This window comes from Theropithecus gelada, chromosome 11 (genome assembly GCF_003255815.1).
Source record: "Theropithecus gelada isolate Dixy chromosome 11, Tgel_1.0, whole genome shotgun sequence".
Classification (NCBI taxonomy): domain Eukaryota; kingdom Metazoa; phylum Chordata; class Mammalia; order Primates; family Cercopithecidae; genus Theropithecus; species Theropithecus gelada.
Genome location: NC_037679.1, coordinates 110,875,848 through 110,947,936, shown reverse-complemented (window position 1 = coordinate 110,947,936; position 72,089 = coordinate 110,875,848).

Sequence of the window (72,089 nt, the reverse complement as noted above, 5' to 3'; positions counted from 1 at the left end):
TGTGGTGATATACAGGACTGGCATTTATAAGAGGGATTTATAGTGACAGATTATGGGCAACAGCACATCACACAGTGAAGAAAAAAATAGTCACAGGCAAAATTAAGATTATTACAATAATTTATTCAAAGAAGTTACTTGACTAAATGAAGTCATTGTCCACGGGAGCAGGTAGAAGGATCCAGGTTCAAGATACAATTCTGCAATGAATCTACAAGATTTAGTTCAAAGTGGGTGACAGCTGCAGAAGAGGAAGGTAAGTAAGGGACACAGCTGGCAAAAGCAAGCAATAATGCTGTTAATTAAGAAATTAACCTTCCACCAAAGGAAGAAAAGATTTTGGGAGCAGAAGAATGAGTTTATTTGGGGATATGTTAAACTTGAAATGACAGCACAATGGAGATAGCGCATGAAAATGTCCAGGAGACAGTTGGAAATACTAGAGTGGATCTCATAGTAGAAATAAGAATATTGAAGAATATTAAGGAATCAGTTTGGGGACAAACTTATTCAACCACCAGTTTGTCCCTGTTCCTGAAACACTAGCATTAAGTATCTATTTTTTTTTTTGAGAGAAACCACACATATTCTTAATAAATTCACTGTTAAAATGCTAAGCTGTTGTAAGAGTAATATATTAATTAATTCACACTCATAAATTATCTTGGATTTTTTTACTGGCAGAGTTTAGATATTTAATGAAGGCTTTAAAAACATAGAATCTAGGACAGAGAGTATGGTACATAAAGAAAAAAATAAGTCAGAAATACGAGGTACCACCAGGCAAGATGAACATGACAGCATACCAAAACAGAAAGGCTGAGCATGGTAGGGGGTGAGGGGCAGGGCGCAGACAAACTGGGAAGAAGGTCAGAAAAAAGTGAAGAAGGAAAGTAAAGCAAGGCCAAGTCTAGTCATTTCCCAGTTTGGACCAGTTATCTGAATGTATCAAGTGTTCTTTTTGTTTTTATCATAGCTGCTTTAAAAAAAAAAAAATGCCTTAGAAAGACAGCCTGTGATAGACTTGTGCTTCTAAACATTCAAAAATGAAAAGACAACCAGTCCAGTCCTCTTAATTATTCTTTCAGCTTTATTAGTAATATATTGAATAATGGATTTTTAGGGAGAAAATGTTTTACGGTAGTTTTAAATAATGCAGAAGGCTCTCCAAACATTGTTTTAATACACAATTCATTGCATTTTAGTTCCTAACAAATACTGTAAAATCCCATCTATCCTGGCTATTTTTTCTTAATAACTTTTTCTATATATGCATTTTCTTCAGCCCTTAAGAGATTAGGGAAAGGGTTAGATAATAAGCATTTGATTGCACCAGTCTGATGTTTCCTGAATCAACAACTGATACTTGAATGCTCAAACTATAAGGAAACACTTTATGTGATTATATTCATTTACAAATTGTGCATTATTGCCCTCCATGCTTTAAAATGTTTCCTTCATTGGCATATTTAGAAATATAATATTGATAGAAATAAGCATGAATTTGGCCCCTTTTTGAGATCACTATATGGAGAGGAGATGGGAATGGAGGGAGCAAATACCAAAAAAAAAAAAAAAAAAAAAAGAAGAAGAAAGAGGTCTTCTGGAGGAGAGAAGCAGACAAATAGTATTTAGATTAGTTATTCAAATTTTTCAATTTTATCTCCTAATTGGTAAGGTATTATGTGCCAATCATTTTATATTTTTATTTATTCAATTTATCAGTAAGGATGTATTAAGCTAAGTACTAACTCTTGGTTTATTGCATTAAAGTTTACCTTCAAAAATCTGTGACAAGGTATATATATTTGCATATATACATATGTATTTGTATTGTATACACATGCATATATAAGTGTATATGCATACATTTGTGTGTGTTCATAATGTTAAGTCATCTGATGGCATAAGGAAAAATATAATTTATAATTTGAGATCAGAAGCATAATTTAGATAATACTTAATTGTATTTTTCTTGTAAAGTATTACTTATTATGTGTGTATGTATGTATATACATATACATTTATACACACACATATATATAAAAGGCCACAGAGTATTATATATATAAAGCTTTACAATTTATTTTCTGGTGATAATGTTGACTTCAATGCATTCCTGAAAACTACGATGCTTTTTATGTCATTAAGTTTATATGGTATTTTTATGCTGCCTTCTTTCAGGGAAGCTAAGGATTATATTTTTTCAGATTCTATTATCTTTTATTTGGAATGTGAGTTATAGTTGATGGGAGCATTTTTTTTCTTCTTAGTGATACATAAGTGTGTCTAAAAGTTTTAGAGTCAATAAAATCCTATATTAATTTATTTCATTTCTTCGAAAGTAGAGAAAATAATGTGGAATCCTAACAGTTAAAAGAATATCCCTCTTTTATTATGGGTAAACAGGAATGTATTTTAGGCATTATGTTTTTCATCGAAGTTTGTGTAAACCTTGCAAGAACTATGCAAGGAAACAAGGAACCCATTTCAAAAAAATTTTCTGAGGCAGTAGTCATTTTACGTAGCATAAGATGAAAATGTAGAGACAGGTCAGGTGAGTAACATGTCATCTAAGGTCATCACCCCAGTCACCAGCAAAGCCATTCAGCCAGTTCTGAGTCAATTCAAACTATCACACACCCACACATTGTGATTTTTGTCTTTTCTTCTTCCTTCAGCTCTCTCATGACACCACACAGGCTTTATCAAGATTTTTCTTTGCTCCTTTGAGTTTTCTCTGCTTACACTGCCAGCAGTAACCATGATGAAAGAATTGTATGACGACAGCTACTTTTCTAGTCTGGATGGAAATAAGAATGTCGTCTAATCCTATGCATAAGTATTATAGGCAAATTTTATAGGTTTTTAAGTAATTTTTCTTTCTCTGTTCTTAGTGTTTTCTTAATCTATTACAATTTACTTTTTGGTAGATCCTTTGATCTCCTTTAGAGATTTGGGAATATACACACCATAAAAGAACTGCTGAGGAAGGCAACTCAAGAGAACATTTTAGGAACCAAGAAATTTGTCCACTGAAAAATGTACAATGGGAAAACGACAAATGAGGCATTATCCTGTGTCTTCCATATATATGAAGGGAGGGACAGCAAAATTATGATTGCTCAGATGGTTCTAAGGGAAAATTAGTGAGTGGATTCCATTCAAAAGAGCTTGACCTAAGTAATTCCACACTGATAAAATACCACATCATGATTTTAATTCTCATGTTACAAAGTTTTATTTCACAAAGAAATTTATAAATGGTATCTTTATCCGGAAACAAACATTGACATTTTTGCTTGTAACTCACATTATTGGAAGACCGTGGAAAAATAAATGCACAGCTAACATACTGAAGAGTGCTATTAAGTGGAAAGCAATAAATATAAAAAGATGGCATACCAAAAATTATGTATTAAATAAAGAAAATTTGATTTTCAAAGTTAGAATGTATTTTTAAGGATATATATGCCATGTTATATAAATATTTATTTTATAATACAATCACACACTCAACCTTAGAAACTTTGATTCTGTTATCAGTGCAGCTTCTCTTTAAGTGAAAATTTATTTCTGGTTTCACTTTTACCAGCTGAAAATATAATATTAGTATATCCAGACATGCGTCCACACTTATTCCATGCCAGAAGCAAAGTATGAGAAATTAAAAACAGCAGGGCAGCATTCTGTTATGTGACATAAAGAATGACATCTCTTCTGGGTGTGTTTTTAAAATAAAATTTGATGGATGCTAAAGAAATATTTAGAAGATTCCACTCGAGTATAATTAGAAAGGACTTAGGTGGTGAGTGAACCGGAGCCAGTGAATGGAAGGGCAGAATCCTGGTAAACATTGGTTCAGTCCCATAGTTTCTAACACAGGGCTCATGGATCAACTTATGTGGAAATGTTTCACATATGGCAGACACATACACGTCTGTAATGTTTGTCTTTACAGGATAACTTTGATTTTGTAATACAGTTTATACATAGCCAGGCTCTTGAGAACACTCAAAATCTGTGCTAATCAAAACTTAGGTGGTTGCTTGAGCTGGAGCTAAGCATAATCCTCAAAAAGGGGCTCCCCACACTGTGCTCCACTTTTCCTCTTAGCCTCTTCCCCTCAACGAAATGGTAAGAGTTCAGCTGACAACAGGGTAAACAGATTATTGTGTTATTGCTGGCTGATTGCCGGAGTTATTTTGGAGCTTCATAATTCATTTAAAGAGATTTTTGACATTTATGAAATGACTTCTATAATCAACTGACAGTGCAATATCCTATAATTGTTCAATTAAAAATGACTACTAGTGCAGTCATTTATTAGTAGAATCAGATAATTGTCTTGCCACTAAAGAGTACTTCTCACTTTGCACATCAAATGAAAATGTTTGAGTATAAATCTGTGACACAGCAGCCAAAGTCCTGGGGATTTTCAAGTGCATATGTAATTATTACAGACCTCTGAAGTAAATATGGTTTAATGTGATAATCTTAAATGGATTGTGTGTGAGCCTTACAAAATACTTTTCTGTATAAACCCGAGCATCTGTCAGAATGGATAGGAGTTCATTTCTAACCAATATGAAGTTCATGATATTCTTTCCAACATGTAGTTTAACATGTGTAGTTAGAACACAGGACAGCATGCCTTTCCCTTGATTCTCATTTATCTTTTTTTCCCCTTTGCAGATGAAACTGATTACCAAGGTAAGGCGCCAGGAATGATTGCATTGATAAATCAGTTTCATATGGAATACTACCCTACTGGGGTCAGCACTCAGAAGCTCTTTCAGATACGTACACAGATAGAATGCAGATCCACAAAAACAGAAATGCTTTCACACACATGTGTGTGCATGCACACAGACACACGCATAAAACACAAATTTCAAATGCTGAATTTCTCTAAAATAAAACACTTTGACTCACATTATCACAAACCATCTGTTAAGCTAAATCATAAATCAGTCTTTGATTAAATAATTTTAAAAAGCAACCCTTACCACACTGAACACAAGGATGGCACAGATTATTTAAATACGATATAAAGAAATAACTAAATGGAGGAAACAGCAGCAATTCTCTTACAGATAATGGTTTCTTTATTTTTATTTTAAATTAGCATTGCGCTTCTTTGGACAAACTGGCTAAAACTCAACATTTACATTCAAATAATGATAATTAAGGAAATTCAGAGCAGGCTCAACAGATGGAACACGTTACTTAATTTGAGGTTGCTACAAAATAGAATTTAGTGGTGTCATTTCCAAGTTGCAGCTTAATTTTAATTTTTAAATAAATAATCTGATTTAGTTGTTTTTTCTTTTTCCATTTTGTTTGCAGGAAAATGTTGAAAAATTGCTGTCAGATTCAATCGCTATCTCCCGCTTTCTTTCTAACCCATCAGCAAGAATAGGGCATTTGAATCACAGCTGCTTGCGGCTTTTTTTGTTTTTGTTTCTCTTCAAAAAATTTTTTTCAAGCCCGTTTTTCTTCTTCTTGTATGGATTTTAGAAAGAGTTTTGATAAAGACAGTCCTGGCAGCTGGATGATAAATATTATTTTCTTAACCTGCCTAGCTTTGTCAGCCACCTGCGACTGCAGCCTGCCACACGTTGGAAGCAGCTCATTAACTTTCCCACAGCTTCCCAGGAGTTTTCCTTGTTTTCTTTCACCTTGGGTGTGTGCTGCCTTCTCACTGAACGGTTAACTATCCGAGTAGGCCGAGTGGGCTTTGGCACCGCGAGCAGAGCACGCTTCAGGCAGCCTCCCTGCTAAGGCTCAAAATCTCTCTTAAACACATTAAGCAGCCCATTTTGGATTGATAGTGCAGTAATTATTCTGCTTCACCCTAAAAACCATCCTGGGGTAATTGGCGCAGAGGAAAATTACCCAGAGTCCTCCACCACCTGGTAGTTAAGGAACGAATCCAGGGAAAGATAAGTGAAGCAGGAAAAAAAAATCGGCACTTATTTGATTTTAATCTCACCACTTTGCAAGCATTTAAATTGCCTTAATCAGGTGGTTGGCTTCCAGCCTAGCTGGTAATCTGTTATCAAATTTGAAACTAGATTTTTTAAAATGTCAGTGTAGGCTGAGAATTGAAGTCTATTAACAGTTATGAGCCTCCCTCCTAAACTTCCATAATCTATATATTAATAATCCTTTTTACAAAGCTGTCAAATATTACTTTATTACAACTCCACATTAATAATATAGATGTAAAGGCACGATTTAATTATTTATTTTTTATTTTTATTTTAAAATTGAGGGAACACACAATGCTAACATTCCTAACACTAAAATCCATTTTTTAAAGCAATAGCTTGAATCTATGGAATAACCTTGATAAATGTAATTGAATTTTCCTATGATAAGATTAACTAGTTGTAATTGTGAATGGGGAGGTCTGACCCACTCCAAATGAGATGTATGACAAGCTGAAAATAATCAATTTTTTTCTTTATTGAGCCCAGATTTTTAAAAATGGAAAGAGCAAATCGGGGCCTTGCAGGATGAAATATTTGTGTCTGAAATGTTTTTATATACAGCACTTATCTCCCATCTCCTCAGTGTGTCTAATTGTGCTGAGCTTGGTTTAAAATGAGATCAACACATTGAAACCCCAGAAGGCTTAATTAAGGGAGGGACTTAATACGTACCAAAAAGGGTTTTTTTTTTTTTTTTTTTTTGACAAATGTGGCATAAATTTTACCTGCAACATCCTTAACTAAAAGCATCCCAAAATTGTTAAGCTCATTAAATTGCCTTTAAAAAAAAAAAAAAAAACAGAGAGAGAGAGAGAGAAGAGAAAAAGGAAGAAAATAATTTTACTTTGAAAATCTTAATTACTGTGATAGCAGGGTTGGGTTGAGCCTTTTTACGATTCCTGTATGATTTGCATTTTGAGTTGAAGTTTTGTTCTTCACAGCACACAAGCCAGCAATCAGGAGCATATAGAAATGGCTTGATAGATTCCCCTTTTAAACATGCTTATAAAACATTTTGCCTATGTAGCTTTTTGTATTACACATTCTATGGAGTTTCTCACATATCAGTCAAGAAAGCATATCCCTTTTAATTCATTTTCTCAAAAGTTTAAGAGCTTAGAAATATATATTAATGCAGAACAACTAAAATATTTCAAAAAACTGCAGCACTATTGTAAGGAGTTTCATTTGAAAAGCAAAAAAAATGCTGTCATTATTTTTATTCTTCTTTCATGGTCTTTATCTGACCATAGAATTTGAGTGAGTAGATCAGACTACAATACAGACTGCTCCAACAACTTGGATTCCTAATTCCCTTCCTGGTTCCTGGCTAGGTTCAGAAAAAGACTCTTTCAGAAACATCAAATCTAGTGACAATGAAATTAATCACAATGTACAAAAGAAAAGCAGCTGGCAACCAAACACTGAATAAAGCCAAGCGTGAATTTAACTAGCTATCAACCTCAATGTATATAATATGTACACATTATGTACTTCTATATATTCTTCAGCTAGGCACAATCAGTACTGATGTATTTTTATTTTATATACACACACACACACACACACACATATATATGGATTTCCTATATTACCTCTGAAGGTTTTAAAATTACTATTAGTTATTACTGTTTTAGGGCTTATTAACTGCTACTAAACACAAGTAGAATATCTTGCCTCTTGTTGAAGATGAGTCTCTTTAAAACTGGTCATCACAGATATGCAGATAAATTCTATATCTGCTGGTTGGAACATTTCACTTTTGAAGTAAGATAAGTTTTAACATATGCCTTTGCCAAAAACTAACTCCAAGAAATAATTTAGGGAGAGCTATAACGGATGTTTTCTTCCTTCCACACAGGAGCATGCTCGGCACCAAAAATAGAAAGAGAATATTTGAGCTTTAAGCTAATGTCATAGGAACTAATGCACATTGTACACAAGTAATAATTTCTTAAGGTCAACATCAGTCAATTCTTGTGTGAACTTATGTTCAAATTCACAGTTCTTTTGGTTCATCGTGGCATAGGGTGGTCTCTGGCTGAAACTGTTTATTAGTATCTGTGGTAGTGAAATCACTTGCTTGATCTGGTTCTCTCACTTACCAACTTTGATGCCTTGGGAATGACTTGCACTCCAAGCTGATTTCTCACTGACCACTATCCAAGTCAGCATGTATCATATGATATTTAAATTAGTAGAATATCTAGGAGCAAAAGTATTTCTTGGCATACAGGTTTAGAGAAGTAAAAGCCACAGTCAATTATTTGTTCTTTTTTTAAAACCTGTATTTCAGAACTATTTTGAAGGGCATAAAAATAGATTCTCTGTGAAATTAGAATACAAAATGTTTGTTAAAAGTTTACACAGTCCAGGCCAGGATTGGAATAGCAATCAGTGTGTACTTTAAAGGAATTACAGAACACACCTACGCAAACCATTTTTTAATTTCCAACTTTGTTGTCCTATTAAACCAAAATTTTAAAAACTTGACTTCTGTGTGCATAGAGAACTTGAAAAATGATACTTCATTACACGTACAGAGGTCAGGAAAAATGTAAGTCCAATTAGGCAAAATACTAGATTCCATTTCATTTCAAGCACTCTTTGCTAAGCCCTCTCCTCAGTCCTGGAGGTGAAAATAAGAATAAAATATTGCCCTTGCATTTAAAAGATCAACATTCTACTTGGAGGAATAGATATGAGGACAGACAAGTTGGGATATAATGCAGTAAGTGCCATGAAATAGTATGAGCTCAGTCCTTTGAGAGAACAAATGAGGGAACTCTACTTTGCCTGGAAAAATTGACGAAATAGATAAGTCATTTCTTGAATCAGAGAAAGTAGACAATTAATGATATTCTATGAGTTAAATGTGTTGCTTGTTTCAAAATAAAAATACAGAAATAAGGCTAAATGTATATGCCTCTACTTTCAGAATTGTGTATAGGCAATTCCTTTGTAACTAATTATAATAGCAGAAACAATAGCTAGCATTTATTACACACTTATTATGCACGGGACAATGTTCTAAAGGCTTGCATGCATTATCTCTATTGCTTCCCGTAACAATCATAGATGCATTATTATTATTTGCATTTTATATCTGAGGAACTCAAGGCACTGGCAGGGTAAATGACTTGTTCAAGGTCAGGCCACAGAACTAGGAAGGAGAAGAGAGAGGATATGAACTGAAACAGTCCATCTCTAGAGTCTGATATCATAAGGATTTTATTTTCAATAAAGCACTTCATGATGGACAAATCTAAAACATTCTATTTTGAATACTATTTTTTGTAAAATTTTTCTTCAATATTTCAAATGTTTACAAGAGTGGCCTTCTGCCCAGAACCACTGCACTCTGTGCATTATCAAGTTAGCTGGTTCTAAGCTTCCTAGCAATATATTCTTGACAGCAAACAAGAACCCGGATTACTTTATTCCTCAGCTTTTGACAACCTTTATTATTTCATTTATCTGCTATTCATAGCGAGATGTAAACATCTTACTTCCCAGTGTGATCCTCATATCAACAGTGGGTCAGTTTAAAATATTGGGAATCAATATGTTATAAAACATCAGCCAGTACTAAAAAGGCAGACCCAGAGAAAATTCATTGAATGTCAAATAAAAAATAAACATCAACAGTTAAAAATGTAATAAGATAATAAATAAAAGCAGGGAATTAAAAAAATTTCTTAACCCCAAAAGCGATTTGACAAGTAAGATATACCTGTATTAAACACAAAGCCACTTACAGTACAGGGAGCAATGAATTTTTCATGCAGGTAAACAGAACAACTCTTTTCTAAATTTAATAGACAGAATACATGACATTAGTGCCATTGATAGTAGGGTTGGGGACTCAGAAAGAGAGAGAACACTAGAGGCTCTGTGAAAACATTAGTTAGCACAGGCTAAACATATTTTATTGATTTGTGTAGACACTTAAGACTAAACGTTTTTAGACTGAGGATCTCTTTTTCATCCCAGATACATATGCATATATTTCTTATGTGCAGGTACTCAGCTCTGCTATACGCTTCTTACTCTCAGGCCCACTTATCCCTCTCCTGCAAACTTGCACAATCTGATCCTATGGTCAGTCAGTCAGTCTCCACTTGTCTGTGAGACATCTTTTTATTGACCTGTCATTGAATCCACACCTCTATGGAAAACCCTAGAAGCAGTGAGAGAGAAGCAGGGCATTGCATTTCTTTTGGGATGTTTAAAATTTAATGTGCAACAGCTAACAATCAAAAAGAAACAAATAATAGTCTTGAAACTTGCTGCCTAGATAAAATAGATAGGAAGACAATCGTCTAGGAGGAGGTATGATTGGGGTCTTGAAGTCCTTTCAATTCACCCAGTGAAAACATGCATTACCTATCATACTTTCACAAACACTGGGATTTAACAAATATTTTCTTCCTCCAGTGCCATTGCTTTTAGGACTGGCCCACATCTCCAAAGAGCCACAGCCTTTCAGGTGGGCACCTCCTTTCCCCAGCTTTTCTTCCTTCTGACCTTAAGTACCTATGGCACCCATGAGGCTCTTAGCATGAAATAAGAGTATAAGCTAAAAAGAAAAGCCTCTAATTGTGAAAGGACAAAGATCAGTTAGTATGTAGAAAATATTTTTGTTTTTGTTGGTATTGTTGACATTATTTTCCCAGAGCCCTAGCAACCATAAATATACATTCATTTATTGGTGTGTCTATTGAATTAACATGTTTGAGTCTCTTGCATGTCCTAGGCATTACGCAAATTTCTAGGGAAAATGTGCAACTCTGACTCTCAAGGTCCTTCCACTCTAATGGGGGAAATATGTATGTGCAAGTGTGTGTGTAATGTGTGTATTACATATTTATCATATGGTGAATAATGAAATACGATTCTTCAGAGGGTAGAATTTTTTTTGTGGTAAATACAGAGAAGAGGCACCAACAAATCTGGAATATTATAGGAAAGTATGAAAAATTGCCTTGGAGGCCGGGCGCGGTGGCTCAAGCCTGTAATCCCAGCACTTTGGGAGGCCGAGACGGGTGGATCACGAGGTCAGGAGATCGAGACCATCCTGGTGAACACGGTGAAACCACGTCTCTACTAAAAAATACAAAAAACTAGCCGGGCGAGATGGCGGGCGCCTGTGGTCCCAGCTACTCGGGAGGCTGAGGCAGGAGAATGGCGTAAGCCCGGGAGGCGGAGCTTGCAGTGAGCCGAGATAGCGCCACTGCACTCCAGCCTGGGCGACAGAGGGAGACTCCGTCTCAAAAAAAAAAAAAAAAAAAAAAAGAAAAATTGCCTTGGAGATGATATTAGAACTCTGACCTATACAAAGAGTAGGAAGTAGTTTCTTAAACAGTGGAAAAACCATAATCAACAATAGTAGAGTACCCTCTGTGAGGAACACAGGCAGCTGAGATTATGGCAGCATAGAGAGTAAGGGAGAGAGTTGCAAAATACGAAGGTACAATCAGAGGCCTGGGTTGAACCACAGGGAGCCTTAAAAGCTCTGATGTGTTAAACAGAACCAATGAGAAAAACTATATGATTATCTCAATAGATGCAGAAAAGACCTTCGACAAAATTCAACAGCCCTTCATGCTAAAAACTCTCAATAAACTAGGTATTGATGGAACATATCTGAAAATAATGAGAGCTATTTATGACAAACACACAGCCAATGTAATACTGAATGGGCAAAAACTGGAAGCATTCCCTTTGAAAACCAGCACAAGACAAGGATGCCCTCTCTCACCACTCCTATTCAACATACTGTTAGAAGTTCGGGCCAGGACAATCAGGCAAGAGAAAGAAATAAAGGTATTCAATTGGGAAAAGAGGAAGTCAAATTGCCCCTGTTTGCAGATGACATGATTGTATATTTAGAAAACTCCATCATCTCAGTCCAAAACCTCCTTAAGCTGATAAGCAACTTCAGCAAAGTCTCAGGATACAAAATCAATGTACAAAAATCACAAGTGTTCCTATACACCAATAACAGACAAACGGAGAGCCAAATCATGAGTGAACTCCCATTCACAACTGCTTCAAAGAGAATAAAATACCTTGGAATCCAACTTACAAGGGGTGTGAAGAACCTCTTCAAGGAGAACTACAAACCACTGCTTAACGAAATAAAAGAGGACGAAAACAAATGGGAGAACATTCCATGCTCATGGATAGGAAGAATCAATATCGTGAAAATGACCATACTACCCAAAGTAATTTATAGATTCAATGCCATCCCCATCAAGTTACCAGTGACTTTCTTCACAGAATTAGAAAAAACCACTTTAAAGCTCATATGGAACCAAAAAAGAGCCCGCATTGCCAAGACAATTCTAAGCAAAAAGAAAAAACTGGAGGCACCACGCTATCTGCCTTCAAACTACACTACAAGGCTGCTGTAACCAAAACAGCATGGTACTGGTACCAAAACAGAGATATAGACCAATGAAACAGAACAGAGCCCTCAGAAATAACACCACACAACTACAATCATCTGATCTTTGACAAACCTGACAAAAACAAGAGATGGGGAAAGGATTCCCTATTTAATAAATGGTACTGAGAAACTGGCTAGCCATATGTAGAAAGCCGAAAATGGATCCCTTCCTTACACCTTATACAAAAATTAATTCAAGATGGATTAACGACTTAAATGTTAGACCTAAAACCATAAAATCCCTAGAAGAAAACCTAGGCAATACCATTCAGAACATAGGCATGGGCAAGGACTTCATGTCTAAAACACCAAAAGCAATGGCAACAAAAGCTAAAATAGACAAATGGGAACTAATTAAACTAAAGAACTTCTAAACAGCAAAAGAAACTACCATCAGAGTGATCAGGCAACCTAGAGAATGGGAGAAAATTTTTGCAATCTACCCATCTGGCAAAGGGCTAATATCCAGAATCTGCAAAGAACTCAAACAAATTTACAAGAAATAAGCAAACAAACCCATCAAAAAGTGGGCAAAGCATATGAACAGACACTTCTCAAAAGAAGACATCTATGCAGCCAACAGACACACTGGTCATCAGAGAAATGCAAATCAAAACCACAATGAGACACCATCTCACACCAGTTAGAAAGGCAATCATTAAAAAGTCACGAAACAACAGATGCTAGGGAGGATGTGGAGAAATAGGAATGCTTTTACACTGTTGGTGGGAGTGTAAATTAGTTCAAGCATTGTGGAAGACAGTGTGGCAATTCCTCAAGGATCTAGAACTAGAAATACCATTTGACCCAGCAATCCCATTACTGGGTATATACCCAAAGGATTATAAATCATGCTACTAAAAAGGCACATGCACACTTATGTTTACTGTGGCACTATTCACAATAGCAAAGAATTGGAATCAACCTGAATGTCCACCAATGATAGACTGGATTAAGGAAATGTGGCACATATACACCATGGAATATTCTGCAGCCATAAAAAGGATGAGTTCATGTCCTTTGAAGGGACATGGATGAAGCTGGAAACCATCATTCTCAGCAAACCATTACAAGGACAGGAAACCAAACACCGCATGTTCTCACTCAGGTGGGAATTGAACAATGAGATCACTTGGACACAGGGTGGGGAACATCACACACCGGGGCCTGTCATGAGGTGGGGGGCTGGGGGAGGAACAGCATTAGGAGAAATATCTAATGTAAATGATGAGTTGATGGGTGCAGCAAACCAACATGGCACATGTATACCTATGTATCAAACCTGCATGTTGTGCACATATACCCTAGAACTTAAAGTATAATTTAAAAAAAAAAAAAAGATCATCCTTCAGCATCAAAAGTAAAGCCATTGTTTAGGCCCTAACTAATTCTACCACCCCCTCCCCTTTTCTGATGTAATTCTGTGATATCACTTACCACTAGCTATTTTTTTCATTTGTTCCTGTGTTTATTTCTTCATTTATTATCTTGCTTCCCCATTAAAATGTAAGCCTGGGGGAAAAAAAGAAAAAGCTCTGACGTATAAGTCACAGATTAGGTATGCTCTGGGTGTTGGGGAAGGCTGGGGATGAAATAGACCATCCAGGCAAAGGAAGAAAGTGAGAAAGACTAGACATAAGAATCATAGGATGCTCTTCCTCTAGCTGGAGATAGTAAAGGCCTGACCTAGACTTGTGGTCATGGGGATGGGAAGAAGGCGACAATGCCAAGACATAGATAGCAGAAATTCCTGCATGCGGTGAGTGAAAAGGGAAGAAATCAAGAGTCGCTCTCTAACATCACTGGAAAGACCATCAGTTGAGATAGTATCCATATATAGGAGAAAGCTGGTTTATTATACAAGATGTTATGTTCAGATACAATGAATATGAAATTAATGTATACTAAGACAGTAAGACCCATTGAAATTGTAAACATTAAGGGAATAGATTATATATGATTTGGAAGTTAATTAGGGTATCTCTGAGATTACACAAAGTAACCCAAAGATAATATGTAAAATTAAAAAAGAAACATGATTTAAGGTTGGGAGCATCAACATTTGATGGACATACTAAAAGTGAGGTGCCTAAAGAGAACCTGAAAAATTTGATAACGTGGCATAGAATACAAAGACTGCAATAGTTTCAAATTGCAGGGAGATGGTCTGTGGAGTCAAGCATTTGCAACACATAAAGAGAAAATATAGAATAAGGGCTACAAACTACTATATTACATTTGACAGTTGGGAAGCTCTGTTGATTGTATGAAGACTAGCTGTGGTTATGAGCAGGAAAAAAAGTGCAGCAGGCTGTGGATGAAGTGAGTACAGATGTCTCTCAAACTTTGTAGGTGAGTATTGAGACAATTAATTGATTTAAGGGAAGAGGTTGTTACCGTTGATGAGAAAGGCTTCTCATGATTATTGTTTGAAGAATAGGGGCAGGCAGAGACTGGCCTTTAAAGATAGAAGGGAGAGGAGATGACAGTTGGAAAATATCTGAAAGAGAACAGGAGGCGGAAGAGTTAAGGACAAAATCAAGATGCTACTTTGAACAAGAGAAAGAACATATTAGCCTCTGAGACTACAGGGAAGGATGAGATAATGTGTCTGCTACAGATAATTTTATAATTAGTGAGGTGAGAAATTTACCAGCATTAGACCTGAAGGCCTTAGGTGTGGATCTTCAACAGCAAGAGGAAAGAAAGTTGAGTAAGGAGATTAAGAAAATAGGAGAGTTTCTGGAATAGTCTGAAGAAAATGAGAGAGGGAGCTGATCAAAACACTCTTGAGCAGAGATGGGGTCAAATAGATGTCTTAAACCATAGATTTGTATAATAGTACTAAGTGGCAACACAGTGTTTTCCAGCGTCCCTCAAATATTCATGTGTGAGGTTGAAGAAAGACCATTAGAGTATTTATTTTATGCTGGAATTGGCTGGGTAGATGCGCAGGGAGGTATTTATCCATTCAACCATTCATGATGATGACCCTCCACCACCACGTGCAGTTGGTTAGCTTGTTTCTTAGAAGCAGCAGTTTCACCTCTTCTTCAGCCATCTCCATGGCCTCCGTTGTGTTTCCTTGGTTTCTATTTTGAAACTCTTGCCCAGGCCAGGCATGCACTCTGCCTCCTGGTTATTTTTTAATGCTTTATAAATTGAGCAGTTGAAAATGTGCTTTCAAAAATCTGGCAAATTGAACTCAATCCTGCCCTCAGTCTCCATTTATTCATCTTGTGAACTCTATTACAAAATAGAGCTCAAATCTATTCATTGCTGTCCTTCCCCATGAAGACCTTGGTCCAATCTACTACCATCTCACCTAGACAACAGCACCATTTTCTAACCAGACTCCTCAGTTCCAAACTTGCACCCTCTATAAGCTTTTTTTCAGGATAGTCTGAGATCATGTTTAAAATGTTATAAAAACTGAACTTTACTCCCAGGTCCTCTTGCACTTGGAATAAAACTCACATTTCTTAACCTGACATATGAATCTCTACGTGGTGGAGTCCCAACCTACTCTTGACCTCCTCTCCCATCACCTGCTCCCTAGTCTACAGTGCTCCTACCCAACTCACCGAGCACATTCCTAGGGCCTTTGCATTAATTTTTCCCTCATCTCAGAATGCCCTATCACCTGATCTTCACATGGCTGGCTCTTTCCATGCTTCAACACCCAGCTTAAAAGTCACCTCCCAAAAGAAAATATCATTTATCTTCCTATCTGTTGTACCTGACCTCTCTATCCCTTCAGAACTCTATTGTTTCATACTTTTTCTTACTACATGTATTCTTTCATAAGTTTTAGAAATAAAACAAATATTGTCATTAATGCGTTTCACTACTCATTTTTTGTTTATATTTCTTCACTACTCATTATTTTATCCTGTTTTTACTAGACTGAAAAATCTTTGAGTGCATTAGCACATCTGTCTTGTATAATAATATTGTCACCCCAATCCTTCCCTAGCAAAATGCTGAACTAAATGCCTGCCTGGTACGTAGTAAAAAATGCCGGCTCATTAAATGAATCAAGATGAAAGAGTAGATGAATGAACCTCATAATTGCCATATATATAGCAAATTTTGCTGTTTCTATCTTGGGCATTGAACACTATTGTTCAGCTTTGCCTTTTTGAAACCCTTTTACCTTGAATCTCTACAACATCATGTACCCCAGTGTTCTTACTTTCTTGGGACACTTGCTCTCATTAGTAACTTCCTTTTCCCCTAAACACTCCATAAATATTAGCATTCCTTAAAGACTTACCCTTGGCTCTTGGCTCTTCCTAGTCACTGTATTTTTCCAAGATAATCTGAATCATGGTCACCACTTTAACCCAGTCCTATATGCTAATAAACCCCCAATTTTTCAGCTCAAACTTTTATTTGTCATGTGGTTTAAAGCTGTTTATCCAAAAGCCCAGAAAGAATTTCTAAATTAATATTTCCAAGTTGCCAAAATCTTAAGATTTCTAAAATTACACATTCCATTTTTCTCACATCCTCACCCTGTTTCTGCTTTTATACCTCTCCATTTATAGCACCACCATCCAGCTAGTTTTACCTAGGTCACCTATTCAGTTATTTATTCTTTCAGTAAATATTTATTGAGTGTTTTCTACAGGCCAGACACCATTCTGAGCACTTAGAATAGGTATATCAATGTACAAAACAGCTAAAAATGAGCAAACAAAATGCCTATTTATATTTGTCATAGAATCCTTAGTCACTTTAGAATCTTCTTTTTCACTTCCTATTTCTATTTGGTAACCCAGTTTTGTAAATACTTTAACTTACAATCTCTTCATCTCGTTTTTTCCATTCCTTCTCTACCACTATAGCCCAAGTCCCTATGACCTCTAACATTACAGTAACTTTTAACTGACTTCAGTCTACCCCTAGTATACACTTCCTAATTGCAACAAGACAAATCTTTCTAAAATGCTAATCTTGTCCTGATCTTTCCCTAGATTAAAATCTTTTAGAGAATGTCTGTCCCTGCAAAATGAGTGTCTTATTCATATGTCTACCAAAATCAAGTCCAGAGGACTAAAAGCAGACTAAGACAAAATCAGAATTAGGTAAAGGATGGAGAGAAGAGAGCCCTAGGTGAATGTCCCAAATATTCTAAAGTTTTCATTACAGCACATCATCATAATATGAAATGTGCTGGCACCAGCTGGAAGAGACCAAGCAAATCTAATCAATTTATGCATGTATTTTTTCATCATAGAAAAGACAGCTTTCATTTTCTATCATTCCTTTTGCTTGTTATACATTCTTATTTTATACAATTTGTTAATTTATAGTTTAATTTTAAATTCCAATTCTGGATAATTTATTGAATATTCTGAGCAAAACAGTCTCCTAATGTAGATTTCTATGAGCCATACTAGCTATTTGTACTAAATATATAAGTGCTATAATAAAGCAAGATTCATTTTTGTATATAATTCTCATTTCAACCTCAATTTTCTTTTAAAAAACCTTTTTAGCAAATAACAATTTATCTATTGAGCCAATGTAGAAATTCATCTTGATGGCTACTTAATGAATAGGGCAAACCAAATCACTCTGCTTTTCTTTATTTTTGGAATGAGGTGTTATTTATAAAATCATAACTTCCTTTGAACCAGAAATAATCTTACCCTTCAGTAAGCTTGATATTTTTTAATTGGAGCTAAAAACTGATATTAAAGACATGGATTGTCTTATTTGAGGGACTTTTCAAGTGAAGCCATGTTAGCCATTGTTTTTCTTGGTTGCCTGAATCAATCAATCCACCTATCAATCAAATATTTATTAGGTGCCAACCTTGGACCTGGCATTGATCCAGTACTGGTCATTGATGAAACAATAAGTCCAAAAAGGGGAAAATAAGATGATAAATTCTGAACTAGAAAATATGTTTATTAAGATATTTTTATTTCCAACAATATGAACTCTCTGTGTGTATACACATATATATATATGTAAAAGATCTTTGTAAAAAGCATTATTTTTAGTTTGAGGGATGAAAGGTATTATTTAAACTCTGATATTATATAAACATACATGGTATTCAGATCTCTTCTTCAGCGAAATGTTATTTCCTAAAGATTTTGTGATATTGGGTAGTTTTTTATAATTACTGTCTTTTAAAGCGAAGAGCCAGTGTCTCTGTTCTACAGAGCACTGCACTGGGTCACTGTGCCATCTTAGGTGGTCTCTCAAGGGGCTTGTTGGGAATAGAATAATTCTGAGCTCAGGGCTCTTCCTGGTGGACTCAAAGACCCCATTGTTCCATGTCATTCTGTATTTACAGGCAATATCCACTTGATCTCTGAACCTGAGAGTTCAAGTAATCCCTGTAGAGCTTAGTCCCAAGAGACCAAACAGAAAGTCAAAGGAGCTATGCTTCTCTGAGTCAACAAAGAACAATTATTGAAGGCTAGGCAAGATCTTTATACATAAAATAACCTCTTCATCTAGATTCTCAGGTTGTACTTATTATGGACTCAAAACTTGAATTAGATGAGGAAATATAAAGTAAAGTAAGCCACTTTAATTTTTTTTTGGGGGGGGCTCTTTGTCACTATATGAGTTAGTTAATAGATACAAGTCACTATATACCAAAAGATTTGCAATAGGGAAAATCCCCCCTACATCTAATTATTTCAACAGTAAACAGCCTTTAAACATGGCAATACAGGGCAATTGAATAAGCACAAAATACATTTAGCTAATCATGTGTTAATTTAGGGGATAATTTGAAACAGCAGCTATCACTTGTTTTTGTCACCTCAGAAAATTATTTGAGCACTTTATAGGGAGATCCGATGTTCTGATGAATTTTTCTCAGGTCATGGTGGCCATGAGTTTTTTTTAACACATGCAAAACCAGCCTCATCAAAAAATACTTCCAGAGAAAACAGCACCTGGATGGTATCTGCTCCTCAGAGTTCTGGGTACCAGGCCAACAAAACTCATTCTTCATGATAAAAACCATTGAAACCAGCTGAGCAGTGCCTTCTGCTCAGAGGTCTGGGTTTCCGAGCCACAGAGCCCTTTCCATAAGTTTTTAGGTTGTAATGATTCCAACATCTTTCCTTTGCTTCCTCAGTGCTAGGCGTAGTGCTTGTTTCCTCCATGGGTTATTTCCCTGATACCTTAGAACACTCTTTTTACCCTGTTAGTTACTTAGGAAACACCTTATCCAGATAACAGCTCTTTATGTTAACTTCTCTAAGTTCAAATAACTAGTTTATGGTTTTGCCTCCTGATCGTACCCTGACATAAAAAAATAAATCATATATTTCCACTTACTGACTAGCCAAAATTCTTAAACTTCCTAAGCCTCAGTTTCCTAACCTGCAAAACAGGGCTAATATTAGTACCTACCTCATACAGCTATTATGAAGATTACATTAAATGATACATGTAACTGTAAATAAGATACCTGCCAAAACTTAAATATCCAATATTATACAGCTTCAAGGGGATTATAATCTGGCCAATAAAGTAAAACAAATACGTTCTAATTCATAAGCTATAAGAGCTATAGAGTGGGTCCATGAATGCTTATTTTATGGCTTTAAATTGTATGTATCCATTCTTTTGTATTAGTATTTATTTTACAATATAAAAAGGATATTAAACAAAGTGAACCTGAGAAAATTATATGAAAAATTGTATATCATGCAAACACAGCAACTAGAAACCCTTAGAACAAAGAGTGCAAGAATCTATATCTGGTTGTATTTTTCTCTGTCAAGTTTCTTAAAGTGAGCATGTATAATTTTTATAACAAAAAAAATTAAACTTGAAAATTTAAAGACATGAGAAGATTTTGTTTTTCAGTTAAATGGAGAAAGTTTTTAATTGCAGGGAATTTCAAGAGGTTTGGAAAGAACTTCCCTGTTGGGTGCAGAAAGGAATATGTGTACCTGGTATTTGAACCATGTTTCCCACAGCATCCCCTACCCTCTCATTCCCAAATGCTGGCCATGCCCTCCAAAAGCTGAGTTCTGTCTCCCAGCATCTGATATCAGAAAGCTCTTTGGTAAAATGTTTTAGATTTAATGAGGTCTTTATCTTTTCTTTCATCATAACCTATAAATTGACAGTAATAGAATAAAAAATATAGAGAGAGAGACAAACAAGTTCTGAGAAAGAGGAAGGAAATTTCAGCAGAAGGATTATGTCCACAAAATTTTGAAGATATTGACAGAATGTGAGAACCATGACTGAGCTAAAACAAAGGATGCTGAGACCTGAATGCCTACAAGAAGGAACGCCAGTGAGAACCAAGGCAATTGACATCACAGAACTCAGAACTTACTGTTGACGATGGAGCTGAAACCTGTTAGATTATTGGGAATGTGTATAAATAGACTTCAGATCTACTCTTTCTCAAAATGCACAGCCTGACAGAAGTCAAACTTTTCTGGAGATCTAGAATGAGAGAGTGTCTTGGTTCTAGGGACATGGGGCAAAAAATGTACCAACACTTTTCATACCTGCATCTTTCAGAAGGCTGACTGACATTTCACCTCTCTGTTTCTCTACTCCTACAAGCTAAGAATTAAGATTTTGTTTTGGGGAAATTGATCAAATGAGGAGAAATGGCCACAGAGATGACAGTTTGAAGTTGCAAATAAAACAGCTAGGTTCTTATTCAATTATCTTTCTGTCAGACCCCCCAAGAAATAAGTTTCCTTCATTTATGCAGACCTTAAAATTAGCTTTTTAGCGCCCCAATCTTAAACATGAATGAAAAACCAAAAATCACTGCATAATTTAAGAAACATAAAACAGGAACAAGAGAAACAAGATCATACAAACTGAAAGGATTACTAATGAAACAGATACAATACAGGGAATAGAAGAAAACTTAAAAGAAAAATAAACTGTAATTATTATCCCTAGAGTAGCATGTATACATATATGTATATATAATATTTTATGGACTATATATATGCATATATATATATATATCATATATATCTTGACAGTAATAGAATAAAAAAATATAGACAAACAAGTTCAGAGAAAGGGGAAGGAAGTTTCAGCAGAAGAATGATGTCAACAACATTTTGAACATGTTGAAAGAATGGCAGAGCCATGTTTGAATTGCAACCAAGATACCCACACACACACACACACACACACACACATACGTGCACTATCCCTAGAGCAGTATACATATATTATGTTTTATGGAAGATATGTATTTGTTATTTTTATATATTTATGTATAATATATGTATACTACTCTAGGGATAGTGCATGTATATTTATTATATTTTGTGGAAAACATATATAGAGATAGCTATCTTCCATAAAACAAGAACAAAATGCTGTACTCCAGTGGTCACATAGAATGATAGAATTGAGGTAATTAAAATTAAATTTCTTCATTTTTATAATCTCTATGCTATCATTATTTATTTCAAATCTTATATGTAAATCCAGGAAAATGTAGTACAATAGGGACTGAAAACAGAAACTACACCGAAAGAAAGCTCAAATGATTCTGAAGTATTATGAACTTATCTCAAATGAGTGTACTGTGTCAGGAGGAAGGGAGTTAACTGTATAACTGAGAGTTCTCCACATTAATTTTTATGCATAATACAATATTTAATATGGGATCAGTAATACAGCATGTGCTAATTTGAAGTTTACATATATATTATTAAAACTCAGTAATTGTAGCGGTTGTTGAGAACTTTAAATAATAAGAGATTTGGGTGGAGAATTGCTGGCACTCTGTAGTCAAAATAAGAGTATCTTTTAGTAAGTTTTAATATGATTTAAAAATTCTCTTCAGACCATTCCTTATTGCCCGCACTGAGGAAGACAGCCCCATTGACCCACTCTTGGTACTCCAGCTCCTAGAACTAAAACATATGAGTTTCCAGATTGAAATGATTTACCAAATGCTCTGCAAAAATGAATGAAAAAAAATCCACTCTAAGACATCTCATTTTGAAATTACAGAATGCTTATGATAAAAAAAACCTTAACATTTAAGAGAGAAAATGCAGCCCATATACTAACAGATTGCTCAATAGCAACAATGAAAACTAGCAAATAATAGAAAAAATCCTTTAAAATTTTAAGAGAAGTGTATTTTCAATCAGAATTCATAATCAGGCTGAAATATCGAAAGTATGAAGGAAGAATAATGACATTTTAATATAGCCATGTCAAAAAACATATTTTCAACACACTTTTCTATTAGAGCTTCTATAAGATGCTATTAGAGGATGTGCTATGTAAAAAATGAGGAAAGTAACAAAAACCAAAAAAGAGGAAATGAGACGCAATGCATAAAAGAAGGAAAAGGAATTCCCTGGTTGGTGAAGGATGAGATCATATCTGAATGCCACTGGTTTAGAACAACAAATTGAGAAAAGTAGACGAGGGTGTTATGGAAGGAATTACCTAACAAATACTTGGAGTGAGTGATTATCAGGTATACTTGACAGTATTTGCCTCAGCTCTCCTATCAGAGCATAGGCTACATGAAGTCACGAAACTGGTCTGTCTTATTAAACTATTGAGTCTCTAGAACATAGGCAGGCACTTCCTAATTATTTGCTGAAATTTAAAGGAATGCTGACTTTTAAAAAATCTTTATTATCTTTCTTTTAGAAATATCTCCTTGAAAGGAGGATGGAAAAGGACATGCCTAACAGTGCATTCTCGAATCTGATTAAGCCTGCCATAAACCAAGAAAAGAATATTGCAATTGTAAACGATACTGCAAATGATGCCAAATTGTGCCTTTAAAATGAGTGCAAATTAAGAATATTTATCCAAATTTAAAATGCACCGACAGTTTGACTCATCTATTTTCCTCTATCTGTATATAAAAGTGGCTTATACAAAGGTGCAAGTGTAAAAAAATGGTCAATGCAGCATTCTTTATTATAGCTAAAAACTGGAAACTTTTTTCATCTAGAGGGATCTGGGTAAATAAACTTTGGTACAATGGGTTGTAATGTAGCTGTTAACACAAAATGAAGTAGATTTGTATGTGTTAACTCGGGAAGATCTCCCAGGATATATTAGTAAGTCAGGAAAGTAAGATGCCAAAAAATAGAAATGGACTGATTCAATTTGTGCAAAGGAAAATATACACAACCAAAACTGGACAATATATGGGTGTCTTCTCCCACTATTAAATACAAAGTATCAGTCACACATACCACATGATGAATTAAAATAATTAGTACATTTAGATTATTCAGAGAGGTGACTACTGTTGTGCTGGCAAATGGTTAACTGACTCCTCAAGAAAACATGTTGGAAAAAGATGTTCACTATGTGCTCTCCCAAGTCAGGCTGAGCCAGCACCAGCAAATCACTGGAGGTAACCCCAAGATAAGGGGCTTGAATTGCCAGAGCATGTATGATCTCCACTCTCAGCCCTCGTAGCTCATTTTTATCTCTCCTGTTATCCAATAGTAAGGCCAGAAAGACCATTCAGCAGGGCAAAGTTTTCTGTGATGTTTAATTTCCCTACGAAGTTGGGTGAGCAGAGCTGCTAAACTCAGCTTTTGTACTGAACAAAGATCAGGCAATTTACATGATTTTCCTTTGCCCCTTTTGGGCTGTTGGATGTGTTTGCATGTAGAGTAAAGAAAATATTAGGTATAACAAGAATGAGCTATCAAATTGATATTCCCTGACCTTTTGAAATGGAAAACACACCTTAAATTAACAACATGTATGGAATAAATGCAATGAGTTATGCCCTTTGACTTCAAACTATTTGCTTTCCAGATATGTGTGTATGACCATCAACTTTCTGACAGAAACCCTAATACTAGGTCTTTGAAAATCCCCACAGTAAATGCTTGGCTAAATAGCAAGAAAGGAGAAATGATCTTTCCTCTTAAGTGAGTGCTGATCCAGGCTGCAGTTTCTTCATTTGCTCAATGCAATGTCATCTACCTACCATCACATCTGGGCAAAGGTCATGCATCAACAATGTTTATCTATGTCTATGTTTATTCACAGCTGGAAGTAGACAGGAAGGGTAGTTATGAAGAAGAAACTTGAGAAAAATTGCAAAAGGAGAAAGAAGGAGGATTTCTGTCATAAATATATAAATCTTACCCCCTTTGATGAGTTCCTAACAGGCCCCACATAGGTGATCCTGTCATTGAAACTAGGACATTTTTATAGGGGAGTAGGTAAATAATTGATAATTAAGGCTGAACAAAAAATGTAAACCGAAGCTGTCCCGGACTAGATAGGATATATGGTCACGTATCAATAAATGATATTACAATTAAGTACATAAAGTACATAAGAGTTGTAATTTGGTTCTTTCACTTAACAATACAAAATCAGTGTCCCAAAGAAAATGATAATATAATTCGGAAAGATGATTTGGAAAGAAAAAAAATCTAATTACATGTGTAGTTAATACAAAGAAAATAAAATTCATAGCATATGAAGTTAAAATATTTTTACCAAGTTGCAGAGCTACTCTAGGATGTTTTTAGAGAAAGATAAGTAAATAGATAGATAGATAGATAGATAGATAGATAGATAGATAGATAGAGGAATCTTATTTTGCAGAAATAAATGCATTTCTAAAAAGATATTAACACAATGTTTATTGAATTTAATTATCCCTTGATTTTAATCACGAAACTAGATATGTGAGCCTTGAAAACATCTAGCCCCACACATGTAATCAAATTACTTCTATAAAAGCCACATTGTTAAAAATAATATACTGAAAAGGAAACCGAATTAATATTAAAAGTCAATATTGTGCAAAGTTTTCTAAGTTTTTTTTCTAATATTTTAAACATTATTTTAAAGGCATAAATGAAATGAAAGACATTTTAATCAAGCAAACCACACTGTTTCAAATTGTAAGTTCTACATTCTTTCTGTCCTAACATCCTAAAACAGAATAACCTTTCTTCTTTTTGGTTTATGAGACTGTATTTCATTATAATTTGTGGAAAGCTGTGACACAAAGAAATAAAAGAGTTTGATGTAGAATACTCATTGGGAAAGATTCAAAAATAAGAGACAGCCTCTCAAAATACAGCAATAAATTTATTTTACTCCATCCCCATTTGTTGGAACTTATACAGCTGTAAATAAAGTAATAGACAATTATGTTTGCCCTACATGCTGATTTAAGCAGAAGATTTTTAGGTCCCTCTCTTCAATGAGGAAAACAGAAATTCTCTGATGTGATAATTCAGTTAATTCATGTCAGAACAATGCCCAGAATTATCAATTTTGTAATGGCATATTTCTGTACATAGAGTTTCTGCATTACAACATGTACCTGTAAAACTTTAAAGGACTGTCAGTTTTCTCGTTAGACAAAACTCTGTTCAGATCCTAGCCTGAGTAAAATGTCAGGTTCTGATCTCTAAAACCAAAGAGGAATGTGTAGCGCATAATCAAACTAAGTTTTACTTTGCTAAAGCCAGTAATAATTCGTCTCAAGTGACTTCTGACTTTGTCCAGGTCATGCAATCCCAACCAACCATGGCCAATTCTAGGGCTTTGGTGCAAACTGTGTTAGAAACATTATAGGATGACTTAAAAATATACTTGACTATTCAACATTCTTTCATTTCAAATGAAATTTTAATGTGAATAAATTAAGGACTAGAGTTTATAAATGCCTCAATGCTATTAACTGTAATATTTGTGAAAGATTATTCTATAATTATGTTTAAATTGATGGAACAAGTATATCTATAGACTCAAACCAGAATGGGGAAAAAAATCATGACTTGAATGTAAATCTTAATTGACTCTATTAAAATAGTATCTGAAGAATTGAACAGACAGATGAAACAGAAACTTTGTTTAATAAATAAATGCAGTGCTGCACTTAATAAAAAATGATTGTAAAGAAAATTTTTAGCCATCGTATTACTCACCTATTCATTCCAAAGTGTAATTGTCAGCTTTATTTTCCTATGCCAGAGTTAGTGGCTGCGTCTTTGGGATATTTACAATTTGTGCAATTTATTGAGACAGATCCAATTCCTTTTTTATTTGTTTTCCCAAAGCACCTATTTTTTTACCTTTGCTGACCAGTGCAAAATCATCCCCACTAATGTTTATAAAATACCACATTATTGTTAGATATCGAATCCAAATGCAAGCACTGCAGGTTCTAACAGATAGGAGCTTGATGGAATCTGTCTTTAGATTGTGGCTGTCCAGACTGCCTAAGCATAGATTCTGTAAAATCAGTGACATGAAAGAATGGAATAAAAGAAAGACAAGTGTGTGTGTGTGTGTGTGTGTGCGCGCGCGCGCGTGCGTGCGCTCAGGGACAGGTATGTGTTTGGGGGAAAGAGGCAGATGGATAAAAAATAACAGAGTGGTAAATAAAGGGAAATTCTAGTAAAGAAAACATTCTAAAACTAGAATGCAAAAATATTGCAGCATCTCATTTTCCCAATGGTTATTAACTCATGTTAAGCCAGACATAAGAATAATTAAAATTTACATTAATAGGTTAAATTCATAATTTGAATATTTAAAGATATTTATAGTTTTTGTAGTCCAAATTTGTAGTTCAAATTCTTAGTGTTTATAAAGAATACTACATATAATAGAAAATATCAACTACAAAAAAATGAATTTAATTTTGTGACTCCTAACTAAAATATGTAGAGGCGCCATTTCCCAGTAGTTAAGGAGCAATGGAATATTTTATTGGTATCCCATCATTCACTACTGAATTTCTACCTTCCTCTCCCACACTGAAAATAAGCTTAAGGACAGTGGATGTTTGCTGGGCAGGGACAGGGATTCCCTCTATTCACAGCCCAGCAATATAGAAAAATGAGAACCAGATCTGCTCATTCTTGACACATGACCCATCTCCTATTTTAAAGAAGGAAATATACCAAAGAAAGAAAGGAACCAACACTGATTATATTTGTACCATATGCTAGGGATTATTCTAGGATCTTTACCTACATGAGCTCCTTTAATCCTCTCAATACCTTTCTGATGTAGTAATTACTCCCATTTCACTAATGAGAAAATTGAAGCTCTGAGAAGGTAAGCAAATTATCCAAGGTTATAGAGGAAATAACTGTAGACTAGAGAACACCCCATTAAGGATACCTTGGCAAGTATCTAGATCCTTTCATATGTAAAGCTTAGAAGTAGATTATAATAAACACCTTATAATAGGACTTATGAGGAAATTCAGAATATTTGAACATTATTAATTAATGCATTGCTGCTTCATGTGAGCTTTATTTGTGTTACTATGAAATCAATATATAAAAGTATTATTGGGGAAAAACTTGGGTTTATGAGCATTTTATTTGCAAAATCAGCTAAATGAATTATCTATGTAAAGGAGCAATTGAAATCCAGTTTGGGTTAAACAGTGATGGCCTAAAAGACCACCAGATGTACCTGTTGATAAAGCATAGCTAAATTTTCTAGACCTACTGCAGAAAGGACTAACTTTATGAAATTTCAGTTGCATCTTCATTTGGGGAATTAAGGGAGAGGGATGGTTACAGGTTTTTTAAGATCTACATTGGATAGTTTTAAGGCAAGTATGGATAGGTGGAGAACTGGTTGGGAATGGGTGGAACCTATGACATGATAGATTTGGATTTGTGGGCACAGCAAAGAGAGGTTCTCACCTAAATTGAGCCTTGATGAGCAAATTATTATACTATTTTCATTGGGTCACAGACTTATCTTCCAGTAGCAAGTATTTTCTAGAACACATAACTGAGTTAAATTTTCTTTTTTGCAGGGTTGTTTACCATTGGGGCAGGAAATTATGTTGGTTCCAGTTTTCACTTGTGTCATGCAAAATATAAAATGTTACAGTTTGACACCAAAGCGCATGCTCCTCTTGCTCTCTCATGCTTCTTCTGAAGAAGAGAGTAAAGCTCTCCAAGGGATGAGCCCTCAACACTCTGGCTTTACCTCAGTCTTGATAGCCAGTTTCTCTGAGCTTTCATTCTTCCACTCATAGAAGAGACAAAAACATCCTTTCTTTTAAAAACAAGCTTAATTCTCTGAGGACTAGAATGTGTGTCTTCATAATTTTTTCAGGACTAGGCCTATTCCCAGTGACTTTTCTTTCTCCTTTTGCCTTACCCTCAGAATTTTAACATAAATAAACCTGTGGTCTGTTTTGTTTTGTTTTTTTCTTTTTAAGAAGATCTAACAAACAAATCTTTTATAAACCAAAGACATCAAAACATATGAGTTTGAATGCACTAGTTCTCTAGCAGAGAAAAATGTAGGCAGTTCATGTCAATATTCCATATATTTTCCCAAAAGCCTGAAACAGTAAGGAAAGTGAGTTCTCAAAGTCTTTATAGAGCAGTATCCCTACTATTTATGGAAAAACACCAACAAAAACAACTATCCATTTGGATGGTGGAGGCAGGTGCCTTTTGCACGAAAAGAGACTTCTAAGAAATAAGGGATCATAAATTTGGTTTATGTTGCTTAGTATGAACCCTGGATGAATTACAGAGTTATAGGCAAATATAAATACTACTGAGTTAGGCCCAGAGTCAGCCCTGAAAGAGACAGAAAGTCCTGCAGAGCAAACTGTTTAGATAACTAGAATTAAGGCCAAATTTAAGGGCAAATTGCTCCCAGGGCTATAGCACCAAGAGGGGTGATGACTCTATATTGCTTAAACACATGGGAAGGAGTGTGTCTGTGTGTGTGAGTGTGTGTGTGTGTGTGTGAATGTGTGTGTTAGAGAGAGAGAAAGAATGCCAGGATGAGGAGAAGTTTCCACAGATCAAAAACACTTGTCCGTTTCCACCATCACAGTTTCTGGGAGTTGCCCAGAAGCTTCAAAATAATAACCAGTTTCGGTGCCCCTTTCTGAGGGAAGCTGCTCCAGGCAGTTTCCTCAGCTCTTCTGGTGTCAGATGACTATACCAGGAAACTATGACTGAAGTGAAAGCAGTCCAATAGGGATATTCTATTTTGAATGATTATTAATCAACCTAGTTAGCAATCTGTGCTTGAAAAGTTGACAGAAGAACCAAATTATAGTAGCATGACAGAACCAGGAGGGCAGAATGGTTCAGGCTGCTGCAGTATCCCTAAACTTCCCTGTAATTAGCTTTCAAACCTCCAAGATCCAAGTTAATTCATTTCCTTCGTGAGCCACGCCTGTGTAAGTAGCTTAATGTAAAAACAAACGAAACAAAAGGAAAACACAATACTCAGGGAAGACTACAGAGCCATCAATTGGCATAAAACTGGGCCCCTGCCTCTCCTGAACGGCTTGACAGGCCCTCGTTCAACCAACTTGTCCAGCACGATCAAAGGCCAGGTCACAAGTAGATTGCTAAGGCGGCAAAACATCCAAAGACCTTTTCCCTACTATAGATCCAGGCTGAAGCAGAAAAGTTTTGTAAATATGCATGACTAGGAGCAACCAGCGTGTTTTCCCACACCAGAAAAACACAGAAGAGCCTGAAGGAAAGGGGTGCATTCAGGGCAAGGTGAGGAGAAGCAAGAGCAATAGATTCTGAGCATCGGTGTAAGTCTGAAAAAACCCCCAATTCTCTGTAAGCTGTTCTCTTTTTCCTGTGGTTTCCCAGAGGGAAAAAGCAGATAAATCTCAGCTAGATTTGTAAATTCAAGAGCACAGTTTTAAATTCCCAAAATGGAGTCTGGAAGGACAGTATGTTTGGGCAAAAAGTATCTAATAGGGTACCTGAGAGGTAGATCAGCAGTGAGTCTACATGAAGTCCAAAGGAGCTCAGGGTAGTCTCCCAAACAGATGCAGATCTTAGCCTGATGCCAAGAGACAGCCACATTTTCACACGTCCGTGAGAAGGCAAATAGATTTGAGTTGGTAGAAAGATTTTGTGAAGAGATAGGAGAGGCTTGGTCAGGGTAAGAAGATGCCACCCTATGGAAGATTCAGCCTGAATTACCCCACAGGACATGTTTACACATCAGCCGGTGCATGCGTGGAGGACGGCAAGCACTCTGGTGACAGATAAGAGGACAAATCCCAATGGATGCCAATGACAAACAAACTGACCACGGACTGAATGCCTGACCCAGAAGCCAAGCGGTATCTATGAGATCTTTGAAGTTACAATGAGGAAAATGTGTGAAGATGTAAATCATGAGTTTACCTGGGTTTAATCCTAAAATGTCTAAGAAAACTAAACTGTTGGGTTCATCTGGGAATGAGTAAATTTTCTGCCACCAGTAGAGATGGGAGCTCAAGATAAAACTTAATTGTAGAACATCCAATTTCATCTTCTGTATGGCTGAGTGTTTGGTTTGTAAAGACCACGCTCACTGAAAGGGAAATTTGAGACAAAAGAAACCAGTACCCTTGTCTACTCCTGGTGAATCCTAACAATCACACTATGCAGCAAATGCCACTTGGTACATTTCAGACAGGAGAAAACTGAGGTTAAGAGAGGTTAAGTAACTCACATGCATAGCTAGTCAACAGAACCAAAGTTAAAAATGAGAGATCTATGAATCCACAGCCTATTTTCTCAAATATATTGGGAATTATTAATATCCTGTTTTTAAAATTTCCCCATAATCCTTGGTAGCACTAATCTAGTATTATTTTCTTATTGATTTCCAAAATTCTAGAGCAGATTATTAAGTGTTTGTTTTATTTTAGCAAAAAGCACTTCTTTAGATAAGATATATGAAATTCCTAAATCTATATATGTGTGAACACACACATACACCCAGGCACATGTGCTCACACACATACACATAATATAAAATGGAGCTACTCTGGATGACTGACGCGTCTGGGGACATCGGGGTCTACTGCAACACTCCATCAATTTCAGCGGTGATCACTAAAGTACTTTCTCAGGACTATCTTAGAAATTCTAATATGCTGTCCTTCAGAGAGAGTTGGGCATATTTATACACCAACCGTCTCTCTACCTGGTGCCTTCATTCTCATCTACTCCTATCACTTCACTGAAATTGATCTCTGAAAGGTTTAAAATCATCTCCTTTTGGTCATATTCAATGGATTTTTATATATTTTATTTATTCAAAACTTTTACTGCAATTAATTCTTATGTTCCTTGAAGTTTTCTTCTCTTTTTTGGTTTCAGGACATGTCAATTCATTAGTCCGTCATAGGCTCTGGCCAGTTATTCTACCTTTTTGTCAGGCTCCATGTGTACTCTTGATTTCTAACTGGAAATGCCCCTTGAGACTCAAACCCTCGCTCTGATCCTCTGTCCTTCACACATTTTCTCAAAGAGCTTCTTTTTTCCCAGAGCTTCATTTATGACCTTTTGGTGTTAATCCAAATTATAAACCGCTATCCTTTCCCTCTATAGACTTGAAATGCCAAAAACCTACCGATAATATTCACTACTCTCCCACCAAACTTCAAAAAGCCCCAATCTGCCTTGCTTTCACAGATGTTCTATTTCAACATCAGCAACATTTTTCTGTCTCCCAGAAGTAAAAACCTAAATGCACATGTTACTCTTCTCTTTCCTCCCAATCAATATCCAATCTGTCACATTATTTTAGCAAATCTTCCTTCAGAATATTTCTCAGATTCACCCCTTTCTCTTCACTCTGGCACTGGCATTACTCTTGCATAGCCTCACATCTGGTTTGCTGCAACCGTTTCCTGCCTTATTATTTTTCTGCTTCTATTATCTTCACACTCTCCTCCATCTTGCATGTAAATACCTAATTAATCTTCATGCACCTCCATCCTTTCTACCAGTGCTCTATACTCTGGTCCTTTCCTATTTATTCAGTCATGTTGCCTTCCTCTTCCCATCACTCACTTCCTCTGCTATCTCATGATCTCCCAACTAGCTGGTGTGCATGCCATCCTCTTGCTGGGTTCTGTTGCTTCCTACAATCTGTTCCTCTGTTTATTTAAATAATGCATAAAGCTTTTCTCAATGTCTTTACTGCCCCCTCTCCAATTCTTCCATAGGACTTTTATTATGCTTTTCAGCAAATCATAGTTCAACTCAAAAAGATTCCCTTACCCTTATAGGTTTGTATATGTGTGTGTGTGTGTGTGTGTGTGAGAGAGAGAGAGAGAGAGAGAGAGAGAGAATGTGTGTGTGTGTGTGTGTGTGTGTGTGTGTTTCCCTTTGAGGGCAGGAATCACATCATACATATTTTATATCCCCTACAGCACCTAGCACAGTGTTGAGCACATGATTGATAGAGTCATCTGACCGCGCTCTCACTCCACCTTGTCATCTGTCCTTTTCCCCAGTAGGAATTGCTGAATGATTACCATCCTTCTCACATCATATTTTACAGAGAAAACAAAAGCTATTGAGGGAGAATACTCTCTAGGGTCTTCAGCACCCTTCAAAATCTCCCTCTACCTTTTATCAATGTTCCTCCTTTCTGTCTATTCTAAGAAAAGTGTATTCTTAACCAAGTTTAATCTGTCTACATACATTTGATCCTGTTCTTTCCTGGTTGCCTGAATTTTGCTTTGCCAATTATTCCATTTTGTCTTTTACGTTTTCAGTTCCATTCTCTTCTCTTATATCTTCCCCTCAATCTGCACCTAGCACACACTCAGGCAGGTCTTCAAATCCCCAAAGTGTCCTTCCACCCATTCCAGCCCATTGCTTTTCTACCTTCCCCCACAAGCTTTGTCTAAGTGCAGCAAACCACACATACCACTTTCATACCTCCCTGTCACTGCCTAATCTGCCTTCTATGCCCCTCTGCTACTCAAACTGCCTCTAACACAAAACCAGGGAGGACTTGCCCTAATCAGTGCCCTCTCCTTAGCTCCCACACAATTGGAATTCTCAACAGCTGTCAAGTCTTCTTGGTTCACTCCCTCTTTAAAAAGCTTCTTCCTTCACTTAGAATACCACGCTTTTCTGCTTCTGTTCTGCTTTTGTCTTCTTTTTGTCCCCTTTTCTCCCTTTTCTTCATCAATTCCTGTTCTCCTTTCTTTCCCAAAGGCAGGGTATTTCCCAAAAGAGATACAAGGCACTTTGCTGTGGAGCTGATGGGTTTGAGTGAGAGAGATACTGATTCTCTTCGCCTTTAGGGAGGTACAGAGGAGCAGATCTTAGGAAGCTGGTGACCCACAGTCATAAACAGTGTCATCAGCTCGGCACAGTGTACCCTGCAAAAGTTAACATTTCGTGACATATTATTAGGTATGTGGAAAGCGCTGCCCTAAGATTCCGTTCTCAACACTTTTCTCATCTGCAATCAGAGTAAAGTTTCCTAACTAAAATAGTTTTTCACTTATTTTTCTAGAACAAATTAATTAAAAACTCTTCGTTGCCTACAAAGACCGCCAAAATCTTTAGTGTGAAATTCAAAGCTATTCATAATCAAACCCAATTCCACTTTTTTAGTTGGATTTTCTATTATTTTCTTCCATGCAACTTACCATGTAGCAGACTGTCAACCTTACATTTGAGAGCTTTTATTTATGGTCTTACTCATTTCTCTATTGAACTCTCAAGACCCACCTCTTTTGTGCAAACTTCCCTTAATCCCATTGTTAGAATGGGTAACTTTCCTTTATATATTCCCACGGTACTTTTACAAGACTTGGGCATATTTATATACCACACTGGTCTCTTTACCTGATGCCTTCATTCTTGTCTACTCCTATTACTGAAACTGAAACTGATCTCTGAAAGATTTAAAATCATCTCAATTTGGTCAAATTCAAATTTTATATATTCACAGTCTTTACTGCAATGAAATCTTCTAATCCTGTAAGCCATCATTATAAATGTCTGATTTCTACTTTCAACTACTTGGCAACATTAAGTGAACAACAAGTTCCATGTGTATACAAATAAGTTTGTCATAATTTCAAATTTTACCTTCATTTTAGAACAATTAAACTTATATAGGCAAGAGGCTTTTGTGCAAGCTATTTAGGTATTTGCAAAAAAATCCATATATAAATGCCAAATATAATCGTATCTTTTATCTCTATAAAGTGTGAGTTTCTCCTACCTTTCTCAGTTTCTCTGCCTCCATTTCCCATACCTGAGAACCAAATGAAATAATTTATGTAAAAGCACTTTTATGTAAGTATAAGGCAATATACAGATGTCTGATATTACTATTGCATGCAGTCTGGCTGTTACTGTTTCAAAAAGATTTGTTTCATTGTAGCTAAGTCCATAGGTGCTAAATAAAATATAGCACTGAGGCAATCATTGGATATTTCAAGCCAAATCAATAGTTATACCCTAAATCAATAGAAAATTGAAGCAAATGTGTTTTGTTTTAAATTATTCAGTTGTTTCAATTCTAAACTTTGTATAGGTAAAAATTATGTCAGATAACCATGCTTTTAATACAATCATAACTTCACTTCAAAAATACAATCATAACTTCACTTCAAAAATAAAATATTTTGGAAAATTACATTCTAAACTTTCTAAAATGTATTTCTTTGCCATTAAAAAATGTTTGTTCTTTTCTTTTAATATCATTACCCTCAATAATGGTTTACATGTTTAAGTTTTTGCATATGTAAATATAATTCAATTAGAACCAAACACATTTAACAAATATTTAGTAAATGACAACATGCAAAGTCATTTTGCTATGTGCCATGTATTAAAACAAATTATCACAAGATCTCTATCGCCTCAGAGCATTCAAAAGAAACAGAGGAATATAAATAAACTATAATTGAAGGGATGATAAAATAAGGCCTATAGTCAAATTATAATCAAAGAGAGTGTGATCAGTGCTGATTAGATGGGGCCAAGTATATTGCAAGGAAGATGTCGTAGAGGAGATGGCCTTTGAATTTGTTCACATATTTTATTTTGGGTCTGTAAAACTGTTCAAGGTCAGAAGGAGAGCAACTTTTGCTTTTCCCATTATAACCATATTTTTCAACTTAGACGGAAGCAGTTGCAGGGCAATTCACCCCCTCCTGGCTTTATATCTATGTGTGTGCATCTTTGAGAAGTGGGATTAGAGAGAAACCTGCAGGCATATTAATAAATAAATTTCACATGCTGTTAGATATTAAGTAAACATACAGATAAATATTCCTCTAGGGGTTATGATCTTATAACCTGGAGATTTCTAATTTGGCACCAGTGACATATAGTTACTTCCCATGGGGGGGTTTCAGTATATTAATTCTCATATTTTTAACTTAAAAATCCATGCTATTTAGGTTTACTTGATGTACTTCATAGATGATTTAATGTATCACTTCTATATAAACAAAGTAAATTATAAGAAGTTTGCACTTTTCATGTCTGTTCTTATTTTCTATCATTTGAAACATACCACAATATCCAGTATAAATACTCAGCAACAAACCATTGAAAACACTAAAGATCATCTATGTCGCTAAAAGGGCTTAGGCTTTTGAAATGTACACATTGGGCAATAGACAATCAATCAAAGTTCCAATATTAATTAATTACACATTTGAAATTTTCAGTAAGGATACAGAAAAGTCTGCCAAATTCATTATTAAAAAGTTTCAATCGAGCGCTAGAATGCCATTTTAATATCATGAAAGATATATATGGTTTTGTTGCTGTCCACTAACAGACAACTACTTATATTCTTGGAATCTCCAAACTAGTAAATGTCTTTTGCATGCTCATCAGTTGACTGGTGGCTGGCAGCCCCCTAGGTAACTTCTGGGTCTGATCGAGCTGGTTACCAAGACCAAGGCAGGATTAGAGGGGTGGGACTTTCAGCCCCACACTCCCACATCCAAGGAGAGAAGAGGAGCTAACGATTAAGTTGATCACCAATGGCCAATGGTTTAATCAATCATACCTAAGTAATAAAGCTTCCATAAAAATCCAAAAGGACAGGCTCAGGGAGCTTCCCAGTAGCTCACCAAGTGGAGGTTCCTGGAGGGTGGCACACCAAGAAAGGGCATGGAAATTCCACACCACTTCCCCCATACCTCGTCCCATGCAACTCTTCATCTCTATCCTTTATAATAAACTCGTAAATGCATTTCCAGGAGTTTTCTGAGCTACTTTAGCAAAATAATCAAACCCAAGGAGGAGACTGTGGGATCTCCAGTTTATCACTGGTCAGTCAGAAACACAGGTAAACATATATACATATGTAACAAACCTGCACATTGTGCACATGTACCCTAGAACTTAGACTATAATTTAAAAAAAAGAAAAGAAAAAGAAAAAAAAAGAAGCACAGGTAAAACAACCCGGACTTGCGATTGGCGTCAGAAGTGGAGGCAGTCCTGTGAGACTGCAGCCTCAACTTGTGCACGATCTATCTTCATACGCCATCTTAATGTGGGTAGTTTTGGAATGAAACTAGGTTGGAGGAGACCCAACTGGCGTCCGCTGCAGAATTGCTTGCTTGCTTGATGAGTGGGAAGAAACCCTTACACATTTGGTCACAGAAATCTTCTGTGTTGATTGTTGTATAACAGCAGAAGAAAGCTAGTTGTTTTTGGTTGTTCTTTTGTTTTGTTTTGTTTTGTTTTGTGTTTTTTTTTCTCTCAGAGTTATGAAAGTGGCTGGTTAGAAAAGTGATTTCATCATACAATGACCTTAAATATGAACTTAATTTTCTTGGGTATATTTACTATGTTATAAACTATTCTTAGATTTAAAGAGCAGCAAACTGTACCTAAGGTAGTATGAATTCCATAGAAGACAATAAATGCTTTTCAGAGATATTACTTCATCAAATTATTTTAAATTTAACTAAGTTCATGCATTGGTAAGAATGTTTTCTTCTTTAAAAAACAAAGAAAGAGAACCAGACTATATAAATTATTAAAAATGACCTAATCTAGTTATTTATTAGCCACAGGCATCATTGTACAGATTCTCTAGGGTGAATACTAATAAAATATATTGTGTGATGGGGCCAGATGAAGAGAAGGGTAAAGAGCAAAGTCAACTGTTATCTCCTGCCTTTCCACTATTCTTTCGGCACATGCATAGACAAGAAAGATAAGCAAGTGAAAGTGTCCAGTAGCCAGGCAAAATAGGACAGAAGGGCCAGGAAAAGGGCAAATGTAAAACAGACAAACAGAAACGCAGCAGACAGTGGCCAAATACCAGTAGTTACAAGATACCGAGGAATGACTTTCTGAGGCAAATTCCTGCAGAAAATGTTACTTGTATTTAGAAAGAAAAAGTATTAAACTTGTAATCCAAGAGCTGAGTTCTACTCCCAGTTTTGCCATTTAGTTGGACAAATTACTTCTTATGTCTCGTCATTTCATCAGGAAGGAAGGGATAATAACACGTGCTCTCATAAAATGTCATAATACAAATATGAGCACTTAACAGACTATCATGTATTATACGAATGTAAACTATTATTTTTCTTAGAATTAATATATTTGCTACTATAAATTCCCCAAATATGGTTAAACGTGACAGTTTTTCAAACTGGAAGCTTGATACTTCTAACTTATCATTAATACGTGGAAGATTATTTGTTCAGTGGTATAGGGAGCTCCAAAGTATCAAATTATATGCTGTAAACCATGGAAACTCATTGAAAAATATTGAGCAAGGGCTTAAACAGATTTACATACTAGAAAGTTTGGGGGATGAATTGAAAATAAGCAACATTAAAAGAAAATAGGTCAATCAAAATAATGAGAGATAACAGGGGCCAGAAACAGGACAGCATCAGGTACAGAGAAAACCAATAGAAAACGCACTTAGAAATAATAGCTCTTAATGACCATTTGTATATACAAACTGAGCATGGGACAGGGAAGTATTTAGAATGGCTCTCATTCAGTTGTGAATGACTAAGAGTTGTATCATGCATAGAAGTTGAATTTATCACACCTGGAAGATGCATTATTTTCTTCATCTGTTTAGAGAATTAGAAGATTTGTCTCTTTTAGTCTGTTATTGTAGTAAATTATACTGATTGACTTAGCAGTGAACCAACCTCTCTTTGGTCTCTATGGATCTTTATATCTGGTTGATTATCCTAATCTGTATACCTTACAAAGAAAAAAAAAAAAGAAATCTGTGATTTTAAGTATAGTACTTTCTTGAGTTCTTTGAGATGTTCTAGCAAGCGATCAAAATTGAGAGGCCTGGGGGAACCCCTGAATTTATAGCCAGCTGGTCAGAAGTGTGAGTTTGGGAATGTGGGAGCCTCAAAGTGTTTCTGGTGTCGGCAGTAAGAGCAGTCTTGTTGGGAACCCTGCCTTTTAAACCTGTGGGGTCTTGCTGATTCTAAGCAATTAGTGCAAAACTGAACTGCAGCACGTTCTTGGGTTTTTACCAGAGATGATGTAATATTTTTTCTTCAGATTTTTCTAGATTTCATTTGCGAATATTTGACTTAGGAGTTTTACACTTATATCTATGAGTCAAAGGGGTATGTATTTTAGTTTTTTTTGAAATACATACTCTTTTCAGGAGTTTTGTCACGGTTATACTAACCTCACAAAATGAGTTGGGGAGTATTTTCTTTATTTCTAGTTTCAGAAAGTTTGATAAGATAGAATTATTTCTTCCTTGAATATTTGGCAGAACCTATTAATGAAGCCATCTGGGACTGGAGTTTCTTTGTGGGAAGGCTTTTGATTAATGATTTAGTTTCTTAATGTCTATGTACATACTATTTATTTATTCTCTTCCCACTTTTGGATGATCAGATGTTTCTAGAAATTTATCTATGTTGTCTAACTGTGTAAATTTATTACTAAAAGTTTCTTCATATTATCGTATTAATATCTCTTTAATATCTTTAGAATCTGGAGATATGTTTCCATTTAGTTCTAGACATAGTTTGCTTGGGACTTCTTTCTTTTGTCGTAACTAGTCTAATCTAAGGAATAATTAACTTAAGCTGTCTTTTTAAAATCAATTTTTGGTTTTTATGATTCTCTTTATTATATATTTTTCTGATGCATAATAATAATTTCTGACTCTATTTTTCATTTTGCCTGTTCTGTTTCTAATGCATCAGGATTGGTAGTTCATTAATTTCCAACACTTTCTGTCTCTGTCTAAAATTTTATACATATATTTAAAACTTTATATATATGTATATAAAATTTGTTTCTGTGTGGCTTTAGCTGCCTTCCATGTTTTTTCTTATGTGCTAACATTTTCATTGTCATCATTCAGCTCTTTTTCTACTTTCTTCTTTTACATTAATATTACTTAGTCTTGATATTCAATTAAATAGACATTTGTCTAGCTATCTTTATTTAATTCTAGCTTAATTGTCATTATTTTTATTCTTAACTATTAGATAACATTCAATTTATGACCCAGAAAAAGAGCAATTTTGACAACTGTTTCAGGTGTGCTTAAAACAATTGTGTATTATCCAGTTGCTGGAGAAAGCATTTATATATATATACACATACATACATATATACACACACACACACAGACATATATACACACACACACATACATATAGATGTATGCGTATCTGTGTATGCTTGGGGGTGTATACATATATACACACACAAATATTTGTGTGTATATTACATATATGTATTTTATTTATATAGATAGATGGATACAGTGATAGAGCTGTGTAGTTAATATGGTTGTTTTTTCAAATCTATATCTTTAATGATTTTGTGACTATCTTTCTTACTATTTATTGGGAAAAGTATTTAAAAATATCCCATTATGTTTATCCTTATATTTCTGTTATATTTAGTTCACATATTTTCACAATTACTATTGATAATTTTTTTTGGTCAATCAAAATTTTTTACATTAAAGTCTTTATTTCTGATATAACACAACCATTTTAATTTTATTTAATTAATATTTGCATGGCATATGTCCTTTATTCTTTTTCTTTCTTTCTGTGTTTTAGATGTGGCTGTTGTTAATATCATGCAATCTTTTTAAATCAAGTTATGTCATCTTTATTTTTAGACACTGGTTTCTTAAAATGTAGTACAACTACTTGTTCTGTTTTGTCAATTTATGTGCTGTACCTAATCTGTTTCCTCCTGTTGCCATCCTTTTCTTCTTTCAGATTAATTGATGTTCTCATTCCATGTTTTTTTCTGTAGCATGTTGACAATAGTATTCTCCTGTCTTCTGGCTTCCATTATCTATTGAGAAGTTAGTCTCCAGTCTTTTGAAAGTCTCATCTCTGTACCTCTAGTCGTTTTAAATTTCAATTTTTTAACTTCAATGTTTTCTATTCCACTACACTGTGTCTAGTATGAAACTCTTTATTCTGCTGCAGAGCAGATTTGTTGACTTCATGAATCTGGATGGATATATTAGCATCTTTCATTAATTCCAGAAATTTTAAGCTTTTATCCCTACCAATGTTGCTTCTACCCCATTATCTCTCTTAGCTCCTTCTGGAGCTTTGTTAGAGGCATATTATGGTTTCTCATTCTATCTACAAAGTCTTCTATTTTTTTCAAGACGAATTCCATTTTGTTTGTTTCTCTGAATTGCCTCTGTACTCTGTATACTATTTCCCATCTTCCAGGTCACTAATTATCTCTTTAGCTCGCTTCATGTGGTACAAATATGTGTATTAAATGTAAATTTTTAATTATTTTGTATTTTCATCTCTAGAAATTATATTTGAATATTTTTCAACTCTGTTATGTAATTTTTGTTTCTTTTCATGTACTCTGGTGATATTTTAAAGCTTATCTTTTTATTCTTTGAAACTTTTTTTTTTTTTGAGATGGAGTCTTGCTCTGTCACTCAGGTTGAAGTGCAGTGGTGTGATCTCAGCTCACTGCAACCTCTGCCTACCAGGATCAAGCCATTCTCCTGCCTCAGCCTCCCAAGTAGCTGGGACTACAGGTGCATGCCACCAAACCCGGCTAAGTTTTGTATTTTTTTAGTAGAGATGGGGTTTCATCACCTTGACCACGCTGGTCTAGAACTCCAGACGTCAGGTGATCCACCCACCTCGGCCTCCCAAAGTGCTGGGATTACAGTTGTGAGCCACTGTGCCCTGCCATTTAAACCTTGTAAATATAATTTTTGAAATGTTTATTTATATTGATACTTCCAGTATCTGGAATATCTTTTCAAGTTTGTTTCTCTAGTTTCTCATTCAGATGCCTTATATTTTTGATATTTTTTTTCTTTTTTGAGACAAAGTCTCGTTCTGTCGCCCAGGTTGAAACAACCTCCGTCCCCGGTTCAAGCGATTCTCCTGCCTCAACCTCCATAGTAGCTGAGATTACAGGTGTCCGCCACCACGCCTGACTAATTTTTGTATTTTTAGTAGAAATGGGGTTTCACCATGTTGGCCAGGCTGGTCTCGAACTCCTGACCTCAGATGATCCGCCCGCCTTGGCCTCCCGAAGTGCTGGAATTACAGGAGTGAGCCACCGCGCCAGGCCATATTCTTGATACTTAATTAGTTTTTACTTTGCCTTGTTACTGCCCTCAAGAAGTTTTTCGAAGATTCAAAAGTAGAATACAGAGGCTTAACGCTCAAGGATTTGCATTTGCGTTTGCTGGGCACTAGGGGGCACCACCAATCTGGGAGCCCCACCAACAAAGGAAAGGCGTGAACTCTCGCTGTTGGGAACAAGGCTGAAAACCCTTGTGAGGGCCAGCCCATAATCACGACTTCTTCAGGACATCAGTGTTTTTTTGTTTATTTGGTTTTTGTTTTTTTCTCACAGGCTATTTAGTGCCAAGGTACCCTTATGCTTTCTTGCAGTCATCTTCAAAAGGGGTTATAGTGTTTTGTTTCATTTATATTTGGTTTTGTTTTGGTTTGCCAAGCCCTCCTCTGAAATCCCTCCTTAACATGAGAAATTCTTATATTAGACTGTCTGCTTTGTAAAGGTACTGCACCTTGCTTCTGGTCACTACCACACCTGAGAAGTAGCCAAAACCAAAGCCCAAGCTGACCCAAATCAGCTTATAATCCAGGCATTTATATTCTGGATAAGGAATATATATGCCTGGATTATAGGAATATATATATATATAATAGGAATATACACAAATATATATATACACAAACACACACAGACACACACACATATATATATATTCCTCCATTTAAAATCCCATGTATTTAACTGCTATGACTAAGACTATGTAAATTTCTTTTCTCTGCACTATAAGGCACTTTAACAGCTTGAAATCGCTTGCTTCTTTTTTCGAGAAAATCTATTTTATTATCTCAGCAGCTGCCATCTTCACATAGATTATTACTAAAACATTTCAGTTTACAAGGTAACTTTTCAAAGTTTTGGATGCACAGATATGCTCACTAGTATTTGGTGATCAAAGCCAAATACAACAGCTACAAGGCATTTACACACACTAGTAGAATGAAGAATTTTAACTCTATAGCAAATATGCATTTTTAAAAACAACAAAAAACATATTCTAAAATTTAATACCTTAGCCTTTTAAAGAACGGAGTCAAAATTTACATGTAAATTATGATTCATTAAAAAGTAATCAATTTTTGAGTGAGTATGATACTAGCTGGAGGAAGATGACTAAGCCAGAAGAATTATTAGATGATATTAACACTAGTACATATAAAGAAAAACCCACTTGATCAGTCTAACCTCCTAATTTCCTTGATAAGTTTGAAATCATCACTTTTCTAGACCGATGGAGTCTACTTGGACTCTATGAGGCATGTTTAATGATTCCACATTATAATGTTTGAACACATTTAATTATTCCTACTCCTCTACTTTACTTTTACTGATATGAGGATTTAGTAAAATTATACACTATCTCTATTTTCTCTACTTAAAAATGGAGTAGGATATAGTAATACAAGGAGATGTTCTAGAGGGATTCATTATTTAATGTTTTTAAAGTCCTACACAAATGCCAAACTCATTACACTGTGCATGCTGGCAAGTGGCTAGGGTTTAGGAGATAATGCAAGAGCACACATAAATCAAAATTTCAACAGGAACGACCTTCTTTTTGGACCAGGGAATGATTAATCACATCACTGGCATTGTGTATGCAGGTTCTTGTTCAATAAGTAAGAGTTGACACCCTTAGGTTGTACCTTCAGCCCCCTCCCTTTGCTTTCACACAGCGGTGGCAGGGGGTTGGGGGAAAACTAACAATTCTGTGTAGTAGCTGAGTGCCTTTCAAATTACAATCTGGAAAGCACCCAGACTGTCTAACTTTCAACCTCCAGGAAAAAAAGGTGAAATTGCTGTGTCATAGTAAATTGGTCCCAGACTTCAGCTGGATTACTTCCGAAGATGATACTCAGAGTATTTTCTGTAGACATCAGTTCCATGTCTTGATAAATGTTATACATGGAAAATTTCCTTGGACATTTCTTACCGTCTTCTGATTTGTGCTACTACCAGTATGACTCTCTTTCACAGTGTTATTTAATAGATCTTAACTTAAGAAATAGAGGAAAGTATCCATATTTGAAAATGTCAACTTCCTTTTTAGTAACTGGATTTTAGATTAAGGTATTTAATTACCTAAATAAGGACTTCATTTGGGCCTTAATGATTTATACCAATTCTGCCTTTTCCTAAATTCTGGCTGCTTTATAAGAAGTGTGACTATATATGTATAATTGATTTTGTATGTATCAATAACACAACTCACACCTGAGAAGGCTTCATCTGTCCAAGAAAATGGGACACGATACAAATTTTATATTTAATAAAACCAATTGTGAACATTGATAAGCCACTTCTTATCATGTTCATAGAAGATTGGCCTAATTAACCTCTAATCATATGTCCAACAGAAGATTAACTTTAAAAAGATGATGGAAATGTTTTCCTGCTTCCCTGCTTACCCAGGGCATACATGCAGCAATAAGAGGCTCTCAATGTTCACCTTCAGCAATCAATTTAAAAGAGGGCCTGACCTGATAGAAGTGAGCTTAGCAGTCCACAGTATAATGGATATTGTGATGTGCCACCCACCAAAACTCCTTTATCCAAGAAAATTATCCACCCAGATTTTGGAAGTGTTGGCTTCTGATTGCCCACAGATACATCCCTGTGTGAGTAAGGATTCTTCAGAGAAACAGAACTGATAGGATGGAAGGATGGATGGGAAGATAGATGCTAGAGAGATAGAGATAGATAGAGAGAGAGAGAGAGAGAGAGAGAGAGAGGAGAGAGAGAAGAGAGAGAGAGAGAGAGAGAGAGAGAGAGAGAGAATAGGAATTGGCTCAAATGATTCATTATGGAGGCTGAGAAGGCCCATGATTTGCCATCTGCAAGCTGAAGAGTGAGGAAAGCCTATGGTGCAATTCAGTCCTAGTCCAAAAGCCTGAGAACTGGGTGTGGGGTACCCATGTGTAAGTCCTGGGCCCAGTCTAAATGTCAGAAAGCCAGGAGCCCTGATGTCCAAGTGCCGAAGATGAATGTCCTAGCTCAAACAAGAAAAGCGAATTCCCCTTTCCTCTGCCTTTTTGTTCTTTATTTTTATTATTTTTTTTTAAGAGACAGGGTCTTGCTCTGTCAGCCAGACTGGAGGGCAGTGGCATGATCATAGCTCATAACAGCCTTCTGAGCTCAAGCAATCCTCCTGCCTCAGCCTCCTAAGTAGCTGGACTACAGGTGCACACCACTGTACCTGGCTAATTTTTTGTTTGTTTGCTCAGAGACAGAGTCTCGCTATGTTGCCCAAGTTGGTCTTGAATTCCTGGTCTTAAGTGATCCTCTCACTTCGGCCTCCCAAGGTGCTGGGATTATAGGCGTGAGCCACCACACCTGGCTCTGCCTTTTTGTTCTACTTGGACCACCATGGTTGGATAATGCCACTTACATTGGTTAGAGTAGATCTTCTTTATTCAGTCTATCAATTTGGATGCTAATTTCTTCCAGAAACACCCTCATAGACACAGTCAGAAATAATGTATTCAAGCTACCTGGGAATCTCTTAGCCCAGACAAGTTGACATGTCCTATAAATCAGCACCCCCCACATTCAGACTTGCTCTCTAACTAGAGGGAGTTAGAAAGGCTCAAAGCTTGAGGCTTGCCAAAGATTATGGGCCCCCTACCTGGGAGCAGCCCTCATCCAGTGACTGGATGGACATTTCTTGCATTAACTCTTAATTACCCAGTAATATGTGTATGGTACAGTTTGATATTCAGTAATGGAATAATACAAATACTTTTTAAATGGTTTATTAAGAACTTATTGTCAGGCTCTGTGCAAAATAACTTGCATATATCATCAGTTTTAAGTTTCATCAATCTGAGTGAGCCTGGCATTTTTTGCCTACTTTTCATCAGGTGAGAAAAGTTAGTCTTATAGTTAATTAATTTGCCCAAGTTTACATCATTCTATTATTGAGTACAAGAATATCTTCCTTTATAATACCCAAATAGGTATTTTTCAAGTTAAATAAGTGTTAGTTATGATAGTCACACCTAAACTGATCATTTCCTGATGTCCCTGGATTCAGGAATAAAGTTGACTCAGGCAGAAAACCTTGGAACCCTCCTTGATTTTTCTCTTTCTCTTACATTTCATCCCACCCTGTCTGGAAATTCTGAAATAAATCAATCCAGAATCAAATGATTCTCACTACCTACACTATTACCATCCTGCTCCCAGCCGCCGTTCTATTTTGCAACATTGTTGCAATCGCCTCCTTTATGGGTCAAGATTGTGCAGAGAAATAGAACTAATAGGCTATGTGTATATGGGCATGTGCATATATACGCATTATAAATATGTATATACACATATGTGTGCTTTCACTACCTATACTATTACCATCCTGCTCCCAGTCACCAGTCTATTTTGCAACATTGTTGCAATAGCCTCCTTTATCAGTCAAGATTGTCTAGAGAAACAGAATAGGCCTTGAGTATATGGGCATGTGAATATATACACATTATAAACATGTATATACACATATGTGTGCATACATAATCATATATTTATAAACATATTTACATACATATTAGGTGAGGCCCACCCACACTATGGAGGATAATCCCCATTAATTAAAGTCAACTGATTGAGCGCTAACCACATCTACAATATGTCTTCTCAGCAACATCTAGATTAGTGATTGCATAAATAACTTGGCACTATAGCTTAGACAAGTTTACATATAAAACCAACCATTGCATCTCCTTGCTTCGCCTTATGTCCTATTACCCACAATCTAATTTCAACATAGGACCGCAGTGATTCTTTAAGATATAAGCCATATCGTGTTACTCTTCTGCTTCAAACTTTCCAATAGTCCTTCATACCACTCTCAGTAAAACCCAAGGTCATTACAAAGGCACCCCAGGCCTTGAATGATCTGGTTCTCTACACCCTGTTTTCATCTCCTGCCATTCTTATCCTGGTTACACTGCCCTCTCTCCTGTTTTTTCAACACACCAGGTACATTCTCAACACCTTTGAGGTACTTATTCTGTTTAAAATATCCTTCCCCTAAGATGTAAACATGGCTAATTTCTTTCTTCTTCAAGTTTTTGCTCTAATGTCACTCTCTCAATGTAGTGTACACTTCCCAAGTATTTAAAATTCTACCTGATGCATTCCTTCTTTGATATTGCCTATCCCTGTGTTCTGTTCTACCTATTGTCCCCATAGCATTTATCACTTTGTAATATAGCTGTTATGTACTAACTTTGCCAGAAGAATGCAACACCACACAGTAATCTTTGTTTATCGGTCTCTGCACTAGCCCAGATGCCTAGACTGGTATCTGGCAAATAATAGCTACTAAATAAACATTTGTTTAATGAGTAAATTTAGGCTAGTAATATACTGATAACTTGCCAATTTATTATAATACATCTAAAAACAGCAATTTTGTATTCTCTCCCTTTCTGACCCTCACACTACTGTATAATTTTTTATTTTCAGGTGGAAAATACAATATCTTTTCTTTTTATTTTAGCAATATTTCTCCTTTTAAGGGAAATGATGTAAGAATATAATATACATGTCACATGTGTATTAACTAGTTAGAATGGAAATAATTAAGAATGTGTAATCAATAATTTTACTTTTAAGTTCAGGGGCACAGGTGCAGGGTTGTTATATAGGTAAGCTCGTGTCATGGGGATTTGTTGTACAGATTATTTTAGCACCCAGGTATTAAACCTAGTACCTCCTAGTTATTTTTCCGGATACTCTCCCTCCTCCCACTCTCCACCCAGTAGGCCCCAGTGTCTGTTGTTCTTCTCTATATGTCCACGTATTCTCATCATTTTGCTCCCACTTATAAGTGAGAACATGTGGTATTCACTTTTCTGTTTCTGCATTAGTCTGCTAAGGATAATGGCTTCCAGCTCCATCCATGTTTCTACCAAGGACATGATCGTGTTCTTTTTATGGCTGTATTCCATGGTGTATATGTACTACGTTTTCTTTATCCAGTCTATCACTGAAAGGCATTTAGGTTAATTCCATGGGTATATTCCTTTGGGTATATACCCAGTAATGGGATCACTGGATTAAATGGTAGTTCTGTTCTGAGGTCTTTGAGGAATCACCACATTGTTTTCCACATGGTTGAACCAATTTAAGAACGTATAATTAATTCAATAATAGGATTAGGGAAATCAGACTTCTTAGATTATAAGTGAAAAACACCCATGGACTGCTGAGGTGACCATGCCTAGGAGTATACATTTTCAAGGCTATAATTTTAGGAACTCTTTGTTTCAAGTATGATACTTAACCTAACATCTATTATATAATATGTTTATCAGATCGGTTTAAATGGTGATAATCTTTTTCGCTGACAACTCATTTTGATTGATGATAATTATAATAGCTGGAGCTAAAGAAAAGATAAGATTTGCAAAGTTGAAGGTTACCTAATATCTTTTCATTTATGGCTTGTTTTTTCCCTTGTCTCTTCACTCACATGGGAGTTCAAACTAAAAGTAGAAGCAACAAACCCATTTGATGGATTTTTGTATCACAATTCAGTCTTAAGTTCTTCTTTGCCCTACATGAAAGACCTTTGGAAAATGCTCCTCAGCTTCAAATTTGAAAAAGAAAGCACCTCTCAGATTCCACAAAGTTTCTTGAGTCATGCCAACCAGGAGAACCTGAAATAACCTTGGTCTTGCAAAATTCCCTCATCTCTGTACCTCTCTGATAGGGGTTACATAGAAATGTGTCTGCTATGGAGAAGATAAGTAACATTTAGGAATTAACATTTCATCCTATTCACAGGTATATAATGTCTAATTTTTCTCTCTTTGTCACAATATATATTTTTTGAATTGATTATAATACACATAAGGTTGCTGATGTTAAAAAATACAGCAATAAGAATTAAGGTCTTAAAACCTCTGGCCTTTGTAGGCTTTTAGCCACATCTGGGGCCACTTTCTCACATTCACTCTTCTGGAGCTCTTATTTAGGTCCTTAAATGTGCCAGGCTTTTTCTCAACTCATGGTCTCTGCACACCATATTTCTTCTGGCTGAAACACTCTTCTTCATTTGGCTAAAATAATCTGACATTAGCATAGATTTAAATTTCCTAAGAAAGCCTTCTTAGACCCCTCTGACTGGGTGAAGTCTCCTATTTTTTTTTCTTCTCAAAAACCATTTTCCTCTTTCTTGTAATTGAATATTTATGCAATACAGGTGCTTGTGGAACAAATTCCTTGGTCTCTGTTGGACATTAATTGAGACTGTTCCTATGACTGAAGGACATAAGATAATCTTGAAACCGGAAATACCCACAACGTCTTGGGAGATGATGAAAAAACGTTTTTATAAAGAGGGTAGTACCCAGAAGAGTTTCATAATAAAATAAGTGTGGTTTGTGCAGAAACATGTTACTGAGGGAATGCAGGATGGTGATTACTGAGCCTTCTTTTCCATAGGTCTGACTTGGAACCACATGAGTAACTGAGAGATCCTATGGTCACATGGACAGTGCCCTGGGAACAGCTCTCTGTTGACCAACAAAGACATGCTTGGTTTATAGATGGTGTTTTCAAGGTTGAAACACAGCTTCCTGTTTGCAAGACTGCTGCACTAAGACCAGCATGTGAAATGACTGATTGAAGAAGGTAAGAACAAATTAGTTCGATGAGTTTATTTGCATACCATTTTTCCTTGCCGTGATGAAAGAATTGAATGGCAATAAAAGTCCACTATGTCTGGGCTTTTACTGACCCATGAGTGGTAGCCAGTGGTTTGGCCATATGGTCAGGCAGATGGGCAATGGAAAACTGCATTAAGAAAGGGATGCCTATGTGGGGGATGCCCCTGTAAAAATCACTACAGGAATTTAAGGGGCACAGTAGAGTAGGAGGTACTGAAGAGAGTATTCAGGAAGCGATATATGGGGAAAAGAGTGAAAAGAATATTAAGGGCAAAGGGAATAACAAGTTCAAAATTCATAAGACAGATACATGCTTAAAATGCTCAAGGAAAGCCAGTTGGGTTGTAGCTGTTATCTTGCCAGGAAAACTAGTTGGCTCTGACATCAGGCAGTTTGCAAAAGACTGTAATATATATGTCCTTTGTAATCCACATTAACAAATCTGGTTTTTATCCTATAAACTGAAAAATCATTGGAGAGGTTTGAGCAGAAAGGTAAAATGATGTACTTTTTAGAGAATTTCTCTAGCTGATAGTTGGAAAATAGGTTGTGCAGGATAGTGGCAAGCACAGTGATGCTCACAAATATTTACTTGCCCCACATTTCTTAGCCCCTGAAAAGTTAGAGAGTTCCCATGCCCAATCTCTATGACAAGACCTGCAAGGTCAAGTTTCCCAAAGCCAGTGATTTGCTAAAATGACCAGCAGAACTGATGGAAATTGTTATACTCATGGTTACAGTTTATTGTGGTGAAAGAACACAGATTAAAATTAATCAAGGAAAGAAGTATGTAAGGCATATTCAAGACTTCCACGTGTAGATTTTCCAGGTGTCCTCTCCAAATGTATCTTGAACAACACTTTCTTCTCCCAGAAATGATTTGTGACAATACGTATGGCGTATTGCCAACCAGGTAAGCTTACTTGAGCTTTGGAAGACAAAATTCAGCCTACAAAGTAGGAGCTTTGACTTGCTCATTCCAATGACTGGAAGAATTCCTTACAAATAATAACTACCTAATCAGTATTTGCTGAATGAATGAACTCAAGTCAAGCATAAAATTGCTGTTGAAGACAAAGATCTAAGACACAATCCTCACTATCAGAAAGCTCATGTCATGCTAGAAGAAATGAGTACAATGGGCATCATATTATAAAATTATGAGTGCTGTGCTGAAGGTATACACTAACTGTTATGGAGAAACCAAAATTCATAGCATGGAGATTCACACAGGAGTGTTAATTTCACTGTATTAAGTGAAATGTTGAAACTGATCATGGGGAAAAGGAAGATAACATTCTGTGTAGAGGAAATAGTACATATAAATGGAAAGAGGCAAGAAAAAGTATGGAACAATTTCAGGAACTGCAAGCAGTTTGGTAAGGATCCAATAAGAATAGAGGAAAAGGTAATTCTGCAAAGGCATAAGAAGGCAGATCAGGAAGGGCCTTGCATAAGCTAAAGAGTTCAGATTTTATATTTAATAAGCTGGTAAACCATTGATACCTTTAAAATAGATGAGTGACATACTGGTGTGACATTTTGGAAAGATCATTGATAATTGTGTACAGAATAAATTAGAAAGAAAGGAAGAAGACCAAGAAAGGTAAACTTTTTGAAATATAATCAAATGAAATAATCAGTAATCAAAGGGAAGAACACTCAAAGTCTAAACTTAAGAGGTGTGAGGATGGTGAGGAATAATGAATGGAATTGAGAGCTATATCAGATGGAAAATTAATAGGTCCAAATAACTTGATTTGCAGTAGAGTATGGAGAATAAATCTAGGATGGCATCCAAGTGGCTATTGTCAGCAGTAGATAAATGGTAGTATCATTCACTGAAAAAAATATATATATCTGTTGGCGGAGCTCAGATGAAGAGAGGCAGGAGTTTCAGTGCATAAGTAAATGCAAGAGTAAGAATTATCACTGGAGATTTCTTTTTGAGACAGGGTCATTTTTTGCCGAGGCTGGAGTGCAGTGGTGTGATCTTGGCTCACTGCAACCTCAGCCTCCCTAGTAGCTGGACTACAGGTGCACAACACCATGTCCAGCTAATTTTTGTAGAGACAAGGTCTCATCATGTTGCCCAGGCTGGTTTCAAAGTCCTGAACTCAAGCAATCCTCTTACCTCAGCCTCCTAAAGTGCTGGGATTACAGGAGTGGGCCACCATGCGCAGCCTATTATTGTATGTCTTAATTCTGAGCTAGGTCATCTAAGAGTAATATTCTATAAGCAATGAATGGGAAATTTTGGAATTCAGAACAATTCTCATTGGAAAACCATGAGAATATGTTCTGAATACCTACAGAGTGTCAGATATTTTTAGATCATAGGAAACCCAGAACTTCACCTTGTAGAATTTAGAAAGGTAGCTCAAGTATTATCATTATTTAATAATTTCTTATTTGCAGCTGATTTAGTGCATTCTTTACATTTTTCTTGTGCTTCTTTGCATATATTGTCCCTCCTATTAATATGGATGCCCAGGGCAACATAATTTCAAAAGTTGAAGTTTCATCATTTAAAAGTTTTAGCCTTGAAATATCTTCTATTCTGTTCTTTCGGGTGAGTGTATAGAAGTTGTCAAATCACACAGACATACACACACACACAGAAACAGGAGAGAGAGAGAGAGAGAATGAACTAACTTCAATACACCTGGCTGTTCATTTAGGCCACCTTAGCAATGAGAGTGAATTGCTGCATGAAAGATTTGGCAATGACAAACAGGGTCATGTATGCCAACAGCTGAAACAAACAGGCTAATTGGATGGGAATCTAGCTCAGCACTATGGCTTTAAAGTTTGACAAAATATTAATTCTACCTTTGTAGAAAGCTTTGTATATATTTTCTTAACCAAGGAAAGGAAAGAATGATTGAGATTTCCACTCCTTTAGCAGGTTCTCCATCGTATCACTAAAGGCTGTGAAACTTTCTAATGGCCAAGATTCCTGAACTATTAGGATCCACTGCCACAGATGCCTTTGGCAGTACCAATCTCAAACTCTTCCTTTTTATTTGAAATTTCCATTGTACATTTTAAATTACACCATAGCACCACGGTGGCAAGTGGAAGGCCATGGTTCTTGGGAAAAAAATAATAAAAAGAAAGGACCACAAGGTCAAAAGATATTTTTCTGGAGAATCTTGCAATATACCAAGTGATGCCTTGGGAAAAAAAGCAAAGCTGCTTAAAAAGACAGCAGCTGCTATAATGCTGCTTCATTACAGACCCAGTGGAGCAGAAGCAATGCATCCATTTTGCCTTTTTCTTCATTGATGATATCAATGGAGCATTAATGGAATTCTTGCAGTCTACTGGTACAATATAAATTTAGCCTGACTAAATCTTATATTGGCTATATTATAATACTTTTTTATACTAGAGAAGAACCTCACTAGTTTCCTTTTTATATAAAAAAGTTGCAATTAGGATATATCTTCAGATCCACAATAAATAAGTCATCGATACAGTTTTTTAAAAAAATGTATTTTACCATTAGGAGAAGAGGTAGAATTTCAGTCTAAATTAAAATCCTTATTAACAAGCTTGTTTCACGGAAATGTCACACAGCCTTTCTCCAGTTAACGAAGTCAAAGTGCTTTTATTGTTGTTTATTGATTTCACTTATTTAATTCTCCTTTAACAGAAAAAGGTGAGTTTCTCTTTGTTCTTTTATTTTGTTAACGAAATAGGTTGTGCTTTCAAAACCAACAAATTATGCAAATTACTTAGCATTTATCTTGATTTTTAAAAAATCGTGTCCAAACTATGATCTTAGGGTTGTCCATTTATATAAGAATTTTCGGGCTAGACAGGAACCCAGATGTTTCAAGTGGATTTGCAAATGGCAAAGTGCTGCTTGTTGGATCTGCCTGTAAATCTATTTGCAAATGCAAATCCTCTTTCCAAACAGATCAGAGTTTTTTTAGGTCCAACAAAAATCCTTGAGCAAAGCAAAAATGCTGATGGAATGTACATGTGTCACTTCTATGGATTTCTATCCAAATGCTTTTGCATCTTCCTAGTGTACTTTCCGAGGATGGTAGCACAAAAGAGAATGCAATGACACTTATTTTCAGGGGATTCGGAATGCATCCTGCTGCTATTTAAGGGACAGCAGAAGTTGTGGCTAATCCAAACATCTCCCGTTTTTCTGCATGAAATGACTCAGAGCACACCCTACTTCTGTTGTGTCCCCTTGGTGCACTGATATAGCTTGAAAGATAGTTTCCATTTGTCTACAGCTACCGAGACTCTCTCTTTTGCATGCCTTATCTTCTCTGTTCATGACTCTGAAAGATCCATGTCCCCAGGGTCTAGACCATGAGTGCAGCTCTCCACTGATGCCTGTATGTTAAGGTCAGTAAATCATTCTGAGTTTTACTCTTCCTTGCCCCCGATAATAATAATAATAGCAAACACTTTTATAGTACTGACCATGTTCATTAACTTATTTAATCTTCAACACTACTCCATCACATGCACGGGTCTCCTTCTCCATGTCCTGTGCTCCTCTAATATAAAAGGTTAATGGTGGGAATAAAAGGCATGATAGCTTTTTTTGCTCTCATATATGTCATCTTCTCTCCTTACATTTTACCGCTGCCCTTAATCAAGGCTGCACTGTTGCCATAGTCTCCTACCCTTTACCTGCCACATTGCGGAGTTGCCCTCTTTGAAATCCATTCCTCTGAGCTTTTGCTAAAATGACTCCTCTGAACTGTAGACCTAACCTTGTCATTATTCTGCTTTAATGTTACTCTACCACCTACAGAATAAAGGCCATGATCCTTAGGATGGAATATAAAGCCTGTTATGCCCTGACCACATCTACTTATCTAGTTTCTTTTCTCACTACTTTCTTCTTATCCATAAGTGACTTTTGAATTCAATCCCTTGTACACAATATTATTTCATGCCTTTTTAAAGCATGTTAATATAAGTTACATGGACTTGGCTGAAATGTCTTTCATCTCTCTACCATCCATTGGCCCATTCTCCATGCCCCCAACACACACCCCATGCATGTGCACAGACACACACATAAACACACACACACACATACTCTGATGCCAGGCTAACATATGCTTACCCTTTAAGAGCCCAGATAATGGTCATATCATCTACTGTCTTCCCCAGTGCTGTCCGCAGCCGCAGATTACAGTAAGTGGTTGATATGGTTTGGTTCTGTGTCCCCACCCAAATCTCATCTCAAATCCCCACTTGTTAAGGGCAGGACAAGATGGAAGGTGATTGGATCATGGGGGTGGTTTCCTCCATGCTGTTCTCATGATAGTGAGTGAGTTCTCACAAGATCTAATGGTTTTATAAGGGCTCTTACCCCTTTGCTCATTCACTCTTCTCTCTCTTGCCACCATATGAAGAAGCTTTCTTCCTGCTTTGCCTTCCGCCATGATTATAAGTTTCCTGAGGCCTCCCCAGCAATGCAGAACTGTAAGTCAATTAAACCTTTTTCCTTTATAAATTACCCAGGCTTGGGTATTTATTTAAAGCAGTGTGAGAACAGACTAATACAGTGAGTTTTCTCTGTGTTCCCTTAGTACATACGCAAATATTTAAATTTTCCACTTAAAGATTTGCCTTCCTCATTACATTGTGAACTCTTTAAGGGAAGAATCTATGTCATTCTTTCCTTCCCCACAGCTCTCAACACATATTTATTGAGGTAAACTAAATCCCACATGCATGTACCTGATAACAAATAGTTCTCACAGGCTTTGACCCACAAAAAGGAATTTGTGAATGAGAAACAAGAGATCTATAGCTAGGGGTAAACAAGGTACTTTGAGTCAATGGTATCTTTTCTTCACGTCTTCACAACATCTTAGTAGATTATTTAGTCAGTTTGTGAATAAGGTTGATTAGAAGTGAAAGCTGAGACTGTAACTAGCCAGGCAATATCATAACGGAAAAGAAAAATAGGGAAAATAATCTGAAATCTGCCAATTAGAAGACTAGTATCCCAAGGAAGAGTTTAAAAGTGTAGATTTATTTTTAAGTAAGCAACCCTGAGGCTAGGTTTAACACGATGCCAAAATAATTTATGTGTTCAATCAAAATAATATTCTGTTCATCTGTAAAAAATCTTTTAAACTGGTATTTTATTCTAATAAAGAAAAAACCAAGTAATTGATTGAATTGTTTATCTTTGAACTCCCTTGATGAGCCACCAAGGAACCAAAGCCTGAGTTTATTTATTTAGAGAGGCAGGTGCTTTTATTCTCTTGTGGTGCGGAGATCAGTGAAATAAGATGGAGTTGCTGAGGGGCAGTGGGAGAGAATGATAATTGTAGAGATGGCATTTAAATGTTATGCATTTAAGATAAAAATATTGTACTGAGTTTATGATTTGGGGAAAGTTTCCAAGGCATTTAACATAGTAAGAACTTTTTCCGTCATCCTTGCTAAGGCTGAATTGCAATGTTATGATCTTTTGAGTACCGAAAGTAAATAATTGTGTCCACAGATTTTTGATGCTTTAATCTCATGTGTTTCATTAGACAGTGAATATTTACTTAAAATAAACTCCTGCCGTTTTCCAACTTGACTCACAAATTGGAAAAAATGTTATATATGCTTTTATTATCTTTAAGCCTACTTTAAAAGAGAGACTTAAATTTAGAAATACCAGAATGTATTTACATGTCCTTAATTCAAATCTGACTTGCTGCAAATACTTATTTCCAAATTATATCAATGATATTTAAATAGATTCTAATTGAAATGTAATGATAGGGTAATAATCATAATGCAATTTGCTTAAAAAAAGTTAAAACTATGGTCAAATACAACTGTCTTATAAATTACTTCTCTTATAAACATTATGCCAAAGTTTTGACACCCATTTAAAATTCAGTTTTTTAGAGACTTAAGCATTATCAGGAAATAAGAATACTCTCTTCTTGCATAAATGTTCAATAAAATAAATTCTTTCTCTTAAAGATCCAAGAAATTTAAATAGACAGCATTTTATAACATGATTTATGCTACTTAACAATCACATCTTTTTAAAAATACAGTTCCAAATGTTATTTGAATCCGGGAATGTTTGCTGCTCTCATTTCTCCAAAGCAATATTAGACTAATTTTTGAAGGTAAAAGTTGGTCCATCATGTGATTCTGAATATTAAAAGTAAAACTAATAGATGTAAATATTCTACGGTAATATAATGGTCTTTTAAAAAAAAAATACACACTGACCAAGCATCTTAAATTTCTTTTCTAAGTTGTTATAACTCCTCCACATAAAATAGTAGTCAGTTATATACCACAGGAGTTTTACTGTTCTTACTGAAGTAGGATCATTAACAACACAGTAAGCTCTGCTAGCTTACTGATACACATAATCTTTGGTTTTGACGGTTTCTTACCCATTTTTTTTAGCTGTTTCATAGTATGTATCTACAGAGCAAATATTACTACATGTCTTTTTATATCTGTAAATGGTCCCTGTTCTCCAGAAAACACTAAATCGTCCAACAAACACAAGAGTAAACAAAGGGCAGACATTTTGTGGAACAGAAATAGTTCTGAAATGCCAGTTTTAGTGCCCTGTCAATCATGAGAAATATTAAATAGCTGGCATAAATAAATTTGAGATATATTAAAATACAACTATTCCACGAAATTGCTTTAAAAATACATGGCACAATTAAAAGTGTTGGATTCTTTTAAAGATCAATGGTATACATCCAAATTCTTATGATTAATTTTTGAAATTTAGGCAAAATTAAAATACCTGATTTTTATCTTACCAGGAATAATGTAGTGTTTCCAAATGATTCATTTGCATTAAATTAAAAAATTAAAACCACAGAGTTTACTAAACTGCAAACCTACTGCTGCAAAAGAACACCTCTATCAATGGCTGCTTGAATAAGGTTGCAGCTATTATAAGCAAATTACAGGGCAAACGTAATATTTTTAAATGCAACATCCAAAAATAATGACTTATTTCTCAGTACAAGAGAAATAACACTTCTTCACCAACTCCCAGAGTACTATATGTTCAAAAACAAAAGTTCAGGAACTAAGTACTTCAGTGACACCTTTACCTTAAGGATCAGAATTGGAGTTATACTTGAGGTCTTAGGTGAAATGAGTTTGACGGATTAGGTTCGGTTACTGGCTGTCAGTGCACTACATAAAAAACACCGCACATACAGAGCTTAGTGAAACTAGCTGTTTTCTGCACAGGAAAATTCCTTGATAGAGTTAGCATGAAGACAAATGAACTGTTATCCCCCAAGAAAGGTGTCCCTTTAGGTTAGGTTTGAGGTGAGCAATACCAAATAGTAAGAGCACTTGACTTCCCATGGCTGACAGACTCATTACCTTTGTAAATATCGAGGCTTAGCTTTGAATCCTGGGACTCTTGGAGTTTCTGGAGAGTGCTAGTAACTAACCAATTACCAAAACAATGAAGACATTAAAATGGGAGAAGACAAGAGTAGTGTAAACAAATTTCCTTCATTTTCCACCATCAAACAAAGTTGTTTAAACTTTCTCTCTCCTTTATTTTTACATCCTTATCCCTTCAATTTATCCAAAGTACTTAAAATATATTCTTCTTATTCACCATAATAGGTATGCTGTGATATACTGAGTTTTGTTATTAGTATTATTATTATTAACAGGCAAGAAAATGAGATCCTAAGCAGGATTATCTCCAGCAGAGCAATGGCATGACTCCAAATTTGTATTTGTCAGTGTCCAAAACCACTGCTCTTCCTCCAGTCTTTTTCATATAGATTATTTCTCTGTAATCTACTTCACTTATGATAGCTATACATTTGGTGTCATGTATATTCTGTATTTTCCCTTATTCCTTTTATACTATTTTTTTCTCTCCATATATTCTAATCAATTTATTCACATGGTCAAACACTAACAGAGGATATTTATGAAAATTTCTATTTAAAAACTTTAAACATCTAATACATTCTCAATTATTTTCTTTATACAGGCATACTTCAGAAATATTGTGGGTTCAGTTCCAGACCACCACAGTAAAGTGAATACTGCAATAAATTGAGTCACACAGGCTTTTTGGTTTCCTACGCATATAAAAATTATGTTTACACTATACTGTAACATATTAAGTGTGCAATAGCATTATGTCTAAAATTCAATGTACATAACTTTGTTAAACATACTTTATTGCTAAAAATGCAAACAATCATCTGAACATTCAGCAAGTCATAACCTTTTTGTTGGTGGAGGATCTTGCCTCAATTTCAAAGGCTGCTTACTAATTGGGGTGGTGGTTGCTAAAGGTTGGGGTGGCTGTGGCAATTTCTTAAAATAAGACAACAAGGAAGTTTGCTGCATTGACTGACATCTCTTAACGAGAGATTTCTCTGTAGCATGCAATGCTGTTTGATAGCATTTTACCCCATAGTAGAATTTCATTCAAAGTTGGGGTTAATCCCATCACACCCTGCCACTGCTTCATTAACTAAATTTATGTAATATTCTAAATCCTTTGTTGTCATCTCAACAATGTTAATAGCATCTTCACCAAGAGTAGTTTCCATCTCAAAAAAAAAAAAAATACTTTCTTTGCTCACCCATACAAAATAACTCCCATCCATTAAAATTTTATTATGAGATTGCAGCAATTCAGTCACATCTTCAGGCTCCACTGCTAATTCTAGTTCTCTTGCTACTTCTACCACATCAGCAGTTCTTCCTTCAAATGAAGTCTTCAGTCCCTTTGGGTATATACCCAGTAATGGGATTGCTGGGTTGAATGGTAATTCTGCCTCTAGGTTTTTGAGGAATCACCACATTGTCTTTATGTGGTTGAACTAATTTACACTCCCAGCAACAGTGTAAAAGTGTTCCTTTTCCTCCACAACCTCGCCAGCATCTGTTGTTTTTTGAGTTTTGAATAACAGTCATTCTGACTGGTGTAAGACGGTATCTCATTGTGGTTTGGATTTGTATTTCATTCTGTTATAAAATACATGCACACCTATTTTCATAGCAGCACTATTCACAATAGCAAAGACATGGAATCAAGCTAAATGCCCATCAATGATAGACTGAATAAAGAAAATGTGGTACATATACACCATGGAATACTATGCAGCCATAAAAAGGAATGAAAGTGTGTCCTTTGTAGGGACATGGATCAAGCTGTCTCATGTATCTTTGGCCACCTACTCTGCCATAGCCACCAGTCATACCCTGTGGTACCTTGTTCAGGCCCAAATTGCTCTGCTGCTATGAAAACCATAAGCTGTCCTAGTAGTATAGCCTCTGATACATAGCCAGGTCCAGCAGTGATTGCCCAGAGACTCTAGCTCTTTCTTCCACTAGGAACCCATAGGTGACCTGGGACTCTGGCATTCCATCTCACCATTAAAGGAGCAAAATGATACAGTCTGGATGTATGAGGGAGTTAATGCCGTCTGGGGAATACTTTGCTGGGGGAAAAGAAGATAGAAGGAAGCTAAAGAAGGAAATTCCTCTCTCCATAATCTACTTTGAGGCTGGGTATCTATTTTTGGCTCACCTGAAAGTGTTTCATTGCAAGCAGATATTCCTTCCAACAAATGCACTATAGTTTCGTGGCTTCTTATAAAGTGATAACTATTGTTTCCCCTTTCTAGATACCCTTAGTTCTCTTTTTTCTTACCCATGCTGCCCTTTGTTTCATCTCCAAAATAAAACATCTAATATTTGTATCAGAAAACCCAGTCTAAAATGATAATATGTCTATATATGTGTTGAGAAATTAAACAGAACAAATATTAAACAAAATAGCTTGGAATCACCAATTTTTCCAACAACAAATCACAAGGGAAATTAGAGAATATCTTAAGTACATGGAAAATAATAACAGAATAAATCAAAGTATATGAAAAGAAGCTAAAATAATGTTTAGAGGGAAACTTATGGATTCAAATGTTTTACTGAAAAAAGAAAAAAGCCTCAAATCAATTATTTACCTTTGAACTTAAGAAACTAAAAAAATGAAGCAAGGAAATAGAAGAGAAGAAATAATAACAATCAGAACAATAATTAATGAAGCAGGAAACAAAACTAACAGAGAAAACAATAGAACTCAAAGTTGTATCTTTGAAATAATCAATAAAATTTGTAACTACTTTACTAGAATCATCAAGATGAAAAAGAGAAGACACAGACTTTTACTCTAAGGAATGAAAGATAGAACCTCACAACAGATTGAACAGAAATATAAAAAGAATTCAAGGTAATATAATGAACAACTTACATTAAGAAGTTTAAAAACAGAGATGAAATAATCAAATTCCTAGAAAGTTATGAAGTAGCAAAATTGACTTAAAAATAGAAAATCCCAGTATATCTATATAAAGTAAAAACAATAGAATTAGTAATTAAATATATTCCCTTGAAGAAGAGCATAGAACCAGATGGCTTAACCTGTGAATCCCATCAAACATTTAAAGACTAAAGTATACCAGTCATAGACAAACATTTTCAGCAAATAGAGAATAGAACATATGCCAAAGCATTTTATAGGGCCAGTATTAGCTTGGCACAAAAGCAAGATGGAGACATCAGAAGAAAGAAAAGTGCCAAACAATATCTCTCACAAGTGTAAATGCAAATGTTTAACAAAATGGAAGCAAATTAAATCCAACAATATCTGTAACTGTAATGCATCATAACTCTGTAGATTTAATCCTAGTAAAGCAAATTTGCTTACTATCTGAAACCCAATGAACATAGTACATCATATAAATAAAATAAAGTAGAAAACCCCTAGAATCATCTTGAAAGACTTGTAAAAGAATTTTCACAAAATTCAACATTAATTCCTGATGACTTACAACAAACATGCACATATATTTTGTGATGACTTACACAAAATATATGTGAAAAAACTAGCATAATAGAGGAAAATTATTGGGATTATACCAGTTTAAGGTTCTTACCTGAACAAAAATGTTGAAATATTAACTCAAGGTAGACTGCGATAAAGATACGTATTGTAATCTTGCAACTAACAATTTAAAAATTAAAACAAAGAAGCATAGCTAAAAAGCCAGTAGAAGAGATAAAACACAATATTAAAAGACAATCACACTAAAGAAAAAATAGAGAAAAAAAGAAACAGAAACAAACATAAAACAAATAGCAATAGGGTACACTGAAACCTAATCATCTCAACAGTTACATTAAGTATAAAAGTATAAAAAGTTACATTAAGTATAAAAGGGCCTGGGCTTGGTGGCTCATGCCTGTAATCCCAGCACTCTGGGAGCCTGAGGTGGGAGGATGAGTTGAGACCAGGAGTTTAAGACCAGCCTTGGCAAGAGATGGGTAGTGAGATCACATCTCTGCAAAAAATTTTCAAAAATTAAAAATTAGCTGGGCACAGTGGCATGTGCCTGCAGTCCTAGCTACTCAGGAGGCCAATGTGAGAGGATCCCTTACGACCAGGAGCTATGATCATGCCACTGCACCCCAGACTGTGTGCCAGAGCAAGATCTTGTTTCTAATACGTAAATAAATACAGAAGAACTGGAAACCATATAAACCCTAGAAGAAAACCTAGGCAATACCATTCAGGACATATGCATGGGCGAAGCTTTCATGACAAAAACTCCAAAAGCAATGGCAACAAAAGCCAAAATTCACAAATGGGATCCAATTAAACTAAAGAGTTTCTACACAGCAAAAGAAACTAACATCACAGTGAACAGACAACCTACAGAATGGGAGAAAAATTTTGCAATCTACACCTCTGACAGAGGTCTGATATTCAGAATCTATAAGAAAGTTAAACAAATTTACAAGAAAAAACAAACAACCCCATCAAAAAGTGGGCAAATGATATGAACAGACACTTCTCAAAAGAAGACATTTATGTGGCCAACAAACATATGAAAAACAGTTGATCATCACTGATCATTACAGAAATGCAAATAAAGGCCAGGTGCAGTGGCTCAGGCTTATAATCCCAGCCCTGTGGGAGGCCGAGGCAGGCGGATCACCAGGTCAGGAGATCAAGAAACATCCTGGCTAACATGGGCAAAAAATTAGCCAGGCGTGGTGGCGGGCGCCTGTAGTACCAGCTACTTGGAACACTGAGGCAGGAGAATGGCGAGAACCTGGGAGGTGGAGCTTGCAGTGAGTCGAGATTGCACCGCACCACTGCACTCCACCCTGGGAGACAGAGTGAGACTCCATCTGAAAATGAAAAAAAAAAAAAAAAAAGAGAGAAATGCAAATCAAAACCACAATGAGATACAATCTCACACCGGTCAGAATGGAAATTATTAAAAAGTCCAGAAACAACAGGTGCTGACAAGGCTGTGGAGAAATAGGAACACTTTTACCCTATTGGTGGAAATGTACATTAGTTCAATCATTGTGGAAGAGGGTTCCTCAAGGATCTAGAACCAGAAATGCCATTTGACCCAGCAATCCCATTACTGGGTAGATACCCAAAGGAATATAAATCATTCTACTATAATAACACTTGCACATGTATGTTTATTGCACACTATTTACAATAGCAGAGACATGGAACCAACCCAAATGCCCATCAATGATAGGCTGGATAAAGAAAATGTGTTACATATACACTATGGAATACTATGCAGCCATAAAAAAGAATGAGATCATGTCCTTTGCAGGGACATTGATGAAGCTGGAAGCCATCATCCTCAGCAAACTAACACAGGAACAGAAAACCAAACACCGTATGTTCTTACTCATAAGTGGGAGTCGAACAACAAAAACACATGGACACACTGGGGCCTGTCAGGAGGTGGGGAGCAAGGAGAGGGAGAGCATTAAGACAAATACCTAACGCATATGGGGTTTAAAACCTAGGTGATGGGTACAGCAAACAACCATGGCACATGTATACATATGTAACAAACCTGCATGTTCTGTGCATGTATCTTGAAACTTAAAGTAAAATAAAATAGCCGGGCGCGGTGGCTCAAGCCTGTAATCCCAGCACTTTGGGAGGCCGAGACGGGTGGATCACGAGGTCAGGAGATCGAGACCATCCTGGCTAACACGGTGAAACCCCGTCTCTACTAAAAAATACAAAAAACTAGCCGGGCGAGGTGGCGGGCGCCTGTAGTCCCAGCTACTCGGGAGGCTGAGGCAGGAGAATGGCGGGAACCCGGGAGGCGGAGCTTGCAGTGAGCTGAGATCCGGCCACAGCACTCCAGCCTGGGCGACAGAGCGAGACTCTGTCTCAAAAAAATAAAATAAAATAAAATAAAATAAAAATCTTTAAAAGGTACAGAATTTCAGATGAGATTAAATAAATAAATAAATAAACAAGACCCAACACTATGCTGTTCACAAGAAACACACTTTGGATATCGACACAACATTTAAGCGTAAGTGTGGATATAAATGTGCCATACAAATACTAATCTGTGTGCCCGTATTAATATTAGATAAAGTGGTCTTTAAAATACAAGTACTACTACTAAAGATAAAGGTGTCAAGTCATAATCAAAATAGGGTCAGTTTGTAAAATTAACAATCTTAAATGAGTGAGCATAATGAAATTTCAAAATGTGTGAAACAGATATCAATAGAGTAAAAGTGACAATAATCAAGTCTACTTTTCAAGTGTCTGTGGAACATTAATCAAGACAGAGCAAATACTGGACCATAAAATAATTCTCAATAAATATAAAAGGATTTAAATCATACAGAGCTTGTACTCTGACCAATACAGAAATAAATTAAAAGTCAATAATAAAAATATGTTCAGAAAAACCTTAATATTAGGCAATTAAGCAAAAACCTTTCAAATAACCATGGATATAAGAATAATTATTAGAACATATAAGAATAGCTCATATTTTAAATTTTTATTGTATTAAAATTTCAACAATTTTAAGTACACAATTCAGTAGCATTAAGCATATTCACAGTGTTGTACAACCATCATCTCTATTTCCAGAAGCTTCTTGTCATCACAAACAGAAACGAAGTACCCATTAAGCAATAACTCACCATTCCTCCCTTTCCAGTCTCTGGTAAAAACTAATCTACGTTCTGTCTTCAGAAATGTGCCTGTTCTAGATATTTCATATAAGTGGAAAGATATTGTTTGGCTGTGTCCCCACCCAAATCTCACTTTGACTTGTGATAAGCCCCATGTGTCAAAAGCAGGGACAGGTGGAGATAATTGAATCATGGGGCAGTTTCCCCCATACTGTTTCCATGGTAATGAATAAGTCTCATGAGATCTGATGGTTATGTAAATATGGGTTCTCCCGAAGAAGCTCTCTTGCCTGCGGCCCTGTAAGACTTGACTTTGCTCCTCATCAGCCCTCTGCCGTGATGGTGAGGCCTCCCCAGCCATGTGGAACTGTGAGTCTATTAAACCTCTTTCCTTTATAAGTTACATAGTTGGGGTCATGCCTTTATTAGCAGCATGAGAACAGACTAATGCATGGAATCGTACAGTATTTGTCCTTTTGTGTCTGGCTTACTTAGCAACATGTTTTCAAGTTTTATCCAGATTGTAACATGTATCAGAACTTTATTCCCTTTAATGGCTCAATAATATTCTATTATATACATGTACCATATTTTGTTTATCCATTCACCTGTTAATGGACACAAATTGTGTCTGCCTTTTAAATATGGTGAGTAATGCTGCAACAAACTTTGGTGTAAAAATATCCATTCCACACCCTACTGTCAAATTTTTTGGGGGAGTTATAATACTTAGGAGTGGAATTTCTGGAAATTCCAGTGGAATTCCATAGAATTATGTCTAATTTTGTGAGGAACCACCAAATGTTCCCCACAGCAACTGCATCATTTTATATTCCCAGCAGCCAATTCATGAACTTTCCAATTTTCTGCACACCCTTATCAACACATTTTCTGTTTCATTATTGTTATGATAGCCACAGTACTGGATGTAAAGTGGTATCTCATTTTGATTTGCATTTTATTAATGAATAATTTAGTTTAGCATCTTTTCTTGTCCTTATTGGCCATTTGTATATCTTTTGTGGAGAAATATCTGTTCATCTTTTGACTAGTTTAACTTGGAGTTTTAGGTTTTTGTCACAGTACAAAAAGTTGCAGGAGTTACAGGAGTTCATCATATATTCTAGATATTAAGCCTTTATCCACATACATGTTTTGCAAATGTTTTCTCACACACTGTGGGTTGTCTTTTCATTCTCCTGATAGGGTCCTTTGATGCATAAAAGTTTTTGATTTTGATTAACTCTTATTTACATATTTTTTCTTTTGCTATCTGTGCTTTTGTGTCATATCTCAAAAATCATTTAAAAATCAAAGGTCATAAAGATTTGCCTGTGCATTTTTTTCTAAGAGATACATAGTTCTAGTCTTTAAGTTTAAGTATTTTATTAATTTTGAGTTAATGTTTTTTACATAATGCAAGGTAGGGGTCTAATTTCATTCTGTGCATGTACATATCCAGCTCTCCTGGCATTATTTATTGAAGACATTTTTCTTTCCACCGTTAAATGGTCTTGGCCATTTCAACAAAATGACTTTGTTGAAAAGTCATTGACCATATACGTGAGGACTACTTCCTAGGATCTCAGTTCTATTCTATTGGTCTATATGTCTATCCTTATACCAGTACCACAATCTTTTTATTACTATAGTTTTGTAGTAGGTTGTGAAACTGGAAAATACACTTTTTCAAGATTGTTTTGTCTATGTCAGGTCCCTTGAATTTTTTGTATGAATTTTAGAATGAGTATTTCTATTTCTGCCAAAAAACAAAAAAGAAAAAGAAAACACGCCATTGGGATTTTGATGTTGTTGCATTGAATCTGAACACTACTTTAGATAGTATTGTCATCTCAACATTACTGTTGTACAGCCCATGAACACACAATGTCTTCTCATTTATTTCAACTCTCCTTAGTTTCTTTCAGTGAAGTTTTGTGTATTCCTCCATGGTTAGATTTATTTCTGAATATCTTATTTTTTGATGCTATTGTCAATGGAATTTTAAAATATTTCTGATAGTTCATTACAACTATATAGAAATATAACTAATTTGCATATGTTTACCTTGTGCCTACGTTGCTAAAGTCTTTCATTAGTTCTAATGGTTTGTTGGATTCCTTAGAGCTTTCTACAGATAATATCAAGTTATCTACAAACAGATATAATTTTACTTCTTTTTGTTGTTTCCAGTTTAGATGTCTTTTTTTCTTTGTCTTGCCTAATCGCTCTGGGTGAAACTTCTGGTACTAGCCAGAGTTGAATAAAAGTGACAAATGCAGCATTCTTGTCTTGTTCTGGATCTTTGTAAAAAAGCTTTCAGTGTTTCACCACTGAGCATGATATTAACTGTCAGTTTTTCATATATTCCATTATCATGTTGCAGAAGTTCCCTTCTATTCCTAGTTTATTCAGTATTTTTATCATGAAAGGGTGTTGTATTTCATCATTGCTTTTCCTGCATCAATGGAAATAATCATATGGTTCTCCATTTTACTATTGTGATATATTACATTGATTGATTTTTTTAATATGTTGAACCACCTTCACATTTTTAGGATAAATCTCACTTGCTGACAGTATACAATCCTTTGATTATACAGTATTGCTACTAGTATTTTGTTAGTATTTGCTGAGATATTTTGCCTACATATTTATAAGGGATATTGGGTTGTAGTTTTCTTTTTTTTTTTTTTTGTACTGTCTTTGGCTTTTGTATCAGGGTAATGCTGTCAAGTATTTCTTCTTCATATCTTTTGTTGGAAGGGTTTGAGAAGAAATGATAATAATTATTCTTTAAATGCTTGGTAGACTCACCAGTTAATGTGGCTATTTGGTCATAAATCTATCTTTGTTGAATGGTTTTTCATTACTGATTCAATCTCCTTGTTTGTTATAGGTCTGCTTAGAGTTTCACTTTCTTCTGGAGTCATTTTGGTAGTTTGCATCTTTCTAGAAATTTGTCCATTTCATCCAGGGTACCTAATTTGTTGGTATACAATTGTTCACAATATTCTCCTATAAACATTTTTATTTCTGTAAAGTTGGTAGTAATGTTTCCACTTTCATTTATGATTTTATAATGAGAGTCTTCTAACTTTTGCTCAGTCAATATAGTGAAAGTTTTGATCTTTTTGAATAATTAACTGTTAGCTATATTTATTTCCTCTATTGTTTTTCAACCTTCTATTTTACTGATTTATGCTCTAGTCTTTACCATTTTATTTCCTTCTGTTAGCTTTGGATTTCATTTTCTCTGGCTTTTCTACTTCCTTAAGGTACAGAGTGAAGTTATTGATTTGAGGTTTTGTTAATGAGGTTGTTTATGCATTTTTCTCTCAGTTCTGCTTTCACTGCATTCAATAAGTTTTGTTATGTTGTGTTTCTATTTTCATTTGTCTCAAGAAATTCTCTAATTTCCCTTGTTATTTATTCTTGCACTCACTGGTAGTTGAAGACTGTACTGTTTAATTTCCACATATTTGTGAATTTTCCAGTTCTCATTCTTTATTGATCTGTTGTTTCTTCCATTGTGGTTGTAAATTATATTTTGTTTAATTTCAAACTTTTTAAAAAAGATTAGGAGATATTTTGTGGACTAAGATATGGCTGATATTAGAGAAAGTTCCATATCCACTTGAAAAGAATGTATAGTCTGCTGTTATTGGGTAGACTGTTCTATACATGTCTACTAGATCTAATTGCCTTATACTGTTTTTCAAGTCTTCTGTTTCTTATTCCACTTCTGTCTAGTTTTTCTATTTGTCATTTAAAATGAATTATTGAAGCATCCAACTATTATTATAGAACTGTGTGTTTCTCTTTTTAATCCTGTCATTTTTTTCAGCTTTATTGAGGTATATAATTAAGAAATGAAAATTGTACATATTCAAGGAATATAATGCTATGTGTTTATATCTATATACACATTCTGAAATAATAAGATAATAAGTTCTGTCTCCAGAACTTATTCCTATTGTCATTGCTTTTGACAAACATCTCCCCATTTTCCCTGCCCTGTCAACCACCTTTCTTCTCTCTGTTCCCATGAGTTCACCTTTTTTAGGTTCCACATATAAGGGACATCATGCAGCATTTGTCTTTCTGTATCTAGCTTATTTAAATTAGCTTGATGTCTTCCAAGTTCATTTATATGGAATTTTTGATATGATGGAATTTTTCTTTTTAAAAAATAAATTGCAGTCCATTATATATATAATATGTATGTATGTTTTCTTTATTTATTCATCTGTTGGTAGACACTTAAATTGTTTCCAAATCCTGGCTATTGTGAATAGTGCTAGAATGAACATGGGCATGCAGATATCTCTTTGAGATAATAATTTTATTTCCTTCAGATATATACTCAGAAGTGGGATTGCTGAATCATATGATAGTTCTATTTTTAATTCATTGAGAAATCTCACTGTTTTTCATAATGACTATACCAATTTACAATGTATAAGAATTCAACAATGTATAAGAATGTATAACATTCAACAATGTATAAGAATTCTCCTGGCGGGGCGCGGTGGCTCAAGCCTGTAATCCCAGCACTTTGGGAGGCCGAGACAGGCGGATCACGAGGTCAGGAGATCGAGACCATCCTGACTAACACAGTGAAACCCCGTCTCTACTAGAAAATGCAAAAAAAGTAGCCGGGCGAGGTGGTGGGCGCCTGTAGTCCCAGCTACTCGGGAGGCTGAGGCAGGAGAATGGCGTAAACCCGGGAGGCGGAGCTTGCAGTGAGCTGAGATCCGGCCACTGCACTTCAGCCTGGGCGACAGAGCGAGACTCCGTCTCCAAAAAAAAAAAAAAAAAAAAGAATTCTCCTTTCTTCACATCCTAGCCAACACTTGCTATCTTTTGATATTTTGATAATAGCCCTCCCAACAAGTATAAGTGACTATCACACTGTGGTTTTGATTTGTGTTATTCTGATGATTGCTGATGTTGAATGCCTTTTAATATACCGGTTTGACATTTGTAAGTCTTTGGAAAAGTGTCTATTTTGGTCGTTGGCCCATTGATTAGTAAGGTTAACATTATTATTACTATTATTTTTACCACTGAGTGGGACAGTTTCCTTATACGTTTTAGATATTAACCCTTTATCAGCAACCTGGTTTGCAAATATTTTCTCCCATTCCATGGTTGTCTTTTTATTTTGATTATTGCTTCCTTGGCTGTGAAGAAGCTGTTTAGTTTGATGTAGTCCCACTTATTTATTTTTGCTTTTATTGCTTGTGTCTTTGGTGTCATATCCAAAAACTCATTGTCAGGACCAACATCATGGAAATATACTACTTTGTTTTCTTCTAGAAATTGTATGGTTGTAGGTCTTATGTTTAAGTCTTTAATTCATTTTGAGTTGATTTTTGTATATGTAAAAGATAAGGATTGGATTTATTTATTTATTTATTTATTTTGCATTTAGATATCCAATTTTCCCAACACCATTTATTGAAAAGACTATCCTTGGCCCATTGTGTTTCCTGGAGCTGCTGTTGAAAATTGATTGGTCACATGTGTGGTTTTATGTTCCATTGGTCTATGTTTCTTTATTTATGTCATTATCATACTGTTTTGATTAATACAGTTTTGTAATATAGTTTGAAAATAGGAATTGTGATGCCTCCAGCTTTACTCTTCTTGTTTAAGATTACTTTGGCTATTTGGGGGTTTTTGGAGTTCCATACAAATTTTAGGAATTTTTTTTTTTTTTTTTTTTGCTATTTCTGCAAATATTGCCCTTGGAATTTTGATAGAAAATGCATTGAATCTGTAGATTACTTTGGGTAGTGTGGACATTGTAACAATAATGATTCTTCTAATCTATGAACACTGGTTTTCTTTCCATTTCTTTTTGTCCTCTTCCAATTCTGTCAATTTTTTGTTTTATATATTTTACAGGTCTGTTGTTAGATGAGTATATGTTTGTAATGTTATATCTCATGGATGTACTGAACTTTTACCAATATACAATATCCTTCTCTATCTCTTGTAAATTTTTGACTCAAATTCTATTTCGTTCATGAATAATATAGCCACCCAAACTGCTTTTTGTTGCTATTTGCATGAAATATCTTTGTCTATCCTTTTACATGCATCTTTTTTGTGTCTTTCTATCTACATATATAGCATGTATATGTAGACAGCATATAGACGGGTCTTGTTTTCTGTAATACATTCTACCTTTTAATTGAAGACTTTAGTTGATTTACACTCAAAGTAATTACTAAAGAAGGACTTACTTCTGCCATTTAGCTATCTTTCTGAATATCTTATATTTTTTCTCAATTCTTCCATGACTGTCTTCTTTTTGTATCTGGTTTATTTTTGCAGTATACGTTTTGTTCTCCTTTTTTCTGCATATTTTATGGTTATTACTTTACTGATTACCTTGAGTATTACAATTACATCTTATAACAACTTATAACAAATCTATTTTGAATAATGCAAGCTTAGTTTAAATAGTATAAAAGGCCTCTGCTCTTATACATCTTGGTACCTCTCCCTTTATATTGCTATATTCACAGATTACATTTTTAAACATTGTGTGCCCATTAATATAAATTTATAATTGTTATTCTGTGCATCTAACTTTTAAATTATATTGAAAAAAAGAAATTACAAACCAAAATACAATAAGTACAATAATGCTGGTTTTCATGTTTACCAATGTAGTTAAAAGTAACTACTTTTACCAATGTTCTTTGTTTTGTCACATGGCTTCAAGCAATGACTGTCACTTCATTTCATCTTGAGGGATGATCTTTAGCAATTTCTGTAGGGCAAGTCTATTTGTAGCAAACTCCTTTAGACTTTGCATATCTGATTATGTCTTAATTTATCTTTCATTCTTGAAAGACAGTTTTGGAGATATAGAATTCTTGGTTAACACATTTGTTTTTCTTTCAGGATTTTAAACATGTCATCCCACTGCCTTCTGGCTTCCATGATTTCAGATAAAAAACAAACAAACAAAAATCAGATGAAAATCTTATAGATGCTCCCTTGTATAAAATGAGTTATGTCTGAGGCCAGGTGCAGTGGCTCATGCCTGTAATCCCAGCATTTTGGAAGGCTGAGGTGAGCAGATCACTTGAGGTCTAGAGTTTGAGACCAGCCTGGCCAACATGGTGAAGCCCTGTCTCTACTAAAAATGCAAAAATTAGTCAGGTATGGTGGTGCACACCTGTGGTACCAGCTACTCAGGAGGTTGAGTCAGGTGAATTGCTTGAACCTGGGAGACGGAAATTGCAGTGAGCTGAGATCATGCCACTGTATTCCAGCCAGAGCTACAGAGCAACAGAGCAAGACAAAAAAGAAAAAAAGGAAGGAAAGAAGGAAGGAAGGAAGGAAGCAAGGAAGGAAGGAAGGAAGGAAGGAAGAAAGGAAGGAAGGAAGGAAGCAAGGAAGGAAGGAAGGAAGGAAAAAAAAGTGAGTTACTTTTTTCCTGCTGCTTTCAAAATTTTCTCCTTGTCTTGCACCTTTGACAATTTAACTATAATGTCTCTCAGTGTTAATCTCTTTGAATTTATCCTGCTTGGAGTTTATTGAGATTCCTGGATGGACTGATGGATAGATACATCTGTTATCAAATTAGGAAAATTTTAGCCATAATT